The 60,049-nt window shown below is 38.3% G+C and overlaps 2 protein-coding genes across 2 annotated transcripts; both read left to right on the top strand.

Annotated features, from left to right (window-relative positions):
* The first annotated feature begins 15,314 nt into the window (after positions 1–15,314).
* LOC122639539 (ABC transporter C family member 3-like) lies at positions 15,315–29,577 on the top strand. Its single transcript, XM_043832405.1, has 10 exons — positions 15,315–16,961; positions 18,828–18,914; positions 19,024–19,635; positions 19,731–19,895; positions 27,219–27,513; positions 27,627–27,835; positions 27,992–28,297; positions 28,742–28,805; positions 29,032–29,271; positions 29,392–29,577. The coding sequence occupies exons 1-10, from the start codon at positions 15,330–15,332 to the stop codon at positions 29,490–29,492; spliced, it is 3,711 nt and encodes a 1,236-aa protein (XP_043688340.1). The 5' UTR covers positions 15,315–15,329; the 3' UTR covers positions 29,493–29,577.
* A 4,945-nt stretch (positions 29,578–34,522) lies between these two features.
* Positions 34,523–35,835, top strand: LOC122640704 (polygalacturonase non-catalytic subunit AroGP3-like). The gene is made up of 2 exons (XM_043833941.1): positions 34,523–34,658; positions 34,763–35,835. Exons 1-2 carry the CDS (start codon positions 34,608–34,610, stop codon positions 35,738–35,740), a joined length of 1,029 nt encoding a protein of 342 aa, XP_043689876.1. The 5' UTR covers positions 34,523–34,607; the 3' UTR covers positions 35,741–35,835.
* The last annotated feature ends 24,214 nt before the right edge of the window (positions 35,836–60,049 follow it).

The following is a 60,049-nucleotide window of genomic DNA, read 5'->3' as shown; positions in this document are numbered from 1 at the left end:
GATAAGCCGGCGATAACCCATGAATCTGGATCCAGGTTTTGATAAGGAAGAAAATATCAAAACGACCATCAATGTTAGGCGGCCAAGGTTCCAGTGACCTTCGATAGTCCAAGGCCCATCGTTTAGGGCTCAATGGAAGTCGTATCTGGGTGTGAGCTTGATAAAGAAGGCAGCAATGGAAAATGAGGATGGAACGATGGATGGTTGAGGATATGGGTTTGGAATTTGTAAAATAAGGGTAAAATGGGTAAAACCACATTAATGGAAGACTTTTACGGAGTTGTTTGGACTATTTGGAATGGTCAATTTGACGGCTTCCAACAGATGGGTGAGTGGGGGCGCCAAAAGGCATGTCTTTTAGGCGTTAAGGATGCCCGGAATGCAGGTTTCGCGTTGATTCCATATTTTATCTGGCTTGAAAGAAATGTTTGACGCTTCAATGCCTCTCCATGAAACCCCAAGATGGTTTTCTCTTCGATTTTGAGAGGCCATAGAGACTTAGCTCCAAATTTCAAGGGGTGGGTATCTTCTGTTGCTGATCTTTTGTGCTCTAAAAGGCTGTTGATTCCCATTCCACGGAGCAGGTAGAGGTTAATATTGGAGGTGTTTTGGCGGCAGCCGCAACCTGGCTGGTTCAAAATAAATGTAGATAGATGTTCTCTTGGCAACCCTGGCACTATAAGAAAATGCGTCTTTTGCGGCGTTTTTTAAGTGTCTCCGTAGCTTAAAAAAACGCCACTATAAGATTCAACGATGTTTATTACAAACGCCGCACATATGTCGTCAAATGTACCGTCGAAAATGTATCACGGCATTTATGCCATATGCCCGAGTAAGTATACTTTCGCCGGCGTTTGTTAACAAATGTCGCCATATATATTTTATAACGGCGTTTTCTGAAATATCGCTATAGATTGGTAAGCGTTGGTATAATATGATTTATTTACGGCATGTTTACATAAACGTCGGTAAAATATCCTAGAGCGGCGTTTCTTAAACGCCGGTAAAAGGTACATATAGCGGCATTTAGTAAGAAACGCCGCTACATATAGTATTTAAAAAAAAAATTTATTTACTTAATCCTTTAACTTGTTATTATTGTGGTGTCAATCCTTTAACCTGTTTAGTTATCTTATCCTTTAACCTATTGATGTGAAGAGACATAAGACTTCCACAAAAAAAAAGAAGAGAATATTCATCCCTAAAAACAATGAAATAATGACAAGATCCAAAATAGTTTAAGTTTACCTGTACAAATGACCGTTTGAAACTTAATTACATTTAATCTACTTTACCCCAAAGGACACTTACAACCTATGACTAATTATTAAAATTCAAAAACAAAATAAACAATATATATACTTTGCTCTATGTCTTCAATCAATGAACACCTTAGACAAGGAATGCTTTAAATCACCAAGCAACACCAGTAAACACACAAAATTTAGCAATAACTCATTGACATTAGTATTCAAAGGGACGTTACCTGTAGCAATATAACCATGTACCAATCTTTATTAGTTTGATCATGTCAAAAAAGTGTCTGGTTTGAAATCAAACTCGCAATAGGCAGTACCTGTAGCAATATAACCATGTACCAATTTTATCAGCTCAAATCGGCATAAAGTATCATAGAGAACAAAGAAGAAGAATTTACAATGATTGATACACCATCTCTATGTCACTGTATAGTTCAATCATATCTTCTGATAATATCCCCAAAAGAACAAACTAAAAAAGAACTACTACAGACACACTTTTGCTAACTTTCAACTAAGAAGCATTACCAGATTTTCAGTACATCATCTATATCCAATTTCAACCAATGAATATGCCTAAACTACCCTGAACAAAAATAATGCTAACAGCTATATCTTTAAGGTTGAACATAGAGTTCCAAAAATACCCAAGTTTGAAAAGAGGACAAAGGAAATCCTAAACCAAATGGAGTAGGTTCCCTACTTGAGTTAGAAAAAGATAATAAAGTCAAAGAACCCAGAAAACTACTACTCACTTGGCTAAAAATGCTTGTTGTTTTTCTATTCTTCTTCTCTGACCTTCTTCTCTTTCGTCTCATATAACTCTGCAACAATGTACATTGACCTAACAAGGGAAACATATAGACACATTTATTCGAAAGTGAAGAAAATAAATACAAAGCAACAATTAAAAATAAATAATGTGGAGAAGAAAGTCGTATTTTTTACAAAATTTGTTCCATGAAACAACTTCTTCACGACTGAACTACCATGCAAAGTTTCACACCACACCACAACACCTATCTCTGCTTGTTTCCGGAGTTTCTAGAACATTAAAAGGAAAAAAAAAAAAAGAGCATGTATGAATCAAACAAATTTCCATGTACCCTAGAGTTGCATTGGGGAGCCAATAGCAATGGGGAGTGCAGTATACAAAATGGGAATTAGAATGAAAGGAAGAGTAATTATTGAGAAAGAATCATGAACAACTCTATGCCATCAAGTGAAGTTTGCTACACTGAAAGCAACTCATTTAAAAACATCTAGACCAATTTACAGAAGAAGAAAAGACTATCCATTACCTCATCAACATCTCCATTGTCATTATAAAAATAATAAGTTAGTAGGCCAAGAGAAAAGTATGAAGTCAAATTCAGATTACCGTAGATGTTGGAGCATAGGACATCATGTTTTCATCCCCAAGAAACTACATGGATGGTGTCCAATCATTACTCCACCACCTGAGCCATTTTAAAGACCTCGCTGATCAATTCATAAAATGAGACTTTCTCATGGCGGATGAGGAAACAAATTGCACTCTTTCATCACGCTCAAACCAAATATTAGAAAAGCACCAAAGAGGGAGAGTCATGAACACACATTTTCACAAAAGCACGAATAGAACTTATGGATATTGTCTACTGAACAGAAAATATTCAAGAATCGAGAGAGAGAGAGAGAGAGAGAGAGAGAGAGAGAGAGAGAAAGAAAGAGAGATTGACAAAGCTACCAACTCCATATTCAAGAATCGAGAGAGAGAGAGAGAGAGAGAAAGAAAGAGAGATTGACAAAGCTACCAACTCCACATTACCCTTTTCCCTCCTTTTCTCTTTTTTTTTTCTTTCTGTAGACTACTCAGTAAAATCTTTTCTATATATACCCAGAACCCATGGTACTCAACTTTCATAACAAACAACCAAGAGAATTGAGATAGTCTCCTTTCACTTGTTAAAGTTTGCTTATTGAGGGGAAAACAAAGTAAAACAATGTCTTTGTCTATGAATATTTAAGGTTGTGCACCCGAAAATTTTCCAAGTTTGAACTCGTTGCGTCAAGAAATCGTCGAGCGGTCCTGCGAGTGCCGTCACCCGCAAGTGGACCAAAGGGGTCAATCGAGAGAACCGGTGTGGTCCCGGCCTAGGGCTCTCCGATGCCAAAGTTAGATCTCCTGGCAAAACGGATGAATAGTGATTATTCAGTATGAGTTTAGATGTCCCTTTATGGGGTTGTGTACCTTTGCCTTTTATAGTAGCATATGGCGGTGTGGAGAGTCCCCGTTTGATTGACGATTGTGCCGTTGAGTGGATAGAGGCCCTGGGTAACGGGGCTCTATCCTGATTGGCCATCTCTCCGCGGAGGGAGTGTCCTGGTGGCATCAGGATCCTTGGTGGATAGATATCCGCGTGTGGTGATAACGTCCTTGGTGCTTGAATCCGCCTGGATGACGTGACTTCTAAGCGGTGGTCTAGAGTCCTGGTGGTGACATGAGTCTTGTAGCGATACGATCGGGTCATAGGTGAGTGGCCCCCACCTCACGTTTGTGCCACGATGTTGTGCCGGTGAGGCCACACCCGGATGTGTAGCCGCGCCTAGGTGAGGTCGCGCCTGGGTGAGGCCGCTGGGTGTGGCCGTGCACAGGTGAGAGGCCGCTCCTGGATGTGGTCGCGCCGGGTGAGGCCGCGCTGGGTGAGGCGCTCCTGGATGTGGCCGCGCCGGGTGGTGGTCGCGCCTGGGTGTGGCCGCGCCAGGTGTGCCACGCCTTGGTGAGGGTGTGCCTGGTGGTGGCCGCGCTGGTGCGAGGCCGCGCCTGGTGCGGGCCGTGCACAGGTGCGGCCGCGCTGAGTGCGGGCCGCGCTGGGTGCAAGCCGCGCCTGGAGTGCGGCCGCCCACAGGTGCGAGGCCGCGCTGGGTGCGAGCGCGCTGGTGCGAGGCCGCGCTGGTGCAGTCAGCGCTGGAGTGCGGGCAGCGCATGGGTGCGAGGCAGCGCTGGTGCGAGGCAGCGCTGGGTGCGAGGCACGCTGGGTGCGGGCGCGCTGGGTGTGGCCGCTGGAGTGCGGGCAGCGCTGCAGGTGTGGCGCGCGCACAGGGTGAAGGCCTACGGTTGTGGCCACGCCTGGTGAGGTCGCTCTTGCCAGTGGAGGCCACGCCTTGTGTGCGGCAGCGCCCGGTATTGGGACCCTGGTTCGTTTCACTGGTTACGGAGCGGGTCGCCCTGTGACACGTGGCGGCCTTGATTGGCTCGATGAATATTGGATGTATCAGAACCAAAAGGCTGGATTCTATATGTGTCTTTTGGTGTTTCTCTGTATATAATTGATTTAATACATAATTGTTTCTCTGTAATCTATGTTTTAAAACCCAAGATGAATAGAAATCGCAAAGATACATACAAGTGATATTTAGTTCCAACTTTCAATCCCAATCTTGATCTTCTTAGGTCAAGAGGGGAGAATTAAGGGGCTGGGGGTGCTGGTGTCAAGCTGTAATGTTCATATATGACCTTAGGGTGATTTACTAAAAGGAAAAGGGTCATGGTCTTGACCTTATAATGAGAGACCATTATTAATGGATCTTAATTAAAAAAAATTTCTTCTAATGTCATGTTTAGACCAATGGATTGTTGATGTGTGAGAAAACATATAAGAAGATCCAAAAAAAAGAATAAGTCACCCGGTACAACCCATAAAGTCAGAATCAAGACAAAACCTATTGGAGATCTTTCTTTAGTTGGTTTTAAAACATATAAGAATCTGTGAATGGTTGGGATTTGGGGAAAAAGTTCAAAAGTTGAAGGTAACAAGGAGAAGAGGGGAGATAAATCCATTAATATCAGAAACTTAGAGAGGTGAATGAATATATGGAGAAAAGCAACAAATTTAACAACAAAAATGAGAAGTATCAAATATCAATCCCTTCCCCTGTTAAAATATTTTTTTTAGGTCAATGTCCATCTCTACAATGAGAGGGAGTTAGAGATTGAGAGTAACAAACAGGGGAAGAAGATGTATGGGGGGGGGTGTTGAGATTAGAGAGTTGAGAAGCTTTCATCATTTACTCCATTGCTTTCAAAATAACTGAGTCAAACAAAAGCTTCTATGAGGAAAGGAACTACTTTTGAATTTAAAGAAAACCCAGGAATCACCAGTCCCTAGTTCCCTTTCTTTCATCATAAGGTCACCTGGGTTCATTTCTAGTATTTAGGTTTATGACAAATATTTTTTCCCTTAGACCAAAAAAAAAAAAAATTTCAAAACCACAGTAAAGATGTTGACAGATTCTTGTTTGGAACAAATCAGTGAACTCAGAAAATCTTAAGCATTTTAGTATGGAAATTAGAGTGTTTTGCTTCATGGTTTTGATAGTCTTGGAAAAGATATTCACTGGTACAAGGTAAATTGTTTTGCTACATTGAGAAATTCAAACTAGCCATCATGTATAATCTCAATAACATGAGATCTCTTAAACCAACTTTCCTGAATTAAAAGTAGGAGTAAATAATGAGATAGCCACTTTAATCTCTGATATTTGTGGGGGACAGAATCAATTTTCAAATAGCTTAATAATCATTAATAGATTTAGAGGATGGGAGTCATGGGACCCTCTAATGAATGGAAATTTAGAGAAACTAATACAAAAGAAGAAAGAATAGAAATTCAAGAATAGAGTTACTGCTAAAACCTAGGTATTATAGAAAGCTACAACTCAAAATTAAACAAAATTGATGAAATTTAAGGGTAGAAAATGATGTTAAACTGAATACTAAATACCATTCAACTTTAGCTTTAAATAAGCTTAACTAAATGTCTAAAACAAACCCAGAAAGAGGACTATAGAGCTATTGGTGGTTGGATCAGCAAAGGGTATCATCCACAGTGTTCATGTTGCTTTGAAATCATTCTTCTTAGATAAGACAGCTTATTGTGTGAGCCATCTTGTTGGAAAATGAGAGACCACTTCACATTGTGCTTCAAGAATTATCAATTCAAGCACCAGAGAGGGAGGGAAATCAAGAAATGGGACAAAAGTGATTCTCCTGTTAAGAGTCAAAGGCTGTAATCTGAAAGTATTTCTGAGACATTTCATTTAAGGCAGGTGAGAATTTAAATGAACTGCAGAAGCACAAGGACAGAACAGAGAAAAAGGGGCATGGTGGGATGTGGATGTGAATGTAGCAGCCCACAATTCATCATCATCGACTCCAAAATTAGTCAACTAGTGTTCACATTGAAGGACATGTGAACTCACTCTCCTCCCTAAATCTCAGAAAGAAACATTGAAAGGGGAAGAAGAGAACCCACCATTATCATCATAATCAATAGCCATTAAGCACATCTCCACTCAATTTCATACATGAATCCGAAATCCTTTTCAGGCCTAACAATCCAAAAAAGAAAAAGTTTTCAACTTTTCTCTTTTCCTTCTCTCTCTCTCAAGGATACAACAACAAAAGGTCAGTTTAAAAGGAAAAGAAGAATTAAAACTTCTAATTCCTCTCCTATTTTACCCTTTAATTCGATCCTTTTTACACCAAAATTGAGCAAAAGTATGATCAGATAAGTTTGGATTAACTAAAGCTTTCATCTTAATATATATTGATTTTCCTATTGTACATTCTACTACCATCATAAGATTCACTTGGACCAAGAACCTAGAAGGCTGGAATGTATACTAGATACCAGCTAGAGACGCTTCAGGAGAGACAACTTACTCCGGTTAAAAGAGAAAAATGTGTTACATTAGAAATTAATATAACTTTTTAATGTCTGGCTTGATCGGAATGTCTATGTTGATCTAAATGCTGAAATAGAAACAGAGGTAAAATTATTACTTGAGAATTCATATAGCTCACTCCCTGTGTGAAGGATTCCTGATGAGCAATCTGTGAAATTTATTTACCAGGCAATAAATACACCACTGTAAGCATTTATACGTAAGCTGGACGACGAAAGATTAGAAACACAAACTTAAGTGGAGAATCCATTACCTGTGCATTTGGACAAGGTTGAACTCCAACAACATCCCTTTTATCACCACTCTTTGTAGATCCCTTGGTATCACCCTATCAGAACCATAAATAGACAACAAGATGAGTAAACCATTCCAAAGAATGAAAAAAAAAAAATACAATGAACAGATGTCGGAGGACAGCAGAAAAACGAAAAGGAGCAGAGCTACAACATAAAGGGGAGAAAAAATACCTCCATCTACCGCAACACGTCCATCCACGAAAATCAACCAGGGAAAAAGAAAACATCAACGAGTTAGTTTTAAACTTTCCAAACTAGTCAAAGAGCACAAGATTGGAGATCGATGAAAAGAATAAGCAAACACAAGTGAACATAAAAAAGAAAATTCAACTAAACAAAAACCCCATAGAAGAAAGTTCACAAATTACCTCTCTGTTCCTATTCAGATACACCTTAAGGGGATCAATATAATCTTCGAAACCCAACGTCACCATCGCCCAGAGCAGATCATCACCATTAATCGTCTTTCTTTTTTCTCGCTGACATTTATCTCTTGCCCTAAACCACCGACGGGAGAGAAAAATAGAAAGAGATCAAAGAGGAATAAGAACAGTAAGAGCTTACTACGTACCTCAGAGTAGGAGATGTTCCCCGAGCAGGGAGGCCGAGAGCAACACCACCGTCAGCTACAGCAGGCTGGAGCTCCTGGCAGTGGTAGCCGGAGCAACACCAACCCTAGAATCTGTCCCTTGATCCTCAATCGGCTGTTTTAGCCCCAAATGGTCCACAACGGCTGCAGCGGGAGCGAGGTTGAAAGAGATTTGAGAGAAATCCGATAGAAAATGTGAAGATTAGAGAGGGACAGAGGGACGGTGATCAGTGCACAGGAAGTGAATAGTTTGGGTTGTATGCTAAACCACAAATAGTCCAGAGCTTGCAGCGGAAGCAAGAGTGAAAGAGACTGTGAGAGATTGAGAGAGATTTGAGGGAGAATGAGAGAGATTGGGAGGGAAACGTGAGGAATTGGGATTTGAGGGAGAACCATCATGATAGATTGAGAGAGAAACGCGAGTGATTGGGATTTGAGAATTTAGAGAGGGTCTCTTAGCACGCAGTAAGAGGCGGGAAATGAATAGAGCTTGGAGTTTTTATATTCAGCGGCGAATATTAATAAACGTCGTGATATTGTACCCCATATAACGGCATTTTTTACTAAACGCCCGAAAATACATATGCAGGGGATAAATATAGTATGATACTACGACATTTACAAATAAATGTCGCTGTATTGTTACATACCTCGGCAATTAAGAACAAACGCCCCCAAAGATTTATGATACTACGGCGTTTATAAATAAACGCCGTTGTATTGTTACATACCCCGGCAATTCAGAACGAACGCCCCCAACAATTTATGATACTACGGCGTTTATAAATAAACGCCGTTGTATTGTTACATACCCCGGCAGTTCAAACCAAACGCCCCCAAAGATGTATGTGTAGCGGCGATTACATATAAACGCCATGATTTCTACGTATTATACTTTATATACCGACGTTTGTTAGTAAATGCCGTCGAATATTCCTATATGACTGCGTTTACCGATAAACGCCGCTAAGGCCCGTCTAAAAATGCCGCGACAGACCCTGTTTCTTGTAGTGTGGTAAGGTTAGCGCAGGTGGAATTATTAGGGACTGCAATGCCAAGGTAGTTTCTTCATTTAGTGCTTTTCTTGATGTCTCTACAAATTTTGTACCTGAGTACAATGCTCTTATTTTGGGATTGAAACGGGCTAGAGAGCTCAACCTTAACAAGAATTGGATCGAATGCGATTCAATAGCGGATGCTCTTATTTTGGGATTGGAACGGGCTAGAGAGCTCAACCTTCATCGATCGACTCGTGGGCCTACTTCTGTAGAAGAAGATCTTCGAATTGATGCCCAAGGAAGACCTAGATTTCGGTGGTGTTAATTTGTAATTGTGCAATTTTCTTTTGGCTGCTTCCTCTCCCCTTTTGAGGGTTTTTGCCGTAGGAAGGGGTTAGGTTCAGTAGGTTTGTGCTAGTTTTTTTGAATCTACCAGGGTTTTGTATTTCTTTTTTCTACTTTTAATACAATTCTTGAATCCTTTTAGCGAAAAAAGAAAGGTAAAACTATATTAATGAAGGTAATATGAGCATTTATGAATGTTTTTTCATCTAACTGTTTCAATTTAGCGGAGCCCCATCATAGTCCAAAGGAGGTTTATGTAATTTTTTTAAATAACAGGGATTGCTTGTAATTAAACCAAACTACAGGGGAGATACATGTAATTTACTCTTAATTTTGTACTCGGTAGATGTAGACAATTTTCCCAAAAAAATGTAAAAATGGATTGGCCATAAGTTTGCCATGTGTCAACTAAATAACATACAAAACGTTAATTAACATCCTTGTACAAGGAACTGATTCGGACCCGGAATTATCGTCCGAAATCCCGCGAACGCAGGTTTCAGAGGATACAGGCCGACCCCTTTCCTATTTCTTAGGAATTAAGGTGGTTCGAGAGGATGCGAACCTACCGCTTTTCTATTTCTCACGAATTACGCGTGTCCCTCAGTACCATGGTTCCTATTTTTCTCTGGAATTCAGACTTATGAGAGACCAAGTCATTCACCCTCATTTCCTTCATAACTTACAAATGATCTCTCTGCTCACCCATGAATCCAAGTTTTTTAGGTGCTACAACGTAAAATTTTTGGTTCGTTGAAGAATTGCACGAAGAAGTTAAACGTTCGTCGTGAGGAAACAAGGAATCTTATTCGTCAAGGTGCACCTCTTCTCTCTCTCTCTCTCTCTCTCACACAGTCTCTCTTGAGAACCCAAGCGGGATTCTTGTTATACTTCTGTTCTGTTGAGCAGGATTGAGGTTTCGTAACGTGGATTAGTATGGTTTAACACTAAGACTGTGTTTGCTATGTATTCTTGCAAATTATTTTATGATTCAAAAATACATTCCAAGAATGCATACCAAACACAGCCTAAGCCCCAAATTTACTAGACCAGAAAGGCACAAAAAAACTCAGGAAAGACATCAATTTTATTGTCTTTTGTCATAACTAATGAAATTTAAGGAAGTCAAATCTATGCAGTGTCCGGAGAGGAAGGTCTGTGTTTTGTTTTTGTTTTTCCTCTTTTCTCATATCCTGAACTTATGTGAGAGGTTAACAGAATCCTTTTAGGAAGGACTGTTTAGTGACATTTTCAAATTCTATCCGTTATATCCTCCTATAACTGGCTTGGGATTATTTTTCTCTGCTGCAACTCTTGCTTTTTTTTTATTTTTTATTCCCTTCTAATCTTCTTCCTCTATGAATGAGGCAAAAAGAACATTTTTTGACGTCATATTCCATTTTCTTACTCTTATCTTGGTAAAACCCAGGGGCCACACTTTGATCGTAGCCAAAAGACCGAGAAAGGTATAAATTCTTATCTTGATTTTGCTCTTTAATAAATTCTTATTCACCCCAAAAGAAAAAAAAAAAAAAACCTCATGGCAACGTACACCGAGGGGGAGGAGGCTAATCCGTTGAATTTCAATCGACGGATTAGGAGAATGGACGACTTCTAATTGGAATCTCATAAAACAGGATAACGGAATATGATGTCAAAAAACATATCTGGGTCTAGGATCTATAAATGTCTCTCTCCCTTTTTAGAAGAAAGACTATGTTTGATAGGGGTGTCAATTTAAGGCTTGCAGAACCGATCGAGCCCGGCCCGGACTGTTTACTAAATGTGTTAAGTAACCGGATAGTCCCAGTGTGGGGTCCTAGCCCGACCTATTTATTGGTTTTGAAACCTTGTGAACTGAATATTTATAAATTTTAGTGTCGTGTTTAGTCTTTGGATGATCAACCAGGTTTTAAGTTGATATCTTGAAAAATTTCAGCTCATGGTCGATGGATTAGGTTATTAATACACATATATGTTATAATATGGTCTCACTCTCATATCAAAATTGATGCAGTAGCTTGATCCCATGTAGCATGAGTAAGCCCAGAAGACGTTGGACTTTGATTGATATCTTGATTAACTTATTTACCCATATTTTGAGGACCACATGATTAGGATTTTTTTTTTCACTGTTGATAAAAAAACTAATAAACCTAAGAAGCGAGGAAGAAAAATATAAGTTTTTTATTCTATTACTCTTAATCTAGTAAGGCCTGGTTAAGGCCCGTTCAGAGTTAAACATGGTCACAACCTGGTTAAGGCCTGATTACACTAGCCCGATTATAACTCGTAGCCCGACCTAGCTTGACTAGGCCCGACTTGATCGAATACTTAAACCGACGATCACGGTGCAAGCTTTAAGCACTTTCGTGAGACCCGACTAGGCCTGATCAAGCCGGGACTGCTTGACACCCCTAATGTTTGACTTAGTGATGGAAAAGGCAAAGGTATGCCCGAGATATCTAGGTAAGTTGAAAGTTACAAGATGGAAAGATGTTAGGTACCCCAACAAATGCCTGGCACATGGCCAATCTCTTTCTATGCATGTGTGTGCGTGTGTGTACATAAAAGTTGCAAAGTGTATGTGTATGCATGTATGTGTGTCTGTATATATATATCCCAAATGGTAATCAAGTCAAACATAGTTCTGCATGCAAGATGAGATGGCATGCCGAGGGATGGGGATCATGTTATGAATTCATGTGTGTGTGTGTGTGTGTGTGAATTGTTATGCATGATTATACTATACGAATGCATGGTTATAAGTGAACCTTGATTGAGTGATCATGTTGCCTATGTACCCTAGATAGAGATCAGGTCAATCATAGTTCCCAGTACATGAATGAGAATACTCTCAAGTTTTTAATACCATAGGTGTCTAACCAGTGACTTTGAAAAGGTTGTGCCTAATGACATTAACAAGATGTCTATCGGATCCTTTCTAGAAATTTGGTAGCCTAATGACGTAACAATAGCATGACGAGGGTTTGGGAAGAAATATGCAATTATATAGTACTAATATAACATGACAATGGCATATATGTGTATGTGTGCTGGATGAGAATTTGATTGCATGCACTCCCAAGGGGAATGCAAACTGCTAATCTGATATGTCACAGTCTTACCCTCTCGTGCTGTAGGAGAATGAACCAGGTGAAAAAAGAAAAGGGAGTCGCCATCTAGATTATGGTCTAGAACCCATAAATGGTGTCCCTCCTTTGCAAGAAGGGTGTTAAATTAATTCCAATACTCAATGGATGGTCAGCCTCAGATCAATTGGTAAGTGTCAGGTTATGTTTGGGGAGGGTGTTAGGCACCCTAGAAGGCCCTACTAGAACCAGTCTTCCTAAACTGTACACTTTCTGTAGACTTGTTTATACACATTATACATCTTAATTTGAAGGATTTAATCTATATTGGTCAAGATTTATGGACCTGATTAATCTAATTAGAATTAATGTCTTAACCCTAATTACTAACCCTAAGTTAGGTGATTAAGTACACTAAAGATCCTAATTAATCTAATTAGTGCATTTTAACCTAAGTTCAATATCCTAGCTCTATGGTAAATGCTAGGGTCAACCTTTTAAATTATTAGAAAAACTATGTTATGTTTAACATAATGAACGATACCATGAAACCTAGCTTACAATTAGGTTAATTAAGTGCTGAAATAATCAAAATGATAAAATTGCCCTTGAAGGGCCACAATACAAGATGAGTACATGAAATTGCATTTGAATGTCAAAGATATCAAAATAAAGACTTAACAACATCACAGACATGTAAAAATTATTGGAGATGCTGACAGGGATCAAACAATAAAAGAGATAAAATTATCGAAATGTCCCTATAGGGGAAAATGCATGGGTATGGACCAAGAAACCTATTGGAATAATTTTTACATGAAAAAATGTTTATGTATGTTGGAAGACATGAACATAGATTACGTGATGGAAATCCTCCCAAGACTTAGGAAAAAGGTTGATCATTAAAATGATGAAAATACCCGCTATGCCCTAGGTTGTGAAAAAAGTACATGAAAATGCATGGTACTCTTAAAAAATGGGTATACTGTGTTTGTAAATGATGTATAGTCTTGAAATACATGAAATCCACAATCCAAAACCAAAATTTGACAGTAAGGGCCTGGCAATGTGAATATGACCAAATTGCCCTTGAAAGATAAAATGGTAAATATATCAAGAGATGCCCTATCCTTAACAAAATTACCAAAATGCCCTTGTGTTAGGAAAGTGCACTTTACACGAGTGGGGACTTGAACAGACATGCATACATGTGAAAATTTTATAATATGCACATAATGAAATTTCATTTTGATATGCATCAGATATACATAGTAAAATGACTTCCTAATCTAAACACATCATGACATGTACATAATGAAACATATGCCCTTAATGTATAATTGACATGCTAAACAGTAAAAAACACTTCATGCTCACATACTATAAACACAATGATTATACATTTTTTTATATATTTTTGGATTTTTACAAGTAAATTACAAAATACCCCAAGGGGATAGAAACTTATAATAAAATATTAATATTAAAGGAAATATTTCAAAACATTAAAATATGTAAAACACATTATATATATTTACCTAAGGAGTTTTCAAACCTTTTTCATATTTATAACATAATTATTGAAATACCATCATAAAGGGTAAAATAGGAAAATTACAAAATCCGGATCTTGGGGAAATAGATCCAAAGCAAAGCATAAATATGCTAAGTTAAACATGTTCTTTAACCTTAGCTAAAATCAGAGCCCAAATCCAACTTTAAGACTTTAGATTTTATAAATACCCAAAATACTCTCGGGGATAAAACTATCCGAAATAAGAACATTTGAACCTCCAAGAAAATTAGTAGACATCCAGCATGGTATGAGACAGAGCATACATTTGTCGTAGAATTTTTGGGGTTCAACAAGTAATTTTAAGACTCACTTTATCTAAAACAGCATGCTTACACTAGGAAAATCAAAATAATTAGTAAAATAGTTCATAAAACTAAGGGGAACAACCTTGAAGTCTACAATTACATTATTTGGAACTTTGTTTATGGATCTGTTTTTTTTTTTTACGTTCATTTTTTTCAACCATTTTCATTTTTTATATTCATTAACAGGTTCAGAACTATGTCTAACGGTGATATGGAGACTCCAATATTGTTCTAAGTCTTTTTGGAACGTAAGGTGGAAATATTTGGCATTTTGATGATTTCCCAACATTTTGCAAATGGGCCATCATCAATTCAAAATGTGGTAAACCTGATAAGATTTGTGTTGGACTTGCCTGAACAAAGCCGCCAATTCGGAACAAAAGAAAAGACAATTAACAGGCATGGATACTTTTGAAGAAACAAAAAATGGCATGAATATTTGGATATTCATTTCACAGTCATCTGTAAACATTTTCCTACATGGGTTTTCTGCTTCTTCACACCTAATTTTGTTATTAGTTTTATCCATCTTCTGGGCTTGCAAGAGATGCATGATTCCTAGGCTTGAAAATTCAAAACCAAATTCGAAGAATGCATACCTTTTATGCTATTGGACAGCCCTTATTTCTTGCATGGGGCTATCTTTCTATGATCTTCTCTTATTTGTGTTAAACTACCTATTAGGGTATAAACAAGGTTGGTCATATCTAAACCTTGTTGCCCAATTGGATTTTGGATTCAGAACAATCACTTGGTTTGTGATTACTTCTTACTTGCACATCCAATTTTCTCATTCAAGTGAGCGTAGGTTTCCTGCTTTACTAAGGATTTGGTGGGCCTTCTACTTTCTAATGTCTTGTTCCTATCTTGTTATACATCTTGGTTTGATTTGGAAACATTTGTCTTTTCCATTCCTACTATGGGTCTCTGATGTTGTATCCATTATTGCTAGTTTGTTCCTATGTTATGTTGGGTGTTTTGGCAAGGCACGAGACGAAGATTTCCATATTTTGGAGCCTCTATTGAAAACTAATTTTAGTCAAAACAATGGTGACAATGGACATGGATCACGTGTCAATGGAGAGAGTTTATCTCCCTATGCAAATGCCAATCTTCTCAGTATTTTTACTTTCGCTTGGATGGGCCCTTTACTTGCACTTGGGTATAAAAAAACATTAGACCCACAAGATATTCCTCAACTTGCCAATCGCGATAGTGCCACTGTGGTATTTTCTCAGTTTAGAAATGAACTTGAATCTGATGGTAATGGTGGTCAAGTAAACACATTCAAGATGGTGAAGGTGTTGATTCTCTCAACGTGGAAAGAAATTCTATGGACAGCTATATTCTCTGTTATATGCACGTTGGCTTCTTATGTTGGACCATACCTTATTAACGCTTTTGTTCAATATCTCAATAGCCCTCACCAACAAAAATATAAAGGCTATGTGATAGTGTTTATTTTCTTTCTTTCAAAGCTCATTAGTTCCCTCTCAGAGAGACACTTATTCTTTCAATTAAGAAAGATGGCAATTAGGGTTCGTGCTGCCTTAGTCTCAATAATCTATAAGAAGAGTCTAAAGCTTTCAAGCCAATCAAAACAGAGTCACACTAGTGGGGAGAACATTAATTTGGTGACTGTTGATGTTGATAGGATTGGCTTTTTTAGTTGGTACTTGCATGATATATGGACGGTGCCTGTTCAAGTTGTGCTAGCACTGTTAATCTTGTACAAAAGCCTTGGAGTTGCCTCATTTGTAGCTTTTATTGCCACAATAATTTTAATGTTAGCAAATGTTCCACTGGGAAAATTACAGGAAAAATTTCAAGAGGGATCGATGGATTCAAAGGATAAAAGGATGAAGGTGACATCTGAGGCTTTGAGGAATATGAGGATTCTAAAGTTCCATGGCTGGGAAATGAAGTTCTTGGCTAAGATAACTGAGCTTAGAAACTTTGAAACAAGATGGTTAAAAAAGTTACTTTATACATTAGCTATGACTTCCTTTGTCTACTTGTGCTCTCCCATGTTTGTATCCATGGTTACTTTTGGGTTCTGTGTGTTGATGGAAATTCCGTTAGAGTCAGGGAAGATTGTATCTGCTCTTGCAACAATTAATTTATTGAAAGGACCCATTTATACTCTCCCAGATACATTCTCTATGATAGTTCAGACTAAAGTTTCACTTGATAGGATAACCTCATTCCTTTGTCTCGATGATCTTCATCCGAATATAGTACAAACACTTCCAAGAGATAGTACCGAGGTTGCAGTTGAGATAGTCAATGGGAATTTCTCTTGGGACCTTCATTCTCCTAATCTCACATTAAAAAATCTTAATATTCGAGTGTACCATGGTATGAAAGTGGCTGTTTGTGGTTCTATTGGGTCAGGCAAGTCAAGTTTACTTTCATGCATACTAGGGGAAGTGCCAAAGGTATTTGGAGCCATTAAGTTGCATGGGACGAAGGCCTATGTTGCACAATCACCTTGGATACAGAGTGGCAAGATAGTAGATAATATATTGTTTGGTAAGAAGATGGATAAAGAAAGGTACGAGATGATCCTTGAAGCATGCTCATTGAAGAAGGATCTAGAATTGTTTACCTTTGGGGACCAGACTATCATTGGGGATAGGGGTATTAATTTGAGTGGTGGACAGAAGCAAAGGATTCAGATTGCACGTGCTTTGTACCATGATGCAGATATTTATTTGCTTGATGATCCTTTTAATTCTGTGGATGCTTACACGGGAACTCATCTATTTAAGGTACTTCCATAGCTTTCCTTGATAAAATTGGTTTGAAGTTATACATCTCATTGCTTACATCACGATGTTTTTGGACAAAACTAAGCTTAATTGAACTAAATTTCATTTAAGAAAAATAAAATCATGTATGTCAAAACAAATAATGCACACAAACACATGATATTGAGTAATTCATGTTCTTGAATACAAACGTATGGCCTTATGTTACTTATCATTATAAAAAAATAAAGGGTAATTTACACATACCACCCCGAGGTTTGACGAAAGGATGATTTTACCCCGTTTTGGAAAATTGCGTACTTCTTAGGTTTGCAAAACGGAATAAATAAGCTATTCCATCAATTCATGACTAACTGTGTTAACATTTAGATTTGATCTAACGGAATTACCCTTGCAAAAAAAAAAAACAAAAAAACCTGCAACTCATCTTCCCCAAATCGATTGGGGAAGATGAGTTACAGGTTTTATGTAGAAATCTCTCCGACTTCCCCAAATTTTCTAGCAACCTGTTTGCTCCATCTCCCTAACCCTCACCGTTTCTAAATTCGCAAGCTTGGGCCCTCGACAGAGGTTGGAATCGAGGAATGAAAGCAGAGGAGACGGATTTCAGGTGGACAAAGTTAGGGTTTTGGAGAGATGGGGGTTTGGCAGAGAGGGTTCAAAGGATCTGAAAAGAGAGTGATCATAGGGTTCGATTTCTAATGACTTGGTTGGATCAAGCAGCCCTAGACACTAACTCGATTTCTTCATCTCGGTCTGAACAATGGGACCTTAATTAGATGGGTATCCTTCTACCGAATTCACCATTGAAAGTGAATTAAATGGGAAGTTGCAGGTGGGGCTGGAAGGTTAACCTCCCTTTCCATGGTTGTATCTAGATGGCAACCCATTTTCGAATCCCAAACTTCTCATGCCCTAACTCCAATCTTTCTGTGATATACTTCCTTGAAACCATAACTGTTTTGTAGCTATCACCCACGTTGATTTCTGGAGATTACTTTTAATATTATAATGGGTTTTGGAGCTATGGTGGCATGGATTCAAGAGATTCCTTGGTATTTTGGATGAGGGGGTTGCAACTTTCGAAAGAGAAATCACCTTCCCGTGCTCTGTTTCCATTGGGAGGTAGATGATGATCTATTTCAATATCTCACATGTACAATATTCCAAAAAAATGGAGATGGCGGCAGGGGAAAGATGGTTGCTGTGAGTAACTCAATTCAGTAGTAGAAGAGAAACCTGAAATTAGGATTTGAAAACGGAATCTGAAACTGAGTTTTTTAAACCATACTTGCCATAGGACTCTAAGAAAACATTATCAAAATCAAATTTTGGAACCACATAGATGGTCAGAACAGAAACCACGATGCTATGTATGGAACCAGATTTGAAACCCAATGGCTCGTAGGGGAACCCAAGGATTTGGAGGAGGAATCAGTAGAAGGTTCTGAAATCTCCGTCAGCAAAGAAAACGAAGGTACCCTCGATCACTCCTCTTAGCAATTAGTATTAGAGATTCAATTAGGAGGAGAGAGCAACTCATCTTCCCCAATCGATTTGGGGAAGATGAAGATGAGTTGCAGGGTTTTTTTTTTTGCAAGGGCAATTTTGCCATTTCACCTCATGTTTTTAACGGTGTTAGTCATAAAATGACGGAATGGGCTTATTTGTTACCGTTTGCAAACCTCCCAGGTAATGCATAATTTTTCAAAACTGGGGGGTAAAATCATCATTTCGTCAAATCTTAGGGGTGGTATGTGTAAATTATCCAAAAAATAAATTTATTAATATGTATAACTAACTACTTGGATCTTTTAAGTAACCAGAATTTTTTTTGAGATGTGAACATCTGAACTTTTGTGACAGGAGTGTGTGCTAGGAATATTGAGTTCAAAAACAATAATTTATGTTACACATCAAATAGAGTTTTTAACTTCTGCTGATCTTATCCTGGTGAGAATATGTTATCTTTTTATCTCAACTTCAACTTCCCTAATCTAGATTTAGAGTGATTATTTATCTTCGTTTAAAGTGATTATTTATCTTCTCTTTTTTTTTATAGGTTATGAGAGATGGAAAGATTACTCAAGCAGGAAAGTATGAAGAAATTCTTAGTTCAGGAACTGACTTTATGGAGTTAGTGGATCCACATAAGAAAGCTTTGGTAGAACTTAATTCTATCAAACATGGTAGTATAATGTGTAGTGAGAAGTCTATTCAAGATGATGAGGAAAGGGAACCCAAAAACTATGAAATAGAAAAATTGACCGGGTCAGAAGGACAGCTTGTCCAAGAAGAAATGAGAGAAAAGGGTGGGATTAGTCTTTCATTCTATTGGAAGTATGTTACCACGGCATATAAAGGGGCTTTCGTACCATTAATATTATTGTTACAAATTATTTTTCAACTTCTCGTAATAGTTAGTAGTTATTGGATGGTGCTGGCTACTCCAGTTTCAGAGGATGTGACATCTCATATTAGTGGATCCACTCTCATCTTTGTTTATGTGGCTTTGACCCTTGGAAGCTGTCTTTGTGTACTTTTAAGGTCCATACTCATTGTAACTGTTGGATGCAAGACAGCCACTATACTCTTCAACAAAATGCATTTGTGCATTTTTCGTGCTTCCTTGACATTTTTCGATTCTACTCCAAGTGGAAGGATTTTAAACCGGGTTAGTAAATATGCTTACTTACTCTTCGGGTACAAATGATCTATTTAGTCGAAATAGAATTTCATATAATTTGAAATAAACTATTTTTTTTATAGGCATCCACAGATCAAAGTGCAGTTGATACCACTATTCCACATCAATTTGAAGAACTTATTATTTCAGTCATAAGTTTCCTAGGAACTACTGCAGTAATGTCACACGTTTCTTGGCAAATGTTAATAGTGTATATTCCGATGACTATAACATGCATCTGGTACCAGGTAATTCTATAGGTCACTTCCACTTCTTGTGACTAAATCATGCTAATATCCATTTTCCCCATACATTACTTTGATCAGTGAATTTTGAAGTTGCTTTGTTCACACCAAAATTGATATTTTTTTTTTTTTTTGTGGTAGCTACATATATGCTTGATTGAGAAAGTGGTGATTTAAACTTTAATATTCTTCTTGAATTTATAAATAATATGCACAAAAATCTCTTTTTTAAATAACATATTTATTTTAAGTTAATGTAAAGTTCTAGTCTTTCGCTTACCAAAATATTGTGAGAAGAGAGTGCCAAACAAGGCCAATGTTATCAAAGTGCAAACTGTGCGCAAAGTGACATGATTGCAATTTCAATATGCATAAAATATTTATGATAAGTACCTACCATGTTAGTTGGTTGCTCCGTCGGTAGAGTTCACACTAATATAAGATAATAATTAACAAAAGTTTACGATAAATAAATTGAGAAATAGTCTTATTTTTTCATTATATAAGTAATAAATCAGTGAATATTTATGAAAATGAATTAGTTAATAATTTTAAAATGACAAATTTGTAAACAAACTTAAATGGGTAGTTGTTAAATTGATAAATAATTCTCAATAAGTAAATAAGGGCATACCCAGTGCACGAGGCCCCCGCACCACTGCGGGATCTAGGGAGGGTCATAATGTACTTAGCCTTACCCCCGCTTCGTGGAGAAGCTGTTTCCCAACTTGAACCCACGACCACTAGGTCGCAATAGAGAAACCTTACCATTGCACCGAGGTCTGCCCTCAAAACTAAGTAGTAAATACTAAGGATTAAACGAAAAATGTCTATTGCAAAGCCTTGTCTTAGTTATCCAATAATTTTAGGTCATGTGGAGAGCTTCTTTAGTCAAAATGAGCATTAGATAGTTGTTCCCTATTTGAGTTAGTTATGTGTCATGTTTTGGACCCAATCTCCATTGTATGGCCCACCATGTTTGGAATTCTATCCCTTTATTTTCATTGGTTGAACTGAAGTTTTCCAAAGTTTTGATAATTGAATTATCAACCAATCAAGGATAAAATTTGATAGATGATAAGTGGTGATTTGTATAGTCCACATCGACAAAAAATTGAACACCAATGGAACAACCATGTGATAGTTATTTGGGTAGTCAAAAGAAGCCAATCTAGGTGGACCTCCTAGGAATCAGTACTAATTAGTTGATAATTTTTAATGGGATTTATTTTTAAAAATTTTTTCCTTCCTTTTCAATTTTTTTACATTTCCGTTATTCCTTCACATCCCTCTTCTTTCCTAAGTGAATCACATAGGATACACCTTAAGTTAAGCATTCAAAAGCATTGCATTTATCCTATGTGAAGTACCTAGGCTGCAATATGCTTCATTTATGCATTAAACTACACATTCATAAGCTTTTGGCAACAATGAACAAGGTCATACTATCCAATCTATCATCAGCAAATTTATATTTGGAAAAAACTTGGATTTGAATTCATGCATGTCAACGATAAGGATCAAGCCTTATCTCCAAACTCTAATCTATTAGAGTCCAAATCCACTTTCACATATGATAACGATGCTTGTGCTACAATGACCCTTATCTCCAATTCACTGCATCAAGCAACACCAATAGTTGAGTCACTATCCAACACTCCTAAGCATGCCAACAACCAACTTGTTTTTATCCATGTAGAATCAAACCAACTAAAAACCTCTATATAATGAGAGAATTAGTAATGGTTAAATCAACTAAGGAAAAGATTGTTGTGTGAACGTAGGTTCAAGTAAACCGAACCACGCTAAATTACCTGTGTCATCTCCTTTCTTCTCTTCTCTTATTTTCTGTTCTTCTTCCAATCTTAAACTCTAACATGGTATCAAAGACTCACTGCATCAAACAACACCAGTAGTTGAGTCACTATCCAACACTCCTAAGCTCAAGGATCACGTTCAGAAGTGTTCATATTGATATACATTATCCTTCCACGCTGTTTTGGTTGAGTTTTCCATTCAAACTCAATCCCCTCTACCTAAAGGCAACCCACTCACGTGTATCATTGGAAATCCATTCACATAAAATATAGAGTCCTATGGAATCTCAACTTGTATAGAAACCATGATCTTCTAGGGTTCCCTCGGTTTGTATAATTCCTGTATATATATTTGTCTCACTGAGACTGTTCAGATGTGAATGAAATACTCTATTTCTGATATGGTATCAGTTACCTAACGGCCACAGCCTCTCTCGTTCCTGGTGTTCTCTTGAACCCTAGGGTTTATCCTCCTCTCTTCATCTCCTTCTAGCAATGGGCGACACCTCTACCGTGGCCCTTCTTCCATCTGGCACACATCACTTTGTCTCCCTCAAGCTCACTGCTACAAACTTCCTCCTTTGGCACAAACAACTCACGGCCTTTCTCAAAGGCCAGAAGCTTTTCTCCTATGCTGATGGTTCCTGTCCATGCCCTGCCCCTCCTGCCGACAACTCCTCATGGCAGCAGCAAGACTCGGCCATCGTCAGTCTCCTATTTTCATCCTTATCTGAGAACGTCCTCTCTTTGGTTCTCAATAAGGATACTAGTTGTGATATTTGGAATGCCCTACAAGAGGCCTTCGGATCTGCTTCTTCTACACACCTAATGTCCTTGAATATGACTCTTCAAAATCTTCAATAACTTCCAAATGAATCTGTTGCTTTGTATCTTCAACGTGCAAAGTTGTTAGCTGATGAATTGGCTGCTGCAGGGAAGCCTATGCCCACTGTTGATTCAATATTTGTGTGCTTCGTTCTCTCTACGCTGATCTCCAGGACATTGTCCCCTCGATCCTTGCACAACGGGTCCCTCCCACTTATATAGAATTGAGTGCCCTTTTGCTCAGCCATGAGAGCATGAAGGCTTTTCAGAGGTTACGTGTTACTGAGGCTCCCATAATGACTGGTGCTCCCACTGCAAACACTGCCCAATCCAATGCAAATTCCTCTTCTGACATGGGCCCTTCTTCGGGTGGTGTTAGTCGTGGCCGTGGGGGTCGTGGAGGCCGTGGTGGTCGCCTTTTTTGTACCCATTGTAAACGCACCAATCACTCTATTGAGAGGTGTTTTTATTGTCACCTACCCCCCAACCCGTACCCTCCTCAACCCCATGCCCACTATGCTGCCCACGCTGGCAATTACCCTCTATTCCCATATTACCCTCCACCATCTTCAAACCCTAATCCCCCCCTTCTCCCTACACCACCGCACCCTCCCTCTTCAGCCCTGACGTGGTATCCTGATACGGGTGCCACACACCATGTTACACCTGACATCCACTCCCTCTCCTCCGTTGAGAGCTACATTGGTCCAGACCAACTCCATGTCAGCAATGGTAAGGGCCTTCCCATATTGCATACTGGTTACGCATCTTTACCCTCTCACTCTTCCTTTCGCCCTTTATCTTAACATAATATATTGCATGTGCCTTCCATTATAAAATCCTTATTATCTGTTCAACAATTTTGCATTGATAATCATGTTTATTTTGAATTTTACCCCTCTCATTTTTTTGTGAAGGATCAGGTGTCCATGGAAATTCTTCTCTCTGGACTGAGTAAAGATGGGCTATATACATTGCACTCCTCCCCATCCTCTTCTCCTCCTGCAGTTTCTGTTGCTGAACGCACCTCCCTCGATGTTTGGCATCACCGTCTTGGTCACCCTCATGAGAGTCTCCTTCACTTTATGGTTAAAGAAAATAACATGCCGTGTCAGTCCACACATTTACAGTCTGTTTGTTCGCCATGCCAATTGGGCAAGGTTAGTCGTCTTACTTTGCGTGAAACACATAGTCGTAGTCTTTTCCCTTTAGATCTTATTCACAGTGATGTATGGGGTCCTTTCCCTACTTTTTCCAAGGATGGTCATAAGTACTTTGTTCTTTTTGTTGATGATAATACAAATTATATTTGGTTCTTTCCTTTGGCAAAAAAATCTGATGTGTTTCACACGTTTGTATCGTTTCAAGCTTTTGTTGAACGCCAATTTTCTCGTAAAATCAAGGTTGTTCAGACTGATTGGGGTGGCGAATATCGCACTCTCCCTGCCTTTTTCTCCAAGTGTGGTGTCTCTCATCGTTTGTCCTGCCCTCACACCCATGAACAACAAGGATTTGTGGAACGCCGTCATCGTCACATTGTTGAGACCGGCCTTACCCTTCTTGCTCATGCCTCGGTTCCCCTCCACTACTGGCATTTTGCCTTTGACACGGCAGTTTATTTCATTAACTGTATGCCATCTAGGGCGTCACATCGTGTTTCCCCTTACTAGCTCATCACTCACAAACGCCCTGACTACTCCTTTTTACGCATATTTGGCTGTTTGTGCTTTCCCCTCCTCCGCCCGTATAATGCTCATAAATTGGATTTTCGCTCTAAACCTTGTGTTTTTATTGGCTACAGTCCCTCCCACACACAGGTTATCGCTGTTTTGATCTCTTTGCTCAACGCATGTATATAGCTCGCCCCGTTCGGTTCGATGAGACGGTATATCCTTTTCACTCTCCTTTTAATCCCCTTCAGTCCCCTCCCCTTTGGTCCTTGGGTCTGCCTCCCAAATCGGGTTCCCACACCCACACCCACACCCAATCCGGGCCATGCACCTCCCCCATCCACGCCTCCCCCCTCCCCTACCCCCTCCACCCCTCCCACGGTGCCCCTTCCCACACTGCGCCCCCCCTTTAACCCCGACTGATTCTCTTAATGCCCGATCCCCTTCTCCTTCCCCCTTGGCCACATACGCTATTTGGTGGATCTCTATAACTCCACCCAGCCCATCCCTCCCCCTCCCACCTCCCATGCATTGGCCACCACTACGGCCCCTTCACCTATTGAGCCCAGCTGCTTTTCACAGGCTCGCAAATTCACTGAGTGGTGAGCAGCGATGTCAGATGAGTTTAATACATTACTTACTAATGGGACATGGCCTTTGGTTCCTCGTTCTCCTCACATGAATTTAGTTGGTTGCAAGTGGGTTTACATGATCAAGCGTAAGGCAGATGGTTCTCTTGAGCGCTAAAAGGCTCGGTTGGTTGCAAAGGGCTTCGACCAGTTAGAGGGCTTGGAATATACTAACACTTTCAGCCCTATGGTCAAGCCTACCACTATACGCTCTATTCTTGCTATTGCCATCTCTCAAGGTTGGGTGATTCGTCTATTAGATGTGCACAATACCTTTCTCCATAGTGTTCTTTCCGAGGAAGTTTACATGGTTCAGCCCCCTGGTTTTGAGGACTCCTCTAAACCTGATCATGTTTGCAGGTTGCATCATTCATTGTATGGTCTCAAGCAGGCCCCACGGGCATGGTTTCATCGCCTCACTTGTTTCCTCCTTAAGCTGGGATTTCAGGCTTCTCGCACAGACCCGTCTCTCTTTATTTATTGCCAGGACTCACTGCTGATTTATGTTCTCATTTATGTTGATGATATCATTGTCACTAGTAACAGCCCCCGAGTCAGACTACTGCCCTAATCTCCAAATTGGCCGCTGAATTCTCCATTAAAGATCTTGGCCCTCTTAGTTTTTTCTTGGGCATTGAGGTTCTACAGTATTCGAAGGGTGTTCTTCTCTATCAGACTCGCTATATCAAGGATCTGCTTGATCGTGCTGGTATGCGCAATTGCAAACTTATTTCTACTCCTATGGCTACTCCCCCATCAGACTCAGGGGGTGCTCTTATGGATGATCCTACTCGGCACTGATCTATTGTGGGTACCCTTTAGTATGTGACCCTGACTCGGCCTGATGTGGCCTTTTCTGTTAATCGGGTCTGCCAGTTCATGCATGCCCCTACTGATTCTCACTGGGCTGTGGCCAAACGCATTCTTTGCTATTTATGGGGCACCATGACTCATGGTCTACTGCTTCAACGCTCCTCCGCTTATTCTCTTCAGGAGTTCTCTGATGCGGACTGGGCCGACAGTGGGTCTGATCATCGCTCCATGGAAGCTTATGCGATATTTTTGGGCATTAATTTGATCTCCTGGAACTCTCGCAAGCAGAAGACTGTTGCTCGTAGCTCCACTGAATCTAAGTATAAAGCTCTTGCTGATGTGTCTGTAGAATTAATTTGGTTAGAGGCGCTCTTCAAGGAGATTGGGTTCCCTCTCAAGGGTCCCCCAGTGCTGTGGTGTGACAACATCGGCGCCACTTACTTGTCCGCCAATCCTGTCTTCCACGCCTGCACTAAGCACATTGAGATCGATTTCCACTTCGTCCGAGAATAGGTTGCCAATCCCCAGCTCTCTGTTCAGTTTATTTCCATAGCCGATCAGATCGCCGATGCGCTTACCAAGGGTCTCTCCACCAGTAGTTTTCAATTCCTTCGTGACAAGCTGAAGGTCCATCAAGCTGACCCTCCACCTTGAGGGGGTGTATTGATATACATTATCCTTCCATGCTGTTTTGGTTGAGTTTCCCATTCAAACTCAATCACCTCTACCTAAAGGCAACCCACTCACATGTGTCATTGGAAATCCATTCACATAAAATATAGTCCTATGGAATCTCAACTTGTATAGAAACCGTGATCTCCTAGGGTTCCCTCGGTTTGTATAATTCCTGTATATATATTTGTCTCACTGAGACTGTTCAGATGTGAATGAAATACTCTATCTCTGATAGTTCAAGATTAACATGCCAACAACCAACTTGTACTTATCCATGTAGAATCAAACCAACTAAACCTCTATATGATGAGAGGATTAGTAAGGCTAAATCAACTAAGGAAGAGATTGTTGTGTGGACGTAGGTTTCAAGTAAACCGAACCACGTTAAATTACCTGTGTCATCTACTTTCTTCTCTTCTCTTATTTTCTGTTCTTTTTCCAATCTTAAACTCTAACAATGCATCATTAATTGAATTCGAAATTTGATATATGATTAAAAAAATTGGTTAAACAAGAAAAGGATACAACAAAATTTCGAATAAAGTTTTTTTCATGCCCAGTAAACTTTCTAAGATCTGGGGATATAAATTATGGGATATATTAAACATAACAGTAATGTATATATTTCAGTCAACATAAAAAACAGAAAAGGAAATAGTACATCCATCCAAAAATAGAGTACTTGAAATAAATAAAAAGAATGAAATATTTTCCTATAGTTCCATCTATGATGATGCTGTCACTATCAACCATCTACATGTAAGTAGATCACATACAGAAATCTTTTGATAAAAAAAAGTTAGATATGATTTTTCTCACTAACTATACATTCATTACACATTTTTTTTTTTTTTTTTTACATTTTACCTAATTTTTTTTATGAACTTTGACTTGTAGCAATACTACATAGCTGCAGCACGAGAACTATCAAGGCTAGTTGGAGTTTGTCGTGCTCCGATTATACAACATTTTTCTGAATCTAGTTTAGGTTCAACCACAATCAGGTGCTTCGATCAAGAAGACAGGTTTATAGACACAAACCTCAAGCTGGTAGACGGGTATTCCCGACCTAAATTTTATTTTTCTGGCGCAATGGAATGGTTATGCTTTCGCATGGATATGTTGGCATCCATCACATATGCAATCTCGTTGGTTTTCTTGATCTCAATGCTAAAGGAATTACTCAGTCCTAGTAAATACTTGAACTTGAGTTTTTATAAAATCATCCTTAAGGTCAACCATGAATGATTAATCACATGAAAGCATGATTTTGAAACTCTTTTTTTTTTTTTTCTCTTTTTGAAGGTGTTGTGGGTTTAGCAGTCACATATGGGCTTGAATTCAGTCTACATGGGGTTGTATGGGATTTTAGCATTCTTGAAAGTAATATAATATCTGTTGAGAGAATACTACAGTACGTCTGCATCCCTAGTGAACCCCCTCTACTGGTAGAAGAAAATAGGCCATGTCATGAATGGCCATCACAAGGGAAAGTTGATATTGTTGATCTACAGGTAATCCCCAATCTATTTTCCTCAAGTCCTTATCTTCTTACTAATTTTCTCATTTTACGAAATAGACCCTCTGAAGCCTAATGTTGCAAGATAGTTTTTCCTTTTGTTATGGAATATTCCTAAGCTTCATGATTTTATTATTTAATACATACATAGGTACGATATGCCCCACACCTTCCTCTTATCTTGAGAGGTCTCACATGCATTTTCCCTGGAGGGATGAAGATTGGCATCGTTGGGCGAACGGGAAGTGGTAAATCAACTCTCGTACAAGCTCTCTTCCGCATGCTTGAACCTATAGCTGGTCAGATTTGGATAGATGGTATCAACATCTCCAAGATTGGTCTTCATGACTTACGATCAAGATTGAGCATAATCCCACAAGACCCCACAATGTTTGAGGGGACTCTAAGAAGCAATCTTGACCCGCTTGAAGAGTACACTGATGAACAAATCTGGGAGGTGAACATTTTTTTTTTTTTCATTTGATGAGTAATCTTCAATTAGTGACAAAGATCCATTGGACATAACTTTGGCTTCCTAGTGATTCAAACATAGAACAAACACGTCACTATTGATTAGCTGGGACATTTAACTCTAAGAACTCCTTTCTCATGGTATCTTCTTTTTGTTTTTTGTTCAAATTTTGAAATCCTTTCCACTGAGATATCAAAGTCATTTCAATGGATTCATTGGATCATATTTTTAGCCAATTTTGGCCTAAGAAAATCTCTTAGTTGAAACTTATGAAGTGCACTATTTATACTGCCTTGTTTTCCATTGTAACTTGGCACACCCTTGCTTGTTCAATTTATCGTTTGCTTAGCTTATCTTTAAAAATATTTTATGTCATCTCTAATAATCAAGAAAGTTGGTAAGTTGATATTGTCTTTTTTGTTTTGTTAGGCTTTAGATCAATGTCAGCTTGGTGATGAAGTTAGAAATAAGGAAGGGAAGCTTGATTCCCCAGGTTGGTTTTTTTCTCATATTTACTATATACCAAAGTTTCTCAATAATAATTTATCCATGCATAATTGCACAATCTTTCCAAAATTCTTCTTGTGTGATATATCTAACTTTTAATGCACAACCCAACCTCCCAACACCCCGACCCCCTTTCCAACAAGAATTTAGGGAAAATGATTGAAGATAAGATATTGAATAGTTAACCTATTTTCATATGGTGGCTGTAGCAGTGACTGAGAATGGAGAGAATTGGAGCATGGGTCAAAGGCAACTATTTTGTTTAGGGCGGGCATTACTAAAGAGGAGCAAAGTGTTAGTACTTGATGAAGCTACTTCATCAGTGGATACTGCGACTGACTATCTAATTCAACAAATGCTTAGGCAACACTTCTCAGGGTCTACGGTCATCATAATCGCACATAGGTTAACATCAATTCTTGATATTGATATGGTCCTCTTTCTCGATAATGGTTAGTAGCCAATAACTAGTCGACCAAAATCAATGCATTTAGTTGAGTTCGGTTATACATCTTCTCACCCATTACTAGTGCTTGATTAATCACATTGACATATTTTATTGTCTTAAGCAGGCCTTGCACTAGAATATGATTCTCCTGCCAAATTGCTAGAGCTCAAGTCATCATCATTTGCAAAGCTTGTTAAGGAGTATACTCAAAGATATAGTTCCTAGTTTTTGAAAGGCTAAATATGTGAGTTTTCAATGTTCACATGTGAGAAGGCTCCATTAGACTGAGGTGCATTGCTATTTGGAGAATGGAAAGAAAAAATTGTCAGAAGAAGACGTTGGAATAGACATCGAGACTGCCTGTAATCATTTGAGTTAGCATTGCTATCTAGTTTAAAGTATTGGGGGTAGAAAAGAAAAGAGAGAAAATGAAATCTTTTTCTTTATGCATGTCTTTAAACCTTGGAAAAAGTAAGTAATCACACAGTATCTTTAGATCACCAAAAATATCTACCATGAGACAAATTGGATAGAGCTTGAATTTGATGTACTAGAGCCCAAGCTCATGTTCACATGTAAAATTTTAGTCAAAATAGTGGCAAATTGGATAGAACTGAAATTTGGTGTACTAGAGCCCAAAGTCTCATGTTCACATGTCAATTTTTAGTCAAAATTTAGTTGGCCAAATGGCGTAATAAAACTTTTAAAATCTACTGAAAGATGCAATTTTTTTATTAAAAAAATTGGGTAGTTGAGAATACAAGTAAATAGTGCACTACATCAGAGAGTATTTTTTTTTTTTTTTTTTTTGGTGAGAAGGAAAGGAAATATTATTAAGATAAGGAAGTAATATACACAGTTCTGTTGCTTAGAGCATTACGAGCCATATTTCGGACTATATTTATACAAAAAAGGTCTCAATGAGAGGTATACTGAACATCCCTATATGAGTTAGAGATATATAGTAAGTCTTTAAGATGCTGTAAGGGCCAGGCTGATTTGGTTGGAGATGGAAGAACATCGGCGATCATAGGATAAGAACACCACACTTCTTGGATCTGCAACCCCAAAACTGATGCTTGATCCAGCCCGGTTCTAATACTATACAATACCGGCTCCAGTTCCGTGGAAGCAGACTGAAAACCAGCAGCAAAAAGGGTAAGTCGTCCTCCTGTCAAAAAACAATAAGCCCATCCTGCTGTACTTAGATCTGGCGTGTAGTATCCTGCACAAATAAGAACATGAGAATTGATATGTGGTAAACCATAGGATGGTGAAATAGATATAAAAATATCGGGCTCCTTAGTTACATTCGAGGATGCAATAGGGGGAGGGAAAATATTCATATAAAAAAGATAACTGGAGATTTGCATTAAGACTCGAGTCGGACAGGGTTTGTTCGTGCCAAATGAGGCCCTATTCCGAGCCCACCAGATAAAGTAGCAAGTTATAATAAATACATTAAAAAACCAGATAAGCGACTTGCTATCGAGTTTAGTTTTGTGAAACATAGAAATGCATAAATATAACAGATTTGGGAAGGTTAAAAATTCTGTTCTCAAGCCAAGAGGCCCCGCCACCCAAAGATGCCTAACCCAATCACATGATATGAATAAGTGCCAGTACGATTCTGCACAATTTCCACAAAGAGCACAAGACGGGTCGATCGGAAGCCATTTAGATAGAGTTGCCTTGATAGGAAACCCTGCATTCAGAAGACGCCAGAAGAATATTTTAAATTTGGGATGGAGTTGAAGTTTCCAAAAAAATTTCCACCAAGCATCGTTATGCAGAATATTATGCTTAATGATTTAACCCAGTGGCAGCAAGCTTAGTTGTGAACAGCCCTTGCTTAATTGGATGGTATATACCACCAGCAGTCTTCACAAGACAAAAAACTGGTACGAGTTAAGAGAGAAATGATGTTAGGAGGTAAAAATTGGTTAGGAGGTAAAAATTGGTTAAGGAGCTCGACATCCCATTCATTTCTCCTTCGGAGTTTTTCAATAGAACAAGAAAGCATTTCCTTGTTAGGAGGAATTAAAGCATGCCCCAAAAGGTTTCCTTGAAGAGAAGGAATCCGCATGTCTGTGTAGAAAAAAGTGGAAGTACCGGCCCCTACCTTCCTAATAACAGATCTTTCAAGGTCAGGAATAATATTAGTAATGCTATTCCAAATCCACGACCCCTTCCTTTTCCTAGTGGAAGGATCAAAGAAAGAGGTTTTTGGAAAGTATTTCTCCTTAAGAATTCTGGACCAGACAGAAGAAGTGTTAGATATTAATCTCCAACCTAGCTTTAAAATGAGGGCTTTATTATGGTGTTCAGCCTTTTGAAACCCCAGCCCCCCTTTAGCTTTGGGCAAACACAATTTATCCCAAGCAATTAAACAAGCTTTTCTTTTCTTACCTTCCAGCGTGCCACACCAAAAATTAAAACAAATAGAATCAATCTGACGACACACTTTAACCGGAAATAAGAAACAGTTCATGAGATAGGAGGGAATAGTTGCCAAAGTAGATTTGATTAACACCGCACGACCCGCAAAAGAAAGACAATTAGACTTCCAAGTGGCCAGCTTATGTTGCATCCGTGAGACTATTCCATTAAGATCTCTAACTTTTGATCTACCATGAAAAAGGTTAGTGCCCAGATAAGCAGCGTCCTTAGACATCTTCGAGATACCAATTAGAGAACACAATGCCCGCCTTTCGAAATTAGTTACATTTTTACTGAAATGAATGGCACTCTTCTTCAGGTTAATTTCTTGCCCCGATAAATCAGAAAAAATATCTAAAATGGCTTTGATAGACAGTAGATCTTCCTGCTCAGCACGGCAAAAAATGAACATGTCATCAGCAAAGAAAATGGGAGTAGGGATGTAAACGGATCGGATTCGGATCGGATACGGATCGGATGTGATCGGGCCGGATATTCCCTGGTCGAATACGGATACCTCTAAACGGATTCGGATGCGGATCGGATTCGGATTTTCACCATCCGCTTACATCTCCCTTGTGTAACCCGGACCTTCCTCCCCTAGCGGATACAATTCACTCTCAATCCATATCTCTTAGATCATGATTCTCTTTTCATCATATTCTAGAACTTATTTAATCTTAAAAAACCCTTGAAATCATTATTTACTTAATTTTTTATTATTAAGTATTCAGATTTTTTTTCGGACGGATTTTAATCGGAGTATTCGGATTATTTTCCGGATATCTCTAAACGAATACGGATGCCCCTAAACGAATACGGATGCGAATTCGGATTCGGATTTCGGTTATCCATTTACATCCTTAAATGGGAGAAATTTCAGGTGCACTATTTTTGCTTGAACCAGATTTAAAAATTGGACATGTGCCCAACCGTGAACTATTTTTAAAAATATACAGTCAAAATTGATGCTTCACCCATCCATGTGGCATAACTTATTTTGTCCCTAGATCCTGTCAGTTAGAAAATTTTTGTCGTAAAGCTTGTAAAACAAAAAAATTTGCTCGTTGTTTTTCACTGAAAAAAAGGAAAATTATCAGCGCCACCCCTGAGGTTTGCCAATAATTTTAAGACACCTCCACAAAATATGGAACTTATCAGCGGCTCCTCTGATTTAGAAAAAAATTTACATTCAAGGGCTGTATATTGGTGAAGTCAGCAGGTTAATTTTTTTTAAAAGACAAGTCTGCCCTTATTAGTGTATGAACTACCTATTCTACCCTTTCAAGTAAAAGAACCAAACACATCCTTTCTTCTTCCTCCCACTCCTCTCCTCCATACCCACCCCACTTACCTTACCCTCCCCCAACACCTCCTCCACCATGCCCTCTGCCCATTTCTTTCCCAGCGGCCAGCGCCCCACTTCCCTAGTTTTAAAGTTTTAATTCAAATTTTGTCTTTTGTAAGGCTGCAGGTCTACTAAGGGGATTTGGATCCTCTACGGCTTGGGGTTGAGCGGCTATCGTGCTGTGCTCAACTCACTAGCCGCCACATGGATTTGATGGAAATCCAATGGTTGGTAGGAATTTTTGAATGTTGAGCGGTAATTTTGAATTTTGAATTTTGAATTTAGCGTTTCTACCAACCTTAGGCAATTTTATAAGTAACCATAGAATCAAAATTGCCACATCACTTTCCATGTGCCAAAACTTGGTAGCGGTCTATTGATAACCTCTAGAGTGTGCCAAGAAAATTTTTTCTATAAATCTTTTAAAATAGAAAATTTTCTTGTCACTACATTAGGCATATCTTAATTTATTTGCTGCCAAAATTTCTTTGAATAACAACTATGATATATTTTCTATGCCTAAAGTTTTCTTCCCAATTCTTGCTACGAGTAAGTCTCCAAGTTTCCCCTCCTCTAAAAGATTTCCTTCCATGGTCGTGCATTTCGATCCGACAGTCTCAAAATTGGTTTCTAGAACAACAATTTGAATTGTTCCAAGAACCAACCCACATGGGAGGTTATTTTGACCTAAAAAACGTATGGCTTAGGTTTTTCATAAATAAAGATATCTTCAATTAAATAAAATTCCAGGACAACTTTTTGACCGATGTGTTTGTGTTTCAGAAAATTTATAATATTCAAATTTTTTTTTTCCAGTTAGGAATGTTAGAGGAATTAAGCAATCTATAAGAATTTTAATGGGGAAGGTTTGGGTCCCTTTTGTTTTGGGCAAGAAATACTTGCTGAGTCCACAACATTTTGAATTGCGTATATCATATGTTATTGTTTTTGTGAGTATCATTGTAATAGTGAATTTAATAATTTGGTTGTTATCTATATTTTCCTTGATAACCTTGTGGGTAGTAAATTCCATTTCTTGGCTGGAATTTTGTTATGGGAAGAGTTGGACACAGGGTTCCTTGTCCTACCTATATAGTGAGCAATTTGGATCCTCTACGTCCGGGCAGCCGAGCGGCTGTTTTGCGGCCTCATACAAGCAGGGCATGGACCTCACCCGGGCAGGGTGCTCGGGCAGTGGGTGGAGTGATCATTTCGCACCTGCTTGTGTGAGGCCGCTCTATTGCCTGGCCGTAGAGGATCAGAAATTTTTATGATTCGCTTACTTGAATCCACTTAACATCCTCCACGTGGAGGTTGCCTCTATTAACATTGATTGTTTGGATAGGAAAATCTCACTAGGATTAGTCACATCTAAAAAATCAACCGTAGTCACTAAAAGAAAAGTTTTTAACTTTTCTTACTCTGTTTTTTAGTACCACATTAATTTTCCTCTATATAAATTCAGACACCCCAACCCCTCTCCATGTAGCAAACCAATTCACTCCCACAAGGGATCAGACCCAACCCATTTTGTTCTTTGTTTCAATTCCATCATGACGCATCCCATTCTGTTGCTTGGATTTTTGATAGCAGCATACTTCAGTGTAAGAAAATGATACTTTGTCACTATCCATCATTTCAATTTGGTTATAAATTGTTCCTGTTTTATCTTTTTTATTTGGCTATAATTTCCCCCATGAAATTGCAGGGTTCTCAAGCTAAAAATCCCCTTTTACAGTATTGGGAAGAGCATATTGGTCTTCCATACCCTCCGCATTGGTTAGCTGCAAAGGCTTCTCCATTGAACCCACATCAGGCAGCAGTGTTTATGAAACTTATGGAGGAAAATGAATTTGCTTCCCACCTGCGTTTCTTTTGTATGAAAGCTAATGTTGCTTGTTCTACAAACGCAGTGGTGAAGAGCAAAACCAATGACAAAACCTTGCCACCAGTAGCCCAGTGGAATTCTGTCAAACTCAAATATGATATAAAATATAAGGAAACAATACCCCTATCAGTTGCCAGCCAAGGGGGATTGCCATATTTTCGGAAATCAATGGTGAAAGAGGGAGGTTTCATGCCTATCCCTGATCTAAGGGAACCAATGTCATATAAATCATTTTTGCCGCAAACTCTAGCATCAAAAATCCCTTTTTCTTTTGCCCAGATCATGGAATTGAAGAAGCTTTTTGGTGTGGAGGATGGATCAAAGATGGAAAAGTATATTCAAGACAGCCTCGAGGTATGTGAGAAAAAATCTATTCCAGGCGAGCAGCGTACCTGTGTGACTTCCGCCGAAGATCTCATTGATTTTGTTGTCAAGACATTAGGGCATCAGGTTCGCGTATGGAGTACTGATAACATCGAAGGATCATATGAGAATGTCACAATTGGAACTGTGAAACTCGTCTATGGAAACCTCTCTGAATCACCAGCCTTATGTCATAGTCTTCCATTCCTATTTCAAGTCTATTATTGCCATATTTTACTGAAAGTAAAAGTATATGCAGTTGATATACATGCTCAGAAGAATATGAATCAGGTGATCATGGCATGCCATTATGATACATCAACTTGGAACCCAAACCATCTTGCTTTTAAGCTGTTGGGTTCTAGTCCAGGCCTAATTGAAGTGTGTCATTGGATAAGCGAGAATGGATTGATCTGGACAAAGACTCTAGGTTGAGCAGCATTTGAAGATTTGATTATCTTCTAGTTCTCCTATTTGTGTTACATTATGCTACTACTTATGCTATTGAAGGAAAAATAATTGACTTAATTTGGCTTGCTTATTATGTCTTTTCATGATTTAATATAATTGTTTTTTCAATTGTCCAACATATATAATAGATTACAACCTGAAATAAATAAATAAAGGAAAAAGAACTCTATCTAGGAGCAGAGTGCCTGCGCCCTGACACAGGGTGCCCCCCCCCTGAAAATCCAAAATCTCAACCCTACTGATGCTTAAGAGCCGCTCTCATTGGCCCCTATGCTGGGGCAGGTTCCATGCTCCCGGACAGAAAACTTTTCGCCCAAAAAATTTGCCTCTCGTAAAATTTTTGGCCAGACTTACTCGGTCCATCAAGAAAAGGCCTATGTTAAAGCAATTCTTTAAGATAATCTCTTAATTTCTTCAAACATCCTATTGTTCTGAGTATTTGGGAAAAAGGCATTACCAAAAAAAAAAACGTATTTGAGAAAAGGCTCTGCATAGGGCATACACTATGCCTCTCACATATATCATAATAAATTATTATTTTTTTGGTAGAAACATATATCATAATAATTTAAATCAAAGAAACAATAATTAAAAAATAAGGGTAATTTACACATACCACCCCTGAGGTTTAATGAAAATACAATTATACCCTCCAATTTTGGATAATTCCGCATATTCTCTGAGATTTAAAAACGTTAACACATACAAACAACGTTAAAAAAAATAGACTGAAATAACAAAATTGCCTTTGCAAAGAAAACATAAAAAACCTGCAACTCATCTTCTCCAATCAAAGATGAGTCGCAGGTATTCCCTTCTCTCCTCCTAATTGAATCTCTAATAATAATTGCTAAGAGGAGTTATCGAGGGTGCCTTCGTTTTCTTTGCTGACGGAGATCTCAGAACCTTCTATTGATTCCTCCTTCTCCAAATCCTCGGGTTCTTCTTCAGATAAGACTGCAAATTCAACGGCTTTTGTTCTTCTTGAATCCTTCTTTTGAATCGACTCACCCAATCGTTTATCAGACAGTCTAGTAGATCTCCTCACACTGAGAACCGGAATGATTAGGTTTTCCTTGTGTCGTTCTTCGCCTAACGGATGTCACCCCCTCTCTTCTCCTACCCTTCAGAGTTACTGGTGTTTCGGAGATATTGGTGTTATATTTTGTTTCAGATACAGCCACTGGTTTTCGCCAAGTTGATTTACTTGGGGTGGTGCGAGGAAGATCTAGGATCTCTGGTCTTTTGCTTGCATCAAGGATTGATTCTGGGTTGTCCAACAACCCTTCAACCTGATCGATTGGAACAAAAACATGAACAAACGATTAAAGAAACGAAGAATACGAAAAAAAATGGTAAATGGGTTTCTGAGATTTGAAAAGGGCTCACGTGATTGAGAGCTCTCAGAGCATCAGCCATGGCAGTGTTGGTCATATTCGCTGGAATCTTGTTCTTCTTGCAGAGGGCTTGGAGTTCCCTCCTTGGAGACTGGAAATCCATTGCAGTCGATTTTAAAGATTGGGTATTTCATAGCAGACTGACGAGAAAAGAAAAGCTCCCACAAACACAGACAAAGAATATACGGAGTATTCAGAGTGCGATTGAGATGAGAAGACAGAGTATTCAAAGAGAGATTGAGATGATAACTGCAACTCTTATTCACCAATCGATTTGGGGAAGATGAGTTGCAATTTTTTCTTTTCTCTTTGCAAGAGCAATTTTGCTATTTCACCCTATATTTTTAACATTGTTAGTCATAAATTGACGGAATGGGTGTATGTGTTAATGTTTGTAAACCTCAAGGGGATATGTAAAATTATCCAAAATTAGAGGGTATCATTGTACTTTCGTTAAACCTCAGGGGTGATATGTGTAAATTACCCAAAAAATAAATGTGAGAAGGTGTAGAGTACCCTCCTTGCTCATCTTCCTTCATTTTTACTATCACTTGATTACACTATTTATGTAGACATTTCCTTTCATTCTGTTATATGGTGGTTGCAAGCAATGAAATGCAAGTACTTAATAAAATGATTTCTTACTTAGATCTTAGGGTGTACATAACATGGTACTGTATTTTGGTGCAAGACAATCTTGCAAATGGATGATCTTACTAGAGGTAGTATAGTGGAGATGCGTGAAGGGATAGAAGCCCACGAATATGAACTTTTTTGAGATATACTTGATGGTTTATTTAATCAATTAGCAGCCTCAATGAGTTTAGCATTTTTTGGAATCCCAACCCTGGAGATGATTGACCCTTTGATCTCAAAATCAATTGATAAGAATGAAAAGAGAAAGACCCTCTTATTATTTCTTTCCCATTAAATATGGTAAACAGATCACAAAAAATTGAGAAATTACAGAACATATTTAGCCAGATTTGATTGTAAGAATAATCTAATATTTGTGCAGCAAAATTGGTTATTCGAATGAGTTAACTTTGATAATTCTGAGAATGGGCTACCTCACAGGTTCTGTCTGTTGGGTAAGACAACCCCTTTACCACCTGTGTGCAAGTTAATGGAGATCTACAACGATCGATAATGAAATATATGTAGAGTAATAGCACAATAAAACAAATCTATCCAAACCACAAAAGTACACACCAATTTTAACGTGGAAAATCCCTTTCAAGATGAAAGAGAAAAAACCCACGGGACTTCGTCCAGGTAAAACTTCCACTATGCAAATAATAATGGGGTTGCAATTCTTCTCTCTAAGCAATACTAGAGGTTACCAAAGCATAAAGAGAAATAACCAAATACCCCACTCTTGGATAACAAAATAGTTCACCAAATAATAAAGTGGATTCACAAGAACAATAACACTCTCACCTCAATACTGGTAATGACAAAATGTAAAAAAAAACTGCACATTTTCTACTTCCCTAGATCAGGAGAACATTGCCATGTTGTATACTAAATACCCAAATATAAACACCTAAGAACTTTGTAGTTTTTCTTCTATCTTTCCCACGGATGTTGGTTCTTGCAGAAGCTTTTCATTGGCTCATACTGGATGTAGTGGCTTGGGTTTTGGAAACAACAAAAAAGGAGAATGAGAGAGACGTATTTTGTCTCTCACCGCCTCAGTCCATTTATATTGGGAAATGAGATTGAAAGAAAAGAGAGAACGAAAGTCGGTTTTCAAAACCGCCTTCACAAAAACAAAGTAAGTGGGTCCCCCCTTCACGTGAGGAGGAACACCACCTAACACTGTCCGATGCAAAATAATGGGAGAGGATCTACACACTAGCAGTATATAATTGAATCTTATACACTAGCACCTTATTGACCATTGGATCGAATTGGAGGCATCTTAGCAGTCTCTCTCCAACGATGTTGTATATCTCTCACTCCACAGACGCTTAACCATATGCAACCATTGATTACATGAGCGAAAACACTATTCTCATTGGGCCGGTGGTATTCACTCCTCGTATGATTGATACTAGGGGTGTAAGTTTGGCCCTATCGGCCCGAGCCCGCCCTGATCAGAGTCGGGCTAGGCCAGAATTGAGGCCTTGGACTAAGCCTAGCCCAGCTCAGCCTGGCCCTATGTTAGGTTATACTTTACAATTTATTGATTACATTCATTCTGCAAATTTTGTTTAGTATCTAGTTATTTTATGCTTTACAATTTATTGATTACATTTTACAATTTTTGTTTAGTATCTAATTATCTATTGATTTATCCAATTAAAAAAGGCTAATTATCTATTGAACAAAAATATTTAAAATTTTAAGATTGAGCTAAGTTTTTTAACCCAAAGAAAAATCTAATAGTCAATTGACTATGAAAAAAACCAATACCCAATCACATGAGACTGGTCAATCAGGACCAACTAGGCTCTAGCAAAAATCAGGGTCAATCAAGACCAACCTAGCCCAACCCAGCCCGATCAGAGTCAATCAAGGCCGAACGGGGCTTGGCTAAGCCTGGCAGGGTTGGGCCTAGGCTGAGATATCTCAGCCCGACCTAAGGTCGGGTTGGGCTAGGGTTTTAAAAACCCGGCCCAACCTGACCCTATTTCACTCCTTATTGATACCCAAAACTCAAATTCACTCTCTCAAACCACAGTAACCAGCTGAATGGGTCCAGCCCTAACAGAAAGTATTACAGGGATGTTCTTGAGCTGCACAGAAAGTTGTAGAGGCACCTTCCAAAGCTCACACATCTTTCGGCTGTCGCCACGGGGACTTTGTCGGAGCTTCCCCCAACATCAAAACAGTAAATCCCAAAATCAGAAGTAGAGTATTAGAAACATAAACAGGCAACATGCGCTTCAGCAATTAGTTTTTACCCTTTTGTAACCTTTTTATGTTCTTCTATTTAATTGAAGAAGGCAAAGCGCCGAACAACTTTAAAAACAGAGTATCATACAAAGGAATTTTTATCCTCCCAATTTGCCTGTCCGGACTTGACGGCAAGTACATCTAATAGAGGGAGGTGGATCCCACCTCAAATAGTGTGTTGTGTTCGTACAGGTGGTAGCATTAGTCAAGATTTTCAAGACAAAATGCCAATTCCCGAAAACCTAGACAACCCATTGAACACTAAAAACCGTTTTCCAATCAAGAATCAGAAAACCCCCTACTAGAACTGACATGCATAACAGCAGAATCATAGGCGGCATGCTCACATCCTCAACGATGATCACTCTCTTCTGGGGCTATCTTCAGTGTTAAAAAAATATATATATAGATCGTTAGGGTGTTACCTGATACAGTAACGAATGCAACAGTAGAGGATAACGAAACATGTCGATCTTCTTCAATCTCTAGGTACCTGTTAGGTTTCATCAAGGGACTCCACACCACAAATCCAAGGTAGATTATGGATTCCCTCATGAACACAATACTAGTAGAAAGATGGAGTGAGAACACAGATTGAGAGTGGGAATCTCAGATATAAACATAGGGTTTAGGGCTATTGAGGTACTCATATATATGGTCTTCTTCTCATTCACAGAAGGAATAGAATTATGGGACGCTACACTAAGGGCATGCATGATAACACTTTTATGTCTTTGTTTTTTTGTTCCTGAGAATCGAAAAACCAGAGAAATCCATTTGTTAATATCGGTTCGTTTTTTAGTTCCTAGGAATGAACCAGGACAAAAAAATTGCTGAGAAATAAGAAAAAAGAAACTCCAATTTGAAGCTTCTTTGTCCCAGAAATAAAAGGAAAAATTAAAGGGGGAGTTGTTTTTTAATGAATACATGGTTAATTTGATGGGCAAACAGTAATTTCATGTTCAAAAATAAAACACCACCTCCAATGCAACTTCAACCACCACCACCGTCGTCGCCACCACCTCCACCACCGTCGTCGCCAGCCCCACCGCCGCCACCACCACCATTACCACCACCACCTTCACCTACGCCATCACCACCACCATCTCCATCGCCACCTCCGCCACCACCACTACCACCTCCACCACCACCACCACCACCACCTTTTCCAGATTTTTGGTAATTCAATGGCATTTTTGAAAATTTATAGCAGTACCACCACCACCTTTTCCAGATTTTTGGTAATTCAATGGCATTTTTGAAAATTTATAGCAGTTCTAGAAACAGAAATGATTGTACATAACAAACGCGTTTTTGTTTCTTTTCTAATCTAGAAATACAAATTATTATGTGTTTGCAAATTCGTTATTTTGCCCTGAAATTTGTCCCAGTGATCACAAAATTAAAGCCATTTCTCGAATAGAAATATGGCCTAGAAACATAAGTGTTATCATGCAGGCCCTAAGTGACTGCCCCTTACTCAAACCCTAGCAGGTTCTAAGACCCACGGCCAGCCCCTCAATGGGTGCCCGGCCCGATCAAGTCATGCCTGGTCCGGTTACATTCAGTCAAAGATTTCATCTTGCCTTTTAGAGAAGAGGCATGAACCCTTTGACAAGGGTTGCCGAGAGATTCAAAGCAAATCTACCAATTGATTGATTCAACAAGAACAAGAAACTTTGGTTTGATTGAAACATGGGAATGTGCAACGACGGACGGTTGGGAATAAAGAGATGTAGAGAGGAGAAGACAGTGGGACAAAGGGTGGGGGATGGAGAAGAGAGAGATGTAACTGAGGTGGAGAGAATGAAGTTGCAACAACTAACAGATTAAATGGCTGAGATGTGAAGGGGATCCAACGGTCAATAGGATGCCAATGTATAATATTCTATTACACAAGGCTTGTGTGTACATCATTTTCTCCCCAAAATTTTTTTGAGTCCGATGAATCTTCACGTATGTGAATGACTCACAGCTGTTTAGATGGAATATTCTCACAGATTAGATTCCATCTGAACAATTGTGAGTCGTTCATGTTCGCTCACATATGTGAAGATTCCCTGCTCACAAATTTTTTTTTCTTCTTATCCCTTGCAATAAGCAATCATGCATCTATGCCTACAATGTTTATTACTTTGTTTTTTATGGCAATTCAGATCCTCTAAGGCGCAGGTGCCCGTAGCGGCCTGTGCAGTGTAGCTTGGGCTGCGCATGCAATGATAGCCTTACCCTCGCTCAGGCAAGCCATTTGGGCAGGGGTAAGGCGGTCTTTACATGCATGGCTCAGTCTGCGCCGCTCAGGCCGCTACGGGTAGCACACCCTAGAGTATCTGGATCCTTTTTATAGTGGGTCATGTTGCACATCATTGCTTTGTTTCTACAGAAGCCTACATAATTGACGCTGCAGTTTTCTTGACTGGCATCTTTTAACCGTCTAGGACACAAAAACAGTTTTTCATGCTAATGTTACCTAGATGTATTGTTGTGATCTATCTTTCTAAATAAGCAGAAGCGAATCTGAAAGCAGCTGTTGTATAAAAGTTTTGATTTTTGAAGTATCTTATGTACGAGGTTAGCTGCTAGCGTAGCTGGCTTGAGTCTAGTGTAGTAGAACTTAATCCCCACCGACAGCCAGAGCTTAAGACCACACGTTCCTCATCTAGTCTAGGATTCTCCACCACCCTATCAAAAACAAATTATTTTTGTGCGTTTGAACATCTATCTATTATAGTTTGTTGAATGTTGATCTGTACCAATAAGTTCAAAGTTTGCATAGCTACACGTCCAATCCCACGCACACCCACATGCACGGAAGAAAATTTGCTGCAGCAGGAATGTTCCTGCTACAAGGTTGGCGCCAAGGAAATAGGATCTAAAAAGGTATTTTAGAAAATAATAAAACCTAGGAAGGTATTTGTGAACCCAAAGGGGAAGTGAATTATTCCATTTCATTGGTTGCTACCATTATAGCAGGAACATTCCTGATGCCAGAGTAGCAGCAAAATTTTTTCCCACATGCACATGCAAACGCACACGCAAGAAAATGATTTATGAATTCTCCATTCTAAAAACACATTGAAGAAGCAGCAAGAGTGAAGGATTAGGATCCTCTATTTCCAAACTGCCCCTACTGCCGTTCACCCCACACACAGCAAGGTGGAAAAGACCATATCCCGCTCGGGCAAGCTGCTCAGACAGGGGTAGGGTGGTCTTTTCACCACCTTGCTGTGTCTGAGACGCATACGGCAATAGGGGCATCTCGGCAGTAGAGGACCCCGATGCCCAAGGGTGATCGTGATTCGTGAGGCTCCCACTATAAAAGTCAGCAACCGTTGACTACATGAAAAATTAATTTATAATAAAAAAGAAGCACCAATTCAAGGAGGCCCAATGACTAAGAAAACATCATCATTATTATTAGAGTTTGAATTAATCCACATGCCACGACGGCAAAAACCTTCTACACCTCTACTTTAATGTTAATAACTACCACATTACAAGTTAGATGAAGTCCAAATTTTTTTGGATAAATAGGCTTAGAGATTCTTTTTTCAAATGTCAAGTTTTGGGGTTGTTAATATTTGGGGTGAAGATTCCCCACTGCTAGTATAGGGAAGAATTTGCACGCCACATCAATAAGTGTTCTTTAAAATGTAAAATATATATAAAGCCCATATTTTCAAAAGTAAAATAAAAAAATTTAAAAAAAAATATCATGTGAAAGGAAAATTGCACAAAAGCAACATAACAATCTTTTTTCCTAAAATTTGTTGTATTTGTAAAATAATGCTTTAAAAATCTGGGGCTATAGGAATCTGTTTCATAAGAGAATGCATTGTAGTGATTTGGAGTACTATAGTTTTGCGTGGATATAGATGCATGCCAATATATGAGATAATAATCAATTGCCTTAGGTTTTACTTGGGGATTACGGGATTGTTGTCCTTGCACTTGTGTAGACAAGTGTTGAAACAGGATATAGTGTTCCTAAGCTATAGCTTTCAATTAAAAATCATGAATGTACCTTGAACTGTGGGTGAATTGGACTACGAATTAATGAAATTACATGAAAAGAGAGACTCTTTAGATGTGATGATCGATGCTTTTCCCCATAATTCCCTCAATTGTTTATTGTTTGGGAATAAAAGAAGAGAGAGAGAGAGAGAGAGAGAGAGAGAGAGAGAGAGAGAGAGAGAGAGAGAGAGAGAGAGAGAGAGAGAGGACACGGAAAATTATCACCTCCAGTTTGCTGACCGGCCCAGTTCCCCAGTTCCTCTAATAGGGGGATGGTGGACCCCACCCGGGCAGGGTGTTTGGGCATGGGTAGAGAGGTCATTTCAGCCCCCCTTTGTTAGAAGAACTAGGAAACTGGGCCGATCAGCAAACTGAAGGTGATAAAGATCCGAGGGGACACAGCCTTATTGCTAGCTGAGCAGCAGAAACATTTGGACTGACTGTTTTGTAATAGAATCAATACTGAAATCGGTGGTTCCACGGAAGATTGTGAATATCATAGCAGACTCTTGTATTTAAGTTTTGGATCTGAGGCTCAAGAGTATACCTTCTTGAAAGTAACCTTAGCAATGAAGGTTTTCGTTTCTTGACTAATTTGAAGCCCTGAAAATCAGGAGCCACGAACCACCCTATTTTTCTACACAACTTCTCTCTTTTCTTTTTTAGATAATAGTGATTTGGACAGTGGCCGGTGAACGGTGAAAGTGGACGGTGGAAACAACATAAAAAAAACCAAAACATATCACAATTGTGACAGTTGATCAGTCTTTTTTAGTCAAAAGTTGAATGTTGGCACTGATAGCACATATAAATATTAGTCCAATACTTAAAATAAAATAAAATAAATCACAATGCAAGGAGCCTTGATGGCCAAGAAAACATCATCATCATAAATAGTCATCATTGTCATCATCATTATTATTGGAGAAAATATCATCATCATAAAATAGTCATCATTATTATTGGAGACCTTGACTTCAACTTACCCGCGGAGGTAGAAATCTGAATCCAGATCCTCGACTGCCTGCCCGTCCTGTGTTATGCTGTGCAGACACAGCAAGGTGTCTAATTATCGCCTTACCCCTACTTGGGCAAGGCGCTCGGAAAAGGGTAAAATGGTAATTGCAAACTCCTGGCTGTGTCTAGGCAGCAAGCCGGATGGACTGGCAATAGAAAATCCAAATGGCAGAAATCTTTCCTACACACCCATTTTAATGTCAATAACTACCATGTGACATTAGATAAAGCTCAAATTTTGTAGACAAAAGATATCCCTTTCACATGTTAAGATTTGGTCTATTTGAAAAAGTTTATCATCTATATGAAATTCATATTTTCAAAAGTAAAAAAATAATAATAATAAAAAATTCATGTAAGGGGGAAATTGTCCAAGGAAAATGTAATAATCCTTTTCCCTAAAATTTGCTATTTTGTTAAATAATGTTTTGAAAACCTAGGGCTTTAGGAATCTGATTCATAGGAGAATGCATAGCAGTGGTTGGAATACTATAAGTTGGTCTAGATATACATATGGAGATGCATGCCAATATATGAGATGATAGTCAATTGTATTAGGTAAGAACACAAATATTGAATATTGATTCATTCTTATACGTTAAATTTAAATGTTGTTACCGTCCTGGACATGATGTGGCCGTTCTAATTATTAATTAGAGAGGTTATGGTCGAGATTAGTCACGTATTTTTGTTCCCTGGACATGATGTGGCTGTTCTAATTGTTAATTAGAGAGGTCATGGTCTAGATTAGTCACATATCAAAAATTAAAACCCAATGTAAGTGACTATTATCTCATATATTGGCATGTATCTCCATGTGTAGATCTAGACAAACTTATAGTACTCCAACCACTACGTACTATGCATTCTTCCATGAATCAGATTCCTATCGCCATAGATTTTCAAAGCATTATTTTAGAACATGGCAAATCATAATGAAAAGGATTGTTCCACCGCCATTGTGCAATTTTCCTCTCACATTTAAATTGGAAGTATAAGAATGAAGTGTAAGCAAATGAGAATATTCTTTACCTGGGACTAAGGATATGGATTTAGTTGCAGAGACTAGGGATGTAAATGGATAATCGAAAATTCGAATCTAATCCGCATCCATATTCATTTACAGATACTGGGAAAAAAATCTGAATACTCAATAATAAAAAATTAATCTTGACGGTTTTTCAAGATTCATCAAGTTTTAGAATATGAGGAAAAGATAATCATGATCTAAGAGATATAGATTGAGAGTGAATTGTATATGCTAAGGGGAGGAAGGTTCGAGTTACACAAGGCAGAGATGTAAACAGATGATTGAAAATCCGAATTTGATCCGCATCCGAATCTCTTTAGAGGTATCCATATCCAATCAAGGAATATTCAGATCCAATCACATCCGATCTGTATCCAATCCGAATCCGATTCATTTACATCCCTAATAAAAACCACTTGAGAGTCTCAAACACTTGGAACACTAGAGCACGGCACGTCTCTGGGACTAAGGATATGGACTGATCAGGCCACTTGAATCTCAGACCCTTGGAACTCTTGACTACGGCACTTCTCTCACTTCTTTATTTTTTTTATAGATAATACCAAATTTATTCATAAGAAAGCAAAATGAAGAAGAAAAAGAATGTAGAAATCAATTAAGGCTAAATCAAAACAAACAATCACTGAATCACATTTCAGTGCCCTTACCTACACTTATCTCTCCTTCTTCTTTGGGGATAGGGTCCGGTCCACATGTTGTGGGGAAATGTGACACGAAAATTTAAAATATTGCACTCCACTTTGTTTGGAAGTCAATCTTTTTTATTTATTTTTAAAATTCCAAAGGGCTTCTTATGGAAACGAGTATGATGTCATTGTACGGCTTTTATCTTAGTGTCATGGTAGAGACTTCGGATTAGTACGTGGCATTGGCGGCCTTCTAGAAAGGAATCTTTTGACAGTGAAGTTTTATTATTTTTTTTTTGGATCAAATGAACGTTGAATATACTTATTTTTGAAAAAAATTCTGTGTAAAACCATTAAACGACAGCAAAAATAAGGATAAGATAGTCACTTCACAGGTAGATCTCACCTAAACCTCACATGTGAATTGACCACCCCTTATATTTGGGATGGTTTGCGTGTTGCACCTGTTCAACTCCCGCTACGACTGCACAAGGGCAAAGTCCACTTATTTTTCTATACATTTTTTTCCCCTTTTTTTAAAATGGATATTGATGAACTGGTTAGTGGACACATCAGTGGTGTAGTAGTGGCTCTTATTGCATGTGCTCTTGAGTCAAAATTTAATTTCTAACCTTAAAATGTAAAATGTCGACACATGACTACTCATCCATTTGCGCCTATAAATTTCTAGCTTTTGATTCATATTTCTGAGACGCAAAGCTCCAATTATTGAAGGTATGAGTCTCCTATCGATCCATTCTTTCTCACACATCCATCATTTTTTGCATTTTTTGCAGGAAGCTCATTCATTCATTCATTTTATAGTTATTTATTTTTCTTCATAGCAATGTTTCTTGTTTCTTTCTCATCCTTCCAACAATAGAAGACTGGAATTTAGACAGTAAGCACCAAATTTCCCATGGAGGAAAAGTAACACGTTTGATGCATACCACAAGATTAGCACAATCAGATTCCACCATTATATTTTAAATACCCAACGTGATGGTTGAGTTGGATGTGAATAATAGTACTATAGATCACAAATTAGATAAACATGTTTTGAGGAGTGCAAACTCCTCTGTCCATCTCCTAGCTTCTTTATAACTTCTTCTCATGTTCTTTCTCCATGTAAGTGGGTGGGCATGCCCCCTACTTTTCTTTGCGATGTACTTGAACTTGATTGTTGCAATTGGTGTTAATGCATATTTTATTTACGACCCGAAAAAAAAAAAAATTCAACCATCCCCAAGTGTTTATAAGGACATATAGTGAGCCAAATTATTTAATTTTTGGTTTGTAGTGTAAGTTACTTTTTAATTTGTATTCTGTAGTACTATTTTTGGCACCCAACTCAACTATCCCTAGGTGTTTATATGTAGAGAATGTTTTATACAGCCTTATTGGATAGGGGTTGGGCTTGATCTTATGTTGACTATAAAATATCCATGTCCAACTAAAGCTGATGAGCTGCTGGCCTACTTGCAGTTTTTTTCCCCTTTTGGTGTGTTGGAGTTTTTTATTTTTTATTTTTGATTGGTGCTAACAATACAAGGGATAGAGTTTGGAGCCACCCAAATATGAAAAAGAAAAATGAGAGCTTCTGGTAATGTTCTCTCTTCCAATTTCTATAAGGAAAATTACTTTGATCTTTCAATTCATAACAAAGGCAGTTAGTTACCTCTTAGTTTATAAATAATTACATATGGTCTTAAGAGGGAATAAACAAGCACTGATACTCATCCTAATATTCACCTTAAATATTGTATTTTCAAGGTATGTCAGGTAATCAAACTGAGAGCCCCTCAATGGCTTTGATGATTTCTGATCATATATTTTCACGTCGTCAATATCCAGAGGTACATGTAGATCATACGTCTTATACAATTATTTTTAGGATTCTTACTCTCTTATATTTTTTAGAGAAAATTTGAAGGAAAAATCTTATTGAACTGAAGTTGTGAACTAAGTTGTAACCTTACTTTTTTTTTTTCTTTTTAAGATAACACATTTTTTTTCAATGAGGTTAAATCCTGTCATTTTACATAAATATTACATTAAATAACTTTCAATTTTTTTAAAATCCTTTTTACCCCTGCATTAAATACTAATTCAAATAACTTTTAAAAATAAGACAAGGGACAATTAAAAAAAATGCTACAACTTCTTAGTTGACCACTTTAGTAACAAGAAGTTGCACTCAATATTAAAAGATTGTAAAAATGATACAATTCTCCTTTATCATGCAGAAAAGTATTGACATTGAGTTAGGAGAACAAACTGAAGCAGCTGAACATGGTTTATTGACTTTGCACACGGTGAGTGTGATACAGGAAAGAGTAAGCAATTCTCTTTCCTTTTCTTTATAACGAGTGTTGTCCCCTTTCTTGTATAGTAGTTGATTTTCATTTTTTAAGAGCATTTGGTATATATTATGATACATATATAGCTCTTTTACGAATAGTGTATTTATTGTACAACTATATTTAGATTGAATGCAATATGATATTTTACCTACTCACTACTTTATGTATCAACTCAAAGAAAAATTATGCATAAAATTTTTGTCGATAACATATGTTTCTAGTTCCATTTTAATGTTAGTAGCGACTTATGACCTATTGGTTTAATGAATTATGTTGTTCATCGATTGGGATTCAAATGTTTTTGAATAAAACTACTTAACATCTCCCACATCCCACATAGGATTTTTATTATAGAAAAAAAAAGTGAAAGTTATGATCATATTCTTCTTTTTTGTGTGGGAAAATACAAGTGTTGAATTAGGGATACAAGCCAAGTTGATATATTTGATGTGGTTGATGAACATATTCAGACAAGAAGCGAGGAGCCCAATACAACCAATGAACATGCTCTGCAAATAAGTCATGACATACAGTTGGAGAACTCGCAAGTGAATCCATTAGAACATCACACTTCTGAGGTATGAAAGAAAAAACAAAAGAAGGAAGTATACTAGCTACTATCATCCTGATATTTTTTGCATCCAAATGACGGTTGATTGATTTACAGCAAGAAGAATAAATGCTAATCAATCGTAGTTATTTAATTACTAATTCAATCCAATTGAATTGCTAGACTAATTAATAAAGAGAAAATTCAAATTAGAAGAATGTTCCAAACAATAAAATTAATGTATTAATTTTCTATAGCTATGCATACATATTCGACGTACTTGGATATATCACATCATATTTTTGTACATAATTTTTTTGCATCTATATTAATGAAACTTGATTTGTACTGTTCTTTTATATTTATAAAGGCAATTTCCATGCTAATACTCCACAGTAGTGTAGCTAATATATTTTTAAAACCAATTGACCTAGCTAGAATTCTTGAAACAAATGTCATCTATCATTCCTAGTCATATACTTGTGTAGAAGAAATTGATGTGTTCCATGAGACTATGATGTTTTAAGAAACCCGAGGAGGAATTCTACAATATGTTCATGATAGGCACATCCTTAAAATATGCTAATAATGATAATAACTCTTAATTCCCTTAATTTATTTATCATTATAGAAATTTTAATCATTATATTATGCCACCGAATCCTTGATCTACAGAGAGCTTTAAATATTGAGACAAACTCGACAGAGGAAACTCAAGATGATCTCAAGACAACTGCAACGAATGTTGCGGTTCTGGCTATTGGAGTCTCAGTACCAGGGATATTTGGTATTGGCCAATTGTTTCGTGGGAATCAAGTAACTCAATGGTCAATGATATGTCTTTTAACAGCTTCCCTTTTATTGTTGTGCACATCTTTCATCACCGGAATATTCTTATTTGTATTCTCAAAAACCCGCCTGAATTTCCAGAACATGAGGTTCATCATTCAATTTCTCCTCTGGTCTGCAGCGGTTTCAACCACATTTGGTATACTCTTGGGAGCTGTCTATATAGCTTTGAATGGACTACAATTCTAGTCAAACTGTATTCAATATTTTTTCTTCTTCTGTATATTGACCAAATATTGAGTTACCATACTTGAATGGAACTCAATATTTGATTTCCACATCTACTAAGGGTTAGGACTCTATTTGTATGAAGCTTCTATGTAAATCCTTTCCTCCTAAGCCTTAGCGGGCTAGAGTTCATCATGTATATAGGTATCCTTTGTAAATGAATAAAACAAAACCAGATTATTCTACATTTACATTGTAGGTGAAGAGAAATTTTCTTCTTGTTTGTTTGTCTGTTTGGATGAGGAGGGCAAAGTTATGTTTGTATTGTTTATATGAGGCACTGTTCTCTGTGCCGCAGCGCAGCTTGCGCCCAGGCACATGGGGGTGGGTGCAGGCTGCGCTGCGGCACAGAGAACATTCTCCCTGTTTATAAATAAATCTTTCTCATTTGTTTGCCTCAAGAAAAAAAAGTTATTTATTTTCTTCATTTCCTCGCATGTAGGGTGTAAATGAATAGCCAAAATCTGTTTTCGTATCCGTATCTGTATCCGTTTAGCACTATCTGAATCCGTCCGAAAGCTAAACGGATGCGGATACGGATAGGCTCTAGCTATCCGACAAGCTATATTTACATGTAAACGGATAAAATATCCGATCCGTATCCGTTTAGCACTATTAGAATCCGTTTGATAGCTAATCGGATGCGGATGCGGATATAGCACTATCCGAGCCGAATTTGATCCGTTTACAGCCCTACTCGCATGCATGCCCACACACACAATGAATTGCTATCATTCAATCTTGGATTTTAGATGTTTATCATACAAAATCTAGGATTTTAGATAGATTAATTATTATTTCACTGTTATGTGTTTTATGGGGCCCCACTCTAGTGTATGGGCGTTGATTGGGCTAGCTTAGTATGTGATAGGTTAAAGGATTTGATTTAACTCGTTCCATCAGCCCTAGTGCATTTAGTGTATCGATCAAGTACCTAACAATCACATTTTTCATATGTTTAAAATCAACCTGATATTCCAATCAAGGTGGGAGTCAAAAATAAATAACAAATTAAACCAAAGGGCAGAATCGGATGAGATTTTGGCTATTCTAGCATCAATCAAGGAATAAGGAGAATGACCTCAACCACAAAAGCTTGATTTAAAGCTCTATGCATGTGATCTTCTTCCTCCAAAATTGTTTCGGCAACTCCATTTGAGAGAGAGAGTCATCAGATAAAATTTGGTAGTTCTAAACTTCTAGCATCAAATGCACAAGATTCCTTAAAACCTATGATCATGGCGTGTACTTTATCCAAAAACGTTTTGGGAGAATTATCTGAATTCTTCAATTCTAGCGCCAATGGAGGAACAAAAAGGATGAATTTAATTACAGAAACTTACCTTGAAAACTCTGATCATGGTACTTTCTTGACCAAAATCATATTAGGAACTCCATTTCAGAGAGAGAGATTGATAATTTGATAGTTCTAAACCTGTAGCATCAATGGAGGAACACTCAACAACCCCCCTCCCCCAACAGACACACACACACCCAACAAAAAAAATCAATCACAGAAACCTTAAGCTCTGGTAATGGCATCTTCTCAACCAAAATACTCTGGGAACTTCAATTGAGAAAGAGTGATTTTTTCATAGGAAATAATTCGACAGAGTCGCCTCTCTAGATTCAACCAATTTATTGTTCAAGTTTCCATCAGATCGAACCCATATCCTTAAATGTCGGACGTTGCACCACTCATATGGTGGGAAAAAGCATCTTTAGGGTACTATTGGCTCATAACCTACTTCTCTACATAATTACCCAAGATGCTTTGGATCGTTTCCTATGCTGCCGGTGTGCAACAGGGGCAAAATGACTGCTCCATCCACTGCCGGAACATCCTGCCTGGGTGGGGTCCATGCCCTGCCTGTGTGAGCCGGCACGCTGCCAGTAGCAGAGGATCTAAATTGAGATGGTTTTGGCTGTCCTTTGAATGACTGATATGGTAATGCTGTCTTATTAGAAATCGAAACAAACTGTTTTCTCAATCAGGCGAATATGTAAGATGATTAATTTGATACACGCGATTTTATTGTTATATACAGGATCATGTGAAATTACCGTTCAGTCCATAGTGAACTAAAAACATTTTTCCGCTAAAACAAAATTTCTTTTCGACATAAAATATGACTAAAAAAAAAGGAAGAATGTTCTCTATGTCAGCGCAGGCTGCGTCCAAACACATGGACAGCCTGCTCAAGGGGGCAGGGTGGTCATTGTGCCCACCCCCATCTACCTGGGCGCAGCCTGTGCTGCGACACAAAGAACAGGGCCCAAAAGACAAAAACATATATATAAATAAAATATTGAAAAATAAATGTTACCATTTTCACAAATCCAACTCTACCAAGCCTCTTCCATGGTCTTTTGTCCTCCTCCCCTCTCTCAACCTCCTCTTACCTAAAACCTTCTCTCTGTTTTGCAACTGGCAACCAGTTACCAGCAGAAGGACCAGAGGGTTTAGTGGATCATTTCTTCTTGACGCTAGCGGTGAGTGTAGCAGTGGTGTCTTCTTGGACTGAATGGTTCAGGTCCATGTTGATGGGGGCTGTGTCGCATAGAGAAATTTTTGTCACTCTCACTCAAACCCTCTCTTGTTCTCCTCTTGTCTTCCTGGCCAATACTCTCTTCCTTCTTCTCAAGTCTCTAAAGTCTCTCTTCTCTCTCTTTTGCTTCTCACACAAACCCTATCTGTTTTTGTCTCTGATGTAAATCCACCTCTCTATCTCGTCTCCCTTTGCCACATATTTTTGTATAAGTTAAAAAAATATCTCCTTAAACAACGTACGACCTGGACACCCTGGTCCCACCTTTAATAATATATACATTGTTTGAACTTTCAAGACAAAAACTGGACGAATAGGCATCATCATTATAATTTTGGAAAGAAAAAACAAAAAACGAATAATGGAAGAAATTTCTTCACCAAACCATGTATTTTGGGTAGGGGTGTAAATGAATAGCCAAAATCCGTTTCCGTATCCGTGTCCGCATCCATTTAGCACTATTCGAATCCATCCGAAAGCTAAACGGATGCGGATACGGATAGGCTATAGCTATCCGAAAAACTATATTTACATGTAAACGGATAAAATATCCGATCCGTATCCATGTCCGTATCTGTTTAGCACTATCTCAATCCATCCGATAGCTAATCGGATGCGGATATAGCACTATCCGAGCCGAATTTGATCCATTTACAGCCCTAATTTTGGGCAAGGGAAATCGTTATTTGGACCACAACATGCCCTACACTTTCTCAAAATAATATTTCTTAGGGATTGAATTGAACTCTATGTCTGGCTGCATAGCATAGGTTAGCAACTTCCTGTGTCTTTTTCTCTTCCCATAATAAGGGATAGATAAGTCATTTTATATGAGTGGAGGTAAGAGATGGACACAACTAGCTAGGTGCCAACGTATGCTACACAGCTTGGCAATGTTCTCTTCCTTTATTTATTTTTAGTGGAAAAGGTTCTCTAAGTCTAAGGCCTACCCTACACCTTCTCACTTGAATTATAAAAATAAAAATAAAAATTAAAGATAAAAAAATAATAATAATTTAAAATAAATGTTAGAATGTGTAGAATACCCTGCTTGCTCTGAGAAACCTGTCCCATTTTTTAGTTATTTTAAAAAAAAAAATTATATGTAAGAGGGTCCAACAACTATGTTAGTAGCCAGTTGTCTTCAACTTCAAATCCTATTGCCATTCCGGGGTCCCTAAAGTTGGTTAACCTTTTGGGATTGACGTGTAGGGCAGCAATAGGGTCGGCTCGGATTGGGCCGGGCCTTTTAAAACCTCAATCCAACCCTAAGTCCCCTTAGCTGGGCCTAGGCCCAGCCCAGTCCTAACTCAGAGCCAGAAAAATCCTACTTTGACCCGCCCTCAAGGTTGGGCCGGGCTGATCTTGATTGGCCCTAATCTGGGGGGAAGGGAGATGCATGGGCTGGCCAGGCTGGGAAGAAAAAGAAGAAGACGAAGGGAAAAAGAAAAAGAAAAAGACAGTGTTGGATTGGGTCAGGCCGGGCTCAGCTCGAGGCTTCAACCCTGTCCCTCCCCAGCCCTGACTCAGGGCCTGAAGTTCCCAACCTTAACCCGTCCTCAAGGCCAGGATATCTCAACCAAAGTCCTATTTGGGCTCAGGATGGGCTCGGGCCATCAGGACCAAACTTGCACCCCTAGACGTGTGGTTTGAGGGATTAACAAAAAAAAAATTCTATCCTTCAAGACACACAGGGAAGATATACTGGGGTGCTCACTCATATCCTAGACAACAGCAAGAATCGAGATTTTTTCTCGAGAAGGGGGATTCAAGTTTCTTACTCACACCCAAGGATCTCCGCATACACCTGGCTTCCTCCACCTATGGACTGGTACGCAAAGAACTGTGATATTGGAAGGGATCATTTGGGCAAAGCCATATTTGCCCTTGCAAGTGGCATACAACACAGCTACATTGTTCGTGTAGAGCTTTACTCAATCAAGAGTGGCTTGCTGCGGGCCCAATCTTTGGGACTGTCGGAGGTCCAGGTTTGTTTAGATTTGTTGGTGGCAATTAAAATGATTACAGGAAAATTAGGCAAGGGTTGGGTCAGACTAGTCAGGGCCTAGACTCGGGCCTTGGGTTGAGCCAAACAAGCCGCCTTGATATATATGTACATACATATAGGACAAAGTTCTTGTACATGGACGGTGCAACGGTTAAGTTGAGCTATTCCAACCTATTGGTTGCGTGGTTCAAAATTGGAAACAGCTTCTTCTACGAAGCAAGGGGAATGTCTATGTATATCTGACCCTCCTAGACCCTACAGTAGCAAGAGGGTAATTTACACATACCACCCCTGAGGTTTAACAAAAGTATAATTATAACCCCCAGTTTTGGATGATATTTCACATTTGTATAGGGCTTCGTCTATCTGCCATTGTTATACTTGGAGGGCTTTACCACCAAACAGATGGTGAACCCATGGAAGACCTATGTGAAGCTCTCCTTAACCACTCTCTCTCTCTGTTTGATGTTCTTTCGGCAACTCATCTTAGCTTCCATGGTGCTCCCTACAAGGATACCTACAACTCATCTTCTCCAATCGATTTGGGGAAGATCGTTTGGGGAAGATGAGTTGCAGGTTTTTTTTTTTGTTTGTTCTTCCAATGACAATTTTGTCAGTTCACCCCATGTTTTTTAACGTTGTTAGTCATAAATTAACGGAATAAGAGCATGTGTTAACTTTTCATAACCTCAAGGGTTTACGTAGAATTTTTCAAAACTAGGGATGTTTTTATAATTACGTGATACCTCAAGGGTGATATGTGAAAATTTCCTATAATAGAAAAACATACAGCAATTTCACAATACTCTAGACTAGAGGCCAGAACTAGATTAAGCAAAAAAAAAAAAGAAGGGGTGTGTGGGTTTAGTCCCACATCGGGTGTGTGTGTGTGGTGTGTGTTGTGTATATCCGCCATTCCACGGTCCTAAAAATCGGTTAACCTTTTGGGATTGGTGTATGGTTTGTGTGATTACACTTTCATCAAACAAAAAAGAACTAGATTAAGCAATGCACGATTTTAGTGTCTAATTAAATGTATCCAAGCCCTGCAAAATTTCAAATTTAGCAGTGACGCGTAGTAAACAAAGTTGAAATGATGAATGAGTAAACCAAAAATTGCATTCTTAGGTAATAGGGTCTGCACGAAACTTAATCCACAAAATGCTAACAAATAGGGTAGCCAAGATCTTTGTCCTCTCCAGTTAAGGTAGAAGGGGGAAATCAACAGAAAGATAAAAAACGAAAAAAGGGACTCCGAGGAGGTAAACCGTCATGAGCAGACCTTGAGTTACTTGGATCTCTGCCTTATCTTTCGGCGCTTCCTCTTCAATCTCCTCATGCGCTTCTTCTTCCACTATAAAGAGACTCCGAGGAGGTAGAGGGATCTTGTAAGGGTTTGTGCGGCCATTTGCAGGGATCTTCTTAAGGGTTTGAAAGAAGCAAGAAAGAAACCCTAGATGATGTCGAAGAAGGTGCAGGAACAAGGGACTCAAACTCGATTTTTTCTTCCAATAGATTCTAATTTATCCAAAAGGTTATGATGGTAACCTCCTATTGCCATAAGGGTATTTTGGCTTTTTACAAATTTATGGTCAGCTGACATCATTACTTAATAGGTTCACCCTAACGGAATGGGTATTCTATTAGTCTTAGGGGTTTGTAAGTAAGATTTTAAAAATCATGAGGTGTACATAAAAACAAGATAAACCTCAAGAGGTGTACTAAAAGTTTTACTATCACAAATGGATGGTCTTACTAAAGGAATTATGGTAGAGATGGGTGAAAGAATAGAAACTCACTAATATGGTCTTATTTGAGATACTAGATGCTTATTTGAGATACTAGATGCTTTAATTTATTTCATCAAGTGGATCTGCTTAGAACCTTAGCAGTGAAGTTTCTCTAATCAACTTGATAAGGTGCCTTCCAGAAGGATTGACCAAGCAAACCCTATCAACATAAATTCCCTCAAAAAAAAAAAAAAAAAAAAATCTCTGAAAACATATTGGTAAGTCCACTTATTTTTCTTCATAATTTCTCACTCTAAATTTTTTTTTATGGGGGGGATATTGGTAAATTAACAGCCCGAATCATCTCGATCGGCTAGTCGAATCGGATCACTTTACCCCTCAAAATATGAAGGTAGAAAAATTACCCTCCCTTATACTAATAACTGCTATGATTATATCAATATCAATATCATATTAATATCAAGTACCGATGATATTGATACGTATTGGCTCTTGAATCGATTTAATACGAACCAAAAAATGTAAACAGTGGAGGGTGGGATATTTGGTGGCTTCATGATCTTTGTGTAAATGAGGCCACTGGTTGTACACACTCCCCCTCAGTAAAATTTCCATTTACCAAAAACAAAAAAAGTTAAATTTCATATCCAGCACATATAAAATGATCGATCTTTTCCTTGGGTACTACAGAAAAGAAAATGCTTAATTTAAGCCAAGCACTAATCAATAGCAGATTTACCAAAAAAAAACAAAAAAAAAAACTAACCAATAACAATGACCAATCAATCAGTAGAGTGATCCATTGTCTAGTCAATTTAGAGAGATGTACGAAAGTAGAACGTTTTATTGTCATCTTCTATAAAGTTAAAGGACCAATAAATCCAAACTAGACTCCCATGGGCCATGGTCAATAAGATTAAATGGTCAACAACAATGGAGATTTTGATATTTTTTATGAACGTTTACGACTTACCAGTCCACCACAGATAAATGGTTGGCCAACAACAATGGAGATTTTGATATTTGTTATGAACGTTTACCACTGACCAGTCCGCCTAGATAAGTGATAGAATGGGCCCCCAAAAAAAGTACGTCAAACGGGTTTAGTCTGGTTCAAATCAATAAATGAGTGATCGACTCTTGGGGTTGTAGATGGTCTGATGCATGTTGATTCCAGATCAAGGATTGTGAAGCTCTGCAATCTCATCACTCTGAGGTATTAAAAACTATCTAAGTTAATGAAACTGCCTGGCTGCGAAGAGAGACCCTCTAGCTGTGATGAAAGATCTTTTCCTCATCAACCCTCTCAATTGTGTATGGTTTGGAATTTTATAAAAAAAAAAAAAATAATAATAGAAGTCTTCCAATAAGATTCTGGATATCGTAACAGATTTTTGTATAAAATTTCTTTTTCTAGTTTAGATAAGGAGTTGAAAATATAGTCAAATCTAATTTTGTATAAAAAAAAATTAAGAAAAAGATGACTTTTATTTTTGGCCGCAGGAAAAAAAATGCAGGCTTTTGAATGCCAATTTCAAATTTTAAGGGATAATCTTCCATCGCATATTAAACAACCAAACGTAGAGAAAACGACAAACGGTGAGAAAACTGGCCAGTTGATCGCTGTAAGAGTCAAATTCAAACTCTTAAGAGTCTAAGATAGAATCATTTTAAGATAAGGAGTTGAAAACTGGCCAGTTGATCGCTCTGACTCAATATTTGAATGTTTAACACATTTTACATGATTTTTCTTTTTTTTGATAAAAATACATTTTACAAGGCACATTGCAAGATGGTCAAGAAATTATCATCATTGTCATTGTTAGAGAATTTGGGTCCTTCATGCTTAATGGCGGCAATAACTTTTTCTAGTAGTTTTCTCTCTCTCTCTCTCCCTTCGAATGTCTTGCTCGAGCGGGGTAAGACAGTTATTGCATTATGTCCTATTTATGCATCGCTCAGACCGCTACAGGCAGGTTGCCATCCCTAATTGAACGATAGACAACTAGGTTCGTGTCCCATGCATTACTGGTACATTGTAGGTGGCAATTTAGGCCAAGTCTCACCAGCCCACTTTTCCCTAGCCTAAACCCTCGAAGGAAGACAGAGTGGGCTAGTCCAAGGGATTGGGTACTTGTTTAATTTCCAAGCGAACCATGGCTTGTTCTCGACATTAAACCAGCCAAATCCACTGTTAAGAAAATGCATAAAATAATAAAGGATTGTTACACACCCCGGGTGCAGTTTACTTCACAGGTGATTTTTAAAATTTTTTTTATCACTTTCTTTGAACATGTGAGCCTATGTCAATTATATTTTTTTCAGGACAATCATTGGTTTAATGCAACATGGAGAACCCTTCCTTATTATTACTAACAGTAAATATTAGGAACAAAAAATTAATTGAAGCATAACTACTATGTTTCAAAAGTGTCCATCACCAAGGAGGAAAACAAGGCAAACAATAGAAATCACACTAACAAGTAAAATAAAGTTAACAATCCTAAGTTTGATGCTGTATGATTTAGTAGAACATTGTGAATTATTTAGCTTTAAGATCTCATTGATGTATTCCATTTGACTGTAAAAGTTCTATAAGAAATAAAACAATTGGGTCACCTTTTTGGCTAAAACTTTAGCATTTTTTTTTTTTTTTTTTGGGGGGGGGGGGGGAGAGGGAGTGGGTTTGAAAAGAAAAAAACAAAAATGGATCAAGTTTTCCTTTACCTATGATGAAAAAATAATGCACTATCGAAACATGGGTTCTGATAGTTGGATAAGACTCATGAAATAGTATGCATGGAATTTTAGATTTCGTACAAAGGAGACAGAGAGAATAATGACACCTCAATGGCTAGATTCTTCTCTTCATTGAAAGTGAAGAAAATTTCACGAACACAAATTATTCATGAAAATTAATACAAAATCTAAAGAATCCATCAATCATGAAGGAAATCATCAGTATAGAG

The sequence above is a fragment of the Telopea speciosissima genome, chromosome 9, assembly GCF_018873765.1.
Source record: "Telopea speciosissima isolate NSW1024214 ecotype Mountain lineage chromosome 9, Tspe_v1, whole genome shotgun sequence".
Classification (NCBI taxonomy): domain Eukaryota; kingdom Viridiplantae; phylum Streptophyta; class Magnoliopsida; order Proteales; family Proteaceae; genus Telopea; species Telopea speciosissima.
Note: the sequence above shows the minus strand (reverse complement) of the source record. Positions and strands in the feature narration are given on the sequence as shown.

What these genes read in the sequence shown, in the direction of transcription:
- LOC122639539 (XM_043832405.1), top strand. Translation starts at nt 15,330, where the DNA reads ATGGGCCCTTTACTTGCACTTGGGTATAAAAAAACATTAGACCCACAA. An exon ending in TTGATATTGTTGATCTACAG is followed by an intron (nt 27,836 to 27,991) that starts GTAATCCCCAAT and finishes ATACATACATAG; the next exon opens with GTACGATATGCCCCACACCT. An exon ending in GGTCCTCTTTCTCGATAATG is followed by an intron (nt 29,272 to 29,391) that starts GTTAGTAGCCAA and finishes TGTCTTAAGCAG; the next exon opens with GCCTTGCACTAGAATATGAT.
- LOC122640704 (XM_043833941.1), top strand. Translation starts at nt 34,608, where the DNA reads ATGACGCATCCCATTCTGTTGCTTGGATTTTTGATAGCAGCATACTTC. An exon ending in TGATAGCAGCATACTTCAGT is followed by an intron (nt 34,659 to 34,762) that starts GTAAGAAAATGA and finishes ATGAAATTGCAG; the next exon opens with GGTTCTCAAGCTAAAAATCC.